The sequence below is a fragment of the Bos mutus genome, unplaced genomic scaffold, assembly GCF_027580195.1.
Source record: "Bos mutus isolate GX-2022 unplaced genomic scaffold, NWIPB_WYAK_1.1 CTG305, whole genome shotgun sequence".
NCBI classification, from domain to species: domain Eukaryota; kingdom Metazoa; phylum Chordata; class Mammalia; order Artiodactyla; family Bovidae; genus Bos; species Bos mutus.
The window spans coordinates 60,447-132,535 of NW_027219797.1; the positions used below are offsets into that span (position 1 = coordinate 60,447).

General features: G+C 37.2%; 5 protein-coding genes and 1 pseudogene across 5 annotated transcripts; 1 reads left to right on the forward strand and 5 right to left on the reverse strand.

Annotated features, from left to right (window-relative positions):
* Positions 1-2,514: 2,514 nt before the first annotated feature.
* LOC102284676 (olfactory receptor 8K3) lies at positions 2,515-3,458 on the reverse strand. Its single transcript, XM_005911065.2, is given in 2 exon segments — positions 2,515-2,766; positions 2,769-3,458. Coding segments are annotated over 2 exon segments (942 nt in total).
* Positions 3,459-14,206: 10,748 nt separating this feature from the next.
* Positions 14,207-18,125, reverse strand: LOC102274576 (olfactory receptor 8K3-like; annotated as a pseudogene).
* A 3,880-nt stretch (positions 18,126-22,005) lies between these two features.
* On the reverse strand, positions 22,006-22,947 carry LOC102274864 (olfactory receptor 8K3). Its single transcript, XM_005897012.2, has one exon. It carries the CDS (start codon positions 22,945-22,947, stop codon positions 22,006-22,008), a length of 942 nt encoding a protein of 313 aa, XP_005897074.2.
* Positions 22,948-36,914: 13,967 nt separating this feature from the next.
* LOC102280590 (olfactory receptor 8J2) lies at positions 36,915-37,769 on the reverse strand. The gene has a single exon (XM_005899496.2). The coding sequence runs from the start codon at positions 37,767-37,769 to the stop codon at positions 36,915-36,917; it is 855 nt and encodes a 284-aa protein (XP_005899558.2).
* Positions 37,770-54,417: 16,648 nt separating this feature from the next.
* On the reverse strand, positions 54,418-55,370 carry LOC102282005 (olfactory receptor 8J2-like). Its single transcript, XM_014479351.2, is given in 3 exon segments — positions 54,418-54,513; positions 54,515-54,617; positions 54,619-55,370. Coding segments are annotated over 3 exon segments (951 nt in total).
* A 7,415-nt stretch (positions 55,371-62,785) lies between these two features.
* LOC102281720 (olfactory receptor 5T7-like) lies at positions 62,786-66,559 on the forward strand. The gene is given in 4 exon segments (XM_070366930.1): positions 62,786-62,930; positions 62,933-63,293; positions 63,583-63,949; positions 66,470-66,559. Coding segments are annotated over 4 exon segments (963 nt in total).
* Positions 66,560-72,089: the final 5,530 nt, after the last annotated feature.

A 72,089-nucleotide genomic window follows, 5' to 3' on the forward strand; every position in this document is an offset into this window, starting at 1 on the left:
GAGCCATAGAGAAGCCCCTAATGTCTTTATATCCCTCAGCAAAATCAACTATTTCTTGCAAGATTGTTGGGAAGATAATTAAGAATGAAATCTTTCAGTATATTCATGGTAACCATGGAAATATCTTCGTATGTCAGCTAAATAGGATTTTCCTGATATTTATTTTTCATTTCTTAATGGAGACAGCAAGTTACCTAAAACAGAGTTTTTTTTACACATGTACATACAAATTCTGTTTGTGTGACTAAACTTTTTTTCAGAGGTATGATGATGAATAGATATTGTGTTTCCAGGTAAGAGTCCTCAGTGCCCCCACCATGACCAACTTGATGCCTACAAGGGGTATAGAATCAGTGCTATATTGCAAATCATCAGACAATCTAGATATTGGTAAAATATGGCACCACACAAAATATACTATCTGTTTACCTGTAATGAAAACTCTTCTTAGCTTTCATGTGCTTCATAAAATACATATTGTGAACAATTTATGAATTCTTTTCTGCCCTCTGAGACTCTCTCTAAGGAGATGCCAAGCAATTTCTTGATCATCCCTGAAGCATTTGAAATCTTAACAGAAACAAGGGAGGAGATGTGGCTATTAGTAGTCTTGAGCAATTTGTGTTTCCCAGTAGCCTAGTCAGACTTATTTCTGTGCATTTCATTTTCCTTTTCCTCATACTTGCTGCTGATGCTGCTAAGTTGCTTCAGTCAAGTCCAACTCTGTGCGACCCCATAGGCAGCAGCCCATACTTAGGTTTGTATTAATTCTGTTCCTATGGTTCACCCTAATACAACCTCATAAGGATTTGGATTAAGATATATTTTATCCATAGTACAAGCCCTTCAGCATTCCTGTAGCTCCTCAGTAATCTCCTTAAGTAGATAGCATAATGGAGATGTATTAAGTCATTGTCTTATTTAAAATGTTTAAATGCATTAAATATAATAATATGATGTGTCTAGATAAGATCATGTTTCCTTTTTTTTTTTCATTTTAAAACTCTAGGAGAGGAATTAGCTACTTCTATTTTACATTCTCATTCCATACAACATCAGCATCATTTTATTACAGAACTCTCTTTCATTTGCTTTGTTTTCATTACATTTCAATGTACTGAAATGTTGAATTCAACATTTTCACTACCACATGCAATACCTACCCATTCTCATTTTTCTGTCTCAATTCACAGATTCTACTGTGCTTCATGTAAGCCTTGCATGATCAATATATTTTGCAGTATTGTCATATTTTGTGCACATATGTTTTATATGTCTACATATTATTATTGAACAGCAAATTGCATTGTTTAATGTAATTTGCTGATTATTTGTCATATACCATGATGTGGTTTTTTTTCTTTATTCATTACAGTAAAAAATACATAAAGAAAGTTGTGGATCTTTTCTTTATAAATGTATATGTTGTTGTTTTTTCATCCTCAGCTATCATGAACACTACTACAACATATAGGCCAATAAAAAGCCTTAAGTTTGACATGTTAATATGTTGTGAACAAATTCTACATGATACACACATCACATATCTGCCTCTGTGAGTGTTCCTGTGTAGACAGAGATAGAGACAGGACTTTTGAGTTTTTATGCCAGTCTGATTTGAGAGTCCATACCACAGATCATGGGAGAAGTGCTTGCTTTTTTCAAATGCCAAATTTTTAACAAAATATCACAGGGCATCACAAAGAAACACACAGAAACATCACAAGGAAACAAGGAAAATAGATCAATTCAAATAAACATAACTCTCCCATATATAAACAAACTGAGGACACAAACAGAGGTAGAAAGTAATTTAAAGAGAACCAAATCAAAAACTCAAAAGCCAAAAACATAACAATTGAATTAAAATTTTACTACCTGGTTTCACCAACAGATTAGAACAATCAGTAGTTAATAATCAAGGAATTAAACTCAAGTCATTTTAAAGTATTGAGTATGAGGAGTGAATAATAATAATACTAATAGTAATAATAATAAGTGAAGAGATACTCAGGGACTTAGACAACACCACTAAAATAGTTTATTTAAGGAAATAATAGGCAAGAATTCCCCACATTTGAAGAAAGACAGATAACAAAGTACAAATGCAAGAAACTAACACATATAAGTTGGGGAAAACTTCCATAACTCACACAGAAACATATTATGATCAAGTTGTGGCAATTAAGTCATTTAAATTTCCTTCTGTACCTACTATTCTTCCTTACCCTCACATAGCATACACACAGTCCTTGATTGCTCTGATGGTCTATTCTACTGTCCTCTAAAATATACTTAATTGTTATGCCTATATTTCATCACTTCTCAGAGATGGCAAAGGTTTTGCCTTTTTATTTTTGCCAATGTGTTTATATCACTTAGGAGTGTGACTATCAAATAGAATACTCCAAATTCATGATCATCTTATATGTATTTGCTTTTCCCTCTGGAAGCACCCACCACAAGGTGGAAAGTAGCCAACCTAGTTTGTAGGAATGACATTGACAGTGGCTTTTAAGGAAAGATATTGCAAAGTTTTTTCCATGTCCTTTGTAGTGCATATTTTACATCTTTGTTTCTTAAGCTATAGATCAAGGGGTTCAACATAGGAATAACAAGGGTGTAAAATATAGATGCCATTTTATCAGTGTCAAAGGAATGACTGGACTCTGGTTGCACATACATAAATATCAAAGTCCCATAGAATACAGTGACCACTGTCAGGTGGGATCCACAGGTAGAAAAAGCCTTCCACCTACCTTCAGTCTAGAGTTCATCCTGACAATAACTGTGAGGATGAGCAGGTAAGACACAAGGACTATTAGAAGAGAGAAAATCAAATTAAATCCTGTTAAGACCAGGATAATTAATTCAATTTCATGTGTGTTTGAACAGAGCAGTGATAATATGGGGAGACTGTCACAATAGAAATGACTGATGATGTTATAGCCACAGAAGGATGAATTAAAAATGTTTACAGTGACTAGAAGAGAAACTAATGTGCTATAGAGGTAGGGGATTGCCACCAGTGCCCGGAACACCCTTTGGGACATGATGACTGTGTAAAGCAGGGGGTGACAGATGGCCATGTAGCGGTCATAGGACATTGTGGCCAGAATAAAAATCTCACTAATAATGAACACAATGAAGAAAGCCAGCTGTGTGGCACACAAATGATAGGAAATTTTATTCTGATTCACAACAAAATTTACCAACATTTGGGGTCCTACAGATGTTGAATAACCCAGATCAGTAAGAGCCAGGTGCCTGAGAAAGAAGTACATGGGTGTCTGTAGCCTGGCATCCACCTTAGTGAGGATGACCATGCCCAAGTTGCCCACCACTGAGATCATGTAGATGATGAGGAAGAGCCCAAACAATGGAGCCTGCAGCTCAGGGCAGTCTGTGATTCCCATGAGGATGAATTCGCTCAGCACTGTTCCATTGTGTGTTTCCATTTAATCAGAGAACCTATTTTAATAGAGACATTGTATAGTCAATGATATCATTAATGAACTTTAGTGATTTCTTTTAGTTTACATACATGACATAAATAAAATAAATTTAAATTATATTTTAAACACAAAGAAAAAATTCTGCATCCTATAAATAAAACATACAAATATAAATAGAAATAAAAAAGAGAGGTAAATATACATCTGGAGAAAGAGAGAGACCTATAGTTTTTCAGTGATGAAGATTAACCCCTCAAAGAACATGTAACAGTATTTTGAGGCATTTTGGTTGACAGCACTGGAGGTACTGTCAGCACTGTCAGCACTCGAGATCACAGTGAGACTGGTATTTATCCTAGTATATTAGGGCTGCCCCCCAAACAACAAGGGGGCTTCTCCAATGGCTTAGTGAGTAAAGAATCTGCTTGCAATGCAGAAGACTCAGAAGACATGCGTTCAATCGCTGGGTTGGAAGATACCCTGGAGGAGGAAATGGCAACCCACTCCAGTATTCTTGTCAGGAAAATTCTGGATAAATTTTCTGTGGATAAAATCTGTGGGATCACAAAGTGTTTGACGTAGCAACAAGGAATTATACAGCCCAAAATGCCAAAGGGCCAAGACTGACCTGAGTTAGTAGATGTGTGGATATAGATATGGATTGATATAAATATAGATGAAGGAAACATGTCTAAAACATTTTATAAATTTTAGGTGCTGTTTTATATGTGAAGGTAAGCTTGTCTGTCATCTTTTTGTATAATGACCATCACACCATTATATTTACAAAATTAAAGTCACATAATATTACATACTACACATGCTAAACTTTACCTCATAAAAAATAAAACCCAAATTGCAATTATGTGTGGAAAGATCTAGAAGCCTTTATGTTAAAATAAGTTTATCTGAAAGCCTTTATGTCTATAGGGGGTGCAAGATGATAAAATTAATACATTTGACCAATATTGAACAGAGGTTTAAAAATAAGGGAGTTCTAACATATCATACCACACTGTTTTTTTGTTTTTGTTTTTGTCTTTTTTTTTTTTTTTTTTTTACAGGGAAACATTTCATATAACATACATGGGTTCATATAATCTCTGTTACAGCTATACGTTTTGTATATGCAAACGAGTACCCTGGCAAATATGGTAGGTTATTTCAATCTCTTTCCTGCCAGGTTGTTGGGAAGATATATGAGATTTAAACATTTAATTCCATTTATGTTATCTGAAAATACCCTTCAATGTCTAATACATAGAATTTTTGTGTGCATTTGCTTTTAATTTCTTAGTGGAGAAAGCACGCTACCTGATTTGGATTCTCCTTACATATGCATATATAAATTATTTTTGTGTGACTTCCTTCTTGGGTGTATGATGGTGAATAGACTGGGGACTGTGTTACCCAGGAAACAGCCCTCAGTGTCCCCACTCCCCCCATGACCCCTCCGCATGACTGCAACTGGGACCATCAGTGAGCTCTTGCTCTAGGTATTTTAATTTTCTATATAACTTAAAATGTGTAATATATATTTACTTAAAATGTAACATTTTTCTTCCTCCCCAACTACATTTTCATTAAAACTGACATATACTGAATTATTTGTAACATGGACAGTATATTTAGCCAAGGAGAAACCGAGATCACAATGAGGAAACTGAGCATCTTGAGAGACTGTGATGTAACTAAAATTGGTTTTAGATAATGAAGTTTCATAAATACTTCCTTTGGATAAAAGGGTTCTCTAGAGAAAAAGAAAAGTTTTAAATTGTTATATATTACACAATCAGTCAGTCAGTCAGTTCAGTTGTTCAGTCGTATCTGACTCTTTGCGACCCCAAGAACCACAGCATGCCAGGCCTCCCTGTCCATCACCAACTCCCAGAGTTCACTCAGACTCACGTCCATGTCACATACTGAAAAAAGTTAAAAAAGGATATACAAGCATACATCTGTATCTATCTATCTATGTTTATATGTATCATACATTTCCAGAATGTTTTTTGTCTGCTTTCACATTAAGGCTGCAAATAGCATCCATACAACATTAAATGCAGAGGTATAAGTACAGTGAATTAAAGATACATATGAATAGTCCTCAGAAGACATCATTCTTATCATGAATATTACTCAGAAAACAGAATGATACCAGACTAGAATGTAGATTTTTTAACGTGAAAAGAATTGACCAAGGTTTGCAACACTGTACAGTATGTGGTGATCAAAACCATCTCAAAGAAAAAGAAATGCAAAAAGGCAAAATGGTTGTCTGAAGAGGCCTTACAAATAGCTAAGAATAGATGAGAAGCTAAAGACAGAGGAGAAAAGGAAAGATACAGCATCTGAATACAGAGTTCCAGAGAATAGTAAGGACAGATAAAGAGCCTTCCTAAGTGATCAATGCAAAGAAATAGAGAAAAAAAAAAAAAATAGAGGAAAACAATAGAATGGGAAAGGCTAGAGATCTTTTCAAGAAAATTACAGATATCAAGGGAATATTTCATGCAAATATGGGCTCAATAAAGGACATAAATGTTTGGACCAAACAGAAGCAGAAAATATTAAGAAGAACTAGCAAGAATACACAGAAGAACCAAAAAAATTTAAAAATAAAAAAAAAACACAAAACTTAATGACCCAGATAACCAAAATGGTGTGATCACTCAATATGGCAGCAAATTTGCAAAACTCAGTAGTGGCTGCAGGACTGGAAAAGGTCAGTTTTGATTCTAATACCAAAGAAAGGCAGTGCCTAAGAATGTTCAAACTACCACACAGTTGCACTCATCTCACATGCAAGCAAAGAAATGCTCAAAATTCTCCAAGCTAGGATTCAACATTACATGAATCGAGAACTTCCAAATGTTTCAAACTAAATTTAGAAAAGGCAGAGGAACCAGAGATCAAATTGCCAACATCCACTGGATAATAGAAAAAGCAAGAGAATTACAGAAGAATATCTACTTCTGCTTCATTGACTGTGCCAAAGCCTTTGACTGTGGATCACAAAAAACTGGGAAAATTCTTAAAGAGATGGTAATACTAGACCACCTAATCTGCCTCCTGAGAAACCCGTATGCAAGAAGCAACAGTTGGAACCAGACATGGAACAAGGTGTCCTTTGCCAACAAAGGACTGTATAGTCAAAGCTATGGTTTTCCAGTAGTGATGCATATATGTGAGAGTTGGACCATAAAAAAGGCTGAGCACTAAAGAACTGATGCTTTTAAACTGTGGTGTTGGAGAAGACTCTTGAGCATCCCTTGGACTGCAAGAAGATCCAGCCAGTCAGTCTTAAAGGAAATAAATCCTGAATATTCATTGGAAGGACTAATGCTGAAGCTGAAGGTCCAATACTTTGGCCACCTCATGTGAAGAGCTGACTCATTAGAAAAGACCCTGATGCTGGGAAAGATTGAAGGCTGGAGGAGAAGGGGATGACAGAGGATGAGATGGTTGGATGGCATCATCAACTCAATGGACTTAAGTTTGAGCAGGATCCAGTAGATGGTGAAGGACAGGGAGACCTGGCATGCTGCAGTCCATGGGGTTACAATGAGTCAGACACAATGGAGTTTCAACAACTAAAAGAAAAGCAATCAGTTCAGTTTAGTCACTCAGTCGTGTCCGACTCTTTGTGACCCCATGAATCACAGCATGCCAGGCCTCCCTGTCCATCACCAACTCCCGGAGTTCACTCAGATTCACATCCATCGAGTCAGTGATGCCATCCAGCCATCTCATCCTCCATCGTCCCCTTCTCCTCCTGCACCCAATCCCTCCCAGCATCAGAGTCTTTTCCAATGAGTCAACTCTTCGCATGAGGTGGCCAAAGTACTGGAGTTTCAGCTTTAGCATCATTCCTTCCAAAGAAATCCCAGGAATGATCTCCTTCAGAAAGGACTGGTTGGATCTCCTTGCAGTCTAAGGGACTCTCGAGAGTCTTCTCAAACACCACAGTTCAAAAACATCAATTCTTCAGTGCTCAGGCTTCTTCACAGTCCAACTCTCACATCCATATATGACCACGGGAAAAACCATAGCCTTGACTAGACGGACCTTTGTTGGCAAAGTAATGTCTTTGCTTTTGAATATGCTGTCTAGGTTGGTCATAACTTTCCTTCCAAGGAGTAAGCATCTTTTAATTTCATGGCTGCAGTCACCATCTGCAGTGATTTTGGAACCCCCCCCCCAAAAAAAAAGAAAAAAGAAAAGCAATAGCAAGGGGAAAAAATGTCATTTTTTAAAATGTACTAATGCTTTACTAAAAAAAAAAAAAAAAAGAATAAGAAATAGAATTGATACTATTACAAGAAAAACAAGTATCAGGATTTTCTGTGAACTCTAGAAAAGTAAATAAAAATATAATATTCATAAAATTAGATTATGTTTGTGTTTATTGGAAATCCACATTTATCTCATCAAATACATTGCTTATAAGGTTTTGAACCTCTGATGTCCTAACCTATTACCATATACATGATTTCTTATATCAGAAATATGGCACTACAAATAGGAAACCATGAAGTGACATAAATCTTTGTTTATTTGCTTATGAAAGGCTACAGCCAAAAAAAAAAAAAAAAACTACACTGGTAAATGCTGATTTTCCTGTAAGATAAGGTGGGGGGGAGAGGGGGCATTGAAGATAATTTTTTTGTTTGTTTCACCAGCTTTAGAATTGTATGAAATGTATGAAACTACTTTTCCGTAGTTTACTGCTACTGCTGCTAAGTCACTTAATAGTTTACTACCTGTGCTGACCTTCTGATTATTATTTTTAGAACTATACTCTAAAAAATTATGTGTTTTTTGTCCAATTCCACTGGAAACTGAACTTGCTGGATTGCAGATTCACCGTAAAACTGGGTACTCGAAATCCCTAGCCTCCAAAAATTTCTTTTCACATCACAATGCAAGATGTAAAACCCTGGTTTTGCTCATCAAAACATCAGAAACACTCCCATGAATATATTGATTTAATTATTCATTAAAAACACAATATTTTGAGAAGGCAATAAGATCCCAGAGTCACTAACTGACTAAGGACTTGGAAGAACACCAAACTAGAAATTGACCACCAGCAGCTTTGTAATTAATTTTTTTTTTTTTTAATTACTGAATCTTCAGGTTTTCTTGTCCCACAGTTGTGTCTTTTTTATTCATACAATTAATTTATAGAAAACATTTGTTGCTATTGTTCAGTCCCTAAGTCATGTCAGTCTCTGTGATCCAATGGACTGCAGCACACCAGGCCTCCAAATATTAAATAATATGACACTGACATTTCAAAGATGCTTCTTAGTATTTGTGAAAATATTTGAACAGTTATAGGCAGGAAAAGGGTTGCAGTTCTATTCTGCTCATACATTATCAGTAGAAAGTTGTACATGGAAAAGAGCCAAATATCCTCATGTTTTGCTGTGATTTGTCATAGAATAAAACTGCTATCTTGCAAATGCCACCAAAGCTATCCATCTATGTTAAAATAAGGCACCACATGAAATATGCTATTTACCTGTAATGAAACCTCTGTTTGACTTTCTCATGTGCTTTGCAACACAAACAGTGAGAACAATTTATGCATTTTTCTCTCCCTCTCTGACTCTCCCTGAGGAGTTGCCAAGCAATTTCTTGACTGTCCCTGAAGCATTAAAATATCACAGAATGCAAGTAATGAAGTGTATTTATTAATAATCCAGAGCAGTTTGTATGTACCTGTAAATAAGTTACATACATTGGTTTCCTATTTTTTACCCTTTATTAATATTCCCTTTTTTCTGCTTTCATGGTTAATTTCTGTACCCATTTGGATAGCTGTGGTGCCCATTTGTTTAGCTAAATATCAGTCTAGTGTCACTGTGAAAATTATTCTTTTTTAAATTTTTATTAACTTTTAAATGAATAGACTTTCAGTACAGCCAAATGCTCCTCAAAATATAAGTGGGCTTCATCTAATCATTTGAAGGTCTTCAAAAGCAAACACTGAAGTCCTTTAAAGGAAAAAGTGTCTGTCTCTAGACACTATGTAAGTAATTAAATAAACTGAAAGTAACAATGCATTAGGTAGATTATATATATATATATATATATATATATATATATATATATATGCTGCTGCTAAGTCACTTCAGTCGTGTCCAACTCTGTTCGACCCATAGACGGCAGCCCACCAGGCTCCCCCGTCCTGGGGTTCTCCAGGCAAGAACACTGGAGTGGGTTGCCATTTCCTTCTCCAACGCATGAAAGTGAAAAGTGAAAGTGAAGTCACTCAGTCGTGTCTGACTCTTAGCGACCCCATGGACTGCAGCCTACCAGGCTCCTCCATCCATGGGATTTTCCAGGCAAGAGTACTGGAGTGAGGTGCCATTGCCTTCTCCGATACATATATAGGACAGGGAGCTATATTTAATATCCTGTAATAAGCCATAATGGATATATATATATATATATATATATATATATATATATGTATATATATACTGCTGCTAAGTCACTTCAGTTGTGTCTGACTCTGTGCAACCCCATAGACAGCAGCCCACCAGGCTCCCCCGTTCCTGGAATTCTCCAGGCAAGAACACTGGAGTGGGTTGCCATTTCCTTCTCCAATTCATGAAAGTGAAGTTGCTCAGTCGTGTCTGACTCCCAGCGACCTCATGGACTGCAGCCAACCAGGCTCCTCCATCCATGGGATTCTCCAGGCAAGAGTGCTGTAGTGGGGTGCCACTGCGTTCTAGTCTTTATCTATTTCCATATTCCACATTGATCCCTCCCCCCACTTTCCACTTTGGTAACCATAAGCTTTTCTTCCATGCCTCTAGGAGTTTATTTCTGTTCTATGCTAAGCTAGTTTGTAGCATTGCTTTTATTTATTTTTTTTTTTTCTCATACACAGGGTTATCGTTACCATCTTTCTAAATTCCATATACATGCGTTAGTATACTGTATTTATGTTTTTCCTTCTGGCTTACTTCACTCTGTATAATAGTCTTCAGTTTCATCCACCTCATTAGAACTGATTCAAATGTATTCTTTTTAATGGCTGAGTAATACTCCATTGTGTATATGTACCACAGCTTTCTTATCCATTCATCTGCTGATGGACATCTAGGTTGCTTCCATGTCCTGGCTATTATAAACAGTGCTGCGATGAACATTGGGGTACACGTGTCTCTTTCCCTTCTGGTTTCCTCAGTATGTATGCCCAGCAGTGGGATTGCTGGATCATAAGGCAGTTCTATTTCCAGTTTTTAAGGAATCTCACACTGTTCTCCATAGTGGCTGTACTAATTTGCATTCCACCAACAGTGTAAGAGGGTTCCCTTTTCTCACACCCTCTCCAGCATTTATTATTTGTAGACTTTTGGATCATAGCCATTCTGACTGGTGTGAAATGGTACCTCATAGTGGTTTTGATTTGCATTTCTCTGATAAAGAGTGATGTTGAACATCTTTTCAAGTGTTTGTTAGCCATCTGTATGTCTTCTTTGGAGAAATGTCTATTTAGATCTTTGGCCCATTTTTTGATTGGGTCATTTTATTTTCTGGAGTTGAGCTGTAGGAGTTGCTTGTATATTTTGAGATTAGTTGTTTGTCAGTTGCTTCATTTGCTATTATTTTCTCCCATTCTGAAGGCTGTCTTTTCACCTTGCTAATAGTTTCCTTTGATGTGCAGAAGCTTTTAAGTTTAATTAGGTCCCATTTGTTTATTTTTGCTTTTATTTCCAATATTCTGGGAGGTGGGTCATAGAGGATCCTGCTGTGATGTATGTCAGAGAGTGTTTTGCCTATGTTCTCCTCTAGGAGTTTTATAGTTTCTGGTCTTATGTTGAGATCTTTAATCCATTTTGAGTTTATTTTTGTATATGGTGTTAGAAAGTGTTCTAGTTTCATTCTTTTACAAGTGGTTGACCAGATTTCCCAGCACCACTTGTTAAAGAGATTGTCTTTAATCCACTGTATATTCTTGCCTCCTTTGTCAAAGATAAGGTGTCCATATAATGCGTGGATTTATCTCTGGGCTTTCTATTTTGTTCCATTGATCTATATTTCTGTCTTTGTGCCAGTACCATACTGTCTTGATAACTGTGGCTTTGTAGTAGAGCCTGAAGTCAGGTAGGTTGATTCCTCCAGTTCCATTTTCTTTCTCAAGATCGCTTTGGCTATTCGAGGTTTTTGTATTTCCATACAAATTGTGAAATTATTTGTTCTAGCTCTGTGAAGAATACTGTTGGTAGCTTGATAGGGATTGCATTGAATCTATAAATTGCTTTGGGTAGTATACTCATTTTCACTATATTGATTCTTCCAATCCATGAACATGGTATATTTCTCCATCTATTAGTGTCCTCTTTGATTTCTTTCACCAGTGTTTTATAGTTTTTTCTATATATAGGTCTTTAGTTTCTTTAGGTAGATATATTCCTAAGTATTTTATTCTCTTCGTTGCAATGGTGAATGGAATTGTTTCCTTAATTTCTCTTTCTGTTTTCTCATTATTAGTGTATAGGAATGCAAAGGGATTTCTGTGTGTTGATTTTATATCCTGCAACTTTACTATAATCATTGATTAGTTCTAGTAATTTTCTGGTGGAGTCTTTAGGGTTTTCTATGTAGAGGATCATGTCATCTGCAAATAGTGAGAGTTTTACTTCTTCTTTTCCAATTTGGATTCCTTTTATTTCTTTTTCTGCTCTGATTGCTGTAGCAAAAACTTCCAAAACTATGTTGAATAGTAATGGTGAAAGTGGGCACCCTTGTCTTGTTCCTGACTTTAGAGAAATGCTTTCAATTTTTCACCATTGAGGATAATGTTTGCTGTGGGTTTGTCATATATAGCTTTTATTATGTTGAGGTATGTTCCTTCTATTCCTGCTTTCTGGAGAGTTTTATCATAAATGGGTGTTGAATTTTGTCAAAGGCTTTCTCTGCATCTATTGAGATAATCATATGGTTTTGTTTTCAATTTGTTAATGTGGTGTATTACATTGATTGATTTGCGGATATTGAAGAATCCTTGCATCCCTGGGATAAAGCCCACTTGGTCATGGTGTATGATCTTTTAATGTGTTGTTGGATTCTGATTGCTAGAATTTTGTTTAGGATTTTTGCATCTATGTTCATCAGTGATATTGGCCTATAGTTTTCTTTTTTGGTGGCATCTTTGTCAGGTTTTGGTATTAGGGTGATGGTGGCCTCATAGAATGAGTTTGGAAGTTTACCTTCCTCTGCAATTTTCTGGAAGAGTTTGAGCAGGATAGGTGTTAGCTCTTCTCTAAATTTTTGGTAGAATTCAGCTGTGAAGCCGTCTGGACCTGGGCTTTTGTTTGCTGGAAGATTTTTGATTTTAGATTCTACATGTAAGCGATATCATGCGGTATTTGTCTTCCTCTTCCTGACTTCACTTAGTATGATACGCTCTAAATTTATCAATATTGATATAAGTGGCATTATTTCATTCTATTTTTATGACAACAGTATTTCATCATGTACACACACCACATCTTTATCTGTCCATCTCTCAGCGGGCAGGTGTCTTCCATATCTTGGCTACTGTTAATAGTGCTTCTATTGTTAACAGTGCTTCTATTGTTAATAGCGCTTCTATTGTTAATAGCGCTTCTATGAACCTTGAGGTTCATGTATTTTTTTGAATTGCTCTTCTCCATATGTGTGCTCAGAAGTGGGATTGCTGGATCATATGGAAACTTTAGCTTGTACAGGAACCTCCATACTGTTTTCCATAGCGGTGATGGCAATTCAGTCTAAGTGTGCCCGACTCTTGCGACCCCATAGTGGCAGCACCAAATTATATTTCCACCAACAGTGGAGGGGGATTTCCTCTTCTTCATACCCTCTCTGGCATATACTATTTGTAGACTTTTAAAATAATAGTCATTCTGAACAGTGGGAAGTGATATCTTACTGTAGTTTTGATTTGCATTTCTCTAATAATTATCAAAGTTGTGCATCTTTTTATATGCTTATTGGCCATTTGTATGTCTTTTTGAAGAAATGTCTATTTAGATCTTCTGCTCATTTTTTGACTGGGAGCAGACTTCCCCTAAATATACACATATTCCATTCACTCAACTTCTCAAGTGTTTATTTAAGCATCATTCTTACACAAGGCTACCTGACAACTTTAATCAAAATTTAGGCTGCATCCTGGCTATGTCCTCTTTTTCATTTTAATATTGCTCAACAACATCAATCATACTATATAGCTTACTTTTCATTCTGCAAATTTTCTGTATTTTCTCTAAGCCTCATGAAGAATGAGTCTTGGTTGTTAAAAAGCCAATGCATGTTTAATTTCTTAAATGAATCATTTATGTAATATTTATCAGCCATTCTTTTTTGTAACTTTTACTCTGCTAGCACTACAGAAAAACTGTGAATGTACTATACATTATTTGGTTTATAAAAATTAGTGTTTTAAGGAAGAGACACATAATAGGCCACACATAAGAACACACAGGAATGGCAGATGAGGGCCTGAAACTAGGCATGGGTGAATATCTGAGCAGGGATTAGTCATCTGTTAATGATATATTTTGTTTCAGAGTAATGAATAGTTTTCTTTATTTCTATGATTCTCATACATCAATTCTTCTTCATCCAATAGAGGTAAATTTACAAAGCTTAAACAACACCAATAATGGTATACATTCACTAATACATTGCCCATTGTTAACATATCCTAGAGTAAATTTTAAATAGTATATTTGCACATATTTTCCAGTTTATAGACAGGGCATTTTTACCTCTTTGTTCCTCAAACTGTAGATCATTGGATTCAGCATGGATATTGCTGCTAACCACTTCAGTATTCTTGCCTTGAGAACCCCATGAACAGTATGAAAAGGCAAAATGATAGGATACTGAAAGAGAAACTCCCCAGGTCAGTAGGTGCCCAATATGCTACTGGAGATCGTGGAGATATAACTCCAGAAAGAATGAAGGGATGGAGCCAAAGCAAAAACAATACCCAGCTGTGGATGTGACTGGTGATAGAAGCAAGGTCCGATGCTGTAAAGAGCAATATTGCATAGGAACCTGGAATGTCAGGTCCATGAATCAAGGCAAATTGGAAGTGGTCAAATAAGAGATGGCAAGAGTGAATGTCGACATTTTAGGAATCAGTGAACTGAAATGGACTGGAATGGGTGAATTTAACTCAGATGACCATTATATCTACTACTGCAGGCAGGAATCCCTCAGAAGAAATGGAGTAGCCATCATGATCAACCAAAGTATCCGAAATGCAGTACTTGGATGCAATCTCAAAAATGACAGAATGATCTCTGTTCATTTCCAAGGCAAACCATTCATTATCACAGTAATCCAAGTCTATGCCCTAACCAGTAATGCTGAAGAAGCTGAAGTTGAACGGTTCTATGAAGACCAGAAGACCTTTTAGAACTAACACCCAAAAAAGATGTCCTTTTCATTATAGGGCACTGGAATGCAAAAGTAGGAAGTCAAGAAACACCTGGAGTAACAGGTAAATTTGGCCATGGAATACGGAATGAAGCAGGACAAAGACTAATAGAGTTTTGCCAAGAAAATGCACTGGTCATAGCAAACACCCTCTTCCAACAACACAAGAGAAGACTGTATGCATGGACATCACCAGATGGTCAACACCGAAATCACATTGTTTATATTCTTTGCAGCCAAAGATGGAGAAGCTCTATACAGTCAGCAAAAACAACCAGGAGCTGACTGTGGCTCAGACCATGAACACCTTATTGCCAAATTCAGACTTAAGTTGAAGAAAGTAGGGAAAAACCACTATACCATTCAGGTATGACCTAAATCAAATCCCTTAGAATTATACAGTGGAAGTGAAAAATAGATTTAAGGGCCTAGATCTGATAGACAGAGTGCCTGATGAACTATGGAATGAGGTTTGTGACACTGTAAAGGAAACAGGGATCAAGACCATCCCCATGGAAAAGAAATGCAAAAAATCAAAATGGCCATCTGGGGAGGCCTTACAAATAGCTGTGAAAAGAAGAGAAGCAAAAAGCAAAGGAGAAAAGGAAAGATATAAGCATGTGAATGCCGAGTTCCAAAGATTAGCAAGGAGAGATAAGAAAGCCTTCTTCAGTGATCAATGCAAAGAAATAGAGGAAAACAACAGAATAGGAAAGATTAGAGATCTCTTCAAGAAAATCGGAGATATCAAAGGAACATTTCATGCAAAGACAGACTCAATAAAAAACAGAAATGGTATGGACCTAACAGAAGCAGAAGATATTAAGAAGAGATGGCAAGAATACACAGAAGAACTGTAAAAAAAAAGATCTTCATGACCCAGATAATCACGATGGTGTGATCACTGACCTAGAGCCAGACATCCTGGAATGTGAAGTCAAGTGGGCCTTAGAAAGCATCACTATGAACAAAGCTAGTGGAGGTGATGGAATTCCAGTTGAGCTATTCCAAATGCTGAAAGATGATGCTGTGAAAGTGCTGTACTCAATATGCCAGCAAATTTGGAAAACTCAGCAGTAGCCACAGGACTGGAAAAGGTCAGTTTTCATTCCAATCCCAAAGAAAGGCAATGCCAAGGAATGCTCAAATTACTGCACAATTGCACTCATCTCACACGCTAGCAAAGTAATGCTCAAAATTCTCCAAGTCAGGCTTCAGCAATATGTGAACCGTGAAATTCCTGATATTCAAGTTGGTTTTAGAAAAGGCAGAGGAACCAGAGATCAAATTGCCAACATCCGCTGGATCATGGAAAAAACAAGAGAGTTCCAGAAAAACATCTATTTCTGCTTTATTGACTATGCCAAAGCCTTTGACTGTGTGGATCACAATAAACTGTAGAAAATTCTTCAAGAGATGGGAATACCAGGCCACATGATCTGCGTCTTGAGAAATTTGTATGCAGGTCAGGAAGCAACAGTTAGAACTGGACATGGAACAACAAACTGCTTCCAAATAGGAAAAGGAGTACATCAAGGCTGTATATTGTCACCCTGTTTATTTAACTTCTATGCAGAGTACATCATGAGAAACTCTGGACTGGAAGAAACACAAGCTGGAACCAAGATTGCTGGGAGAAATATCAAGAACCTCGGATATGCAGATGACACCACCCTTATGGCAGAAAGTGAAGAGGAACTCAAAAGCCTCTTGATGAGAGTGAAAGTGGAGAGTGAAAAAGTTGGATTAAAGCTCAACATTCAGAAAATGAAGATCATGGCATCCAGTCCTATCACTTCATGGGAAATAGATGGGGAAACAGTGGAAACAGTGTCAAACTTTATTTTTGGGGGCCCCAAAATCACTGCAGATGGTGACTGCAGCCATGAAATTAAAAGACGCTTACTCGTTGGAAGGAAAGTTATGACCAATCTAGATAGCATATTGAAAAGCAGAGACATTACTTTGCCAACAAAGGTTCAAGGCTATGGTTTTTCCAGTGGTCATGCATGGATGTGAGAGTTGGAGTGTGAAGAAGGCTTAGTGCGGAAGAAATGATGCTTTTGAACTGTGGTGTTGGAGAAGACTCTTGAGAGTCCCTTGGACTGCAAGGAGAGCCAACCAGTCCATTCTGAAGGACATCAGCCCTGGGATTTCTTTGGAAGGAATGATGCTAAAGCTGAAACTCCAGTACTTTGGGCACCTCATGGGAAGAGTTGACTCATTGGAAAAAGACTCTGATGCTGGGAGAGGATTGGGGGCAAGCCTCAGCGACCCCTTGGACTGCAGCCTACCAGGCTCTCCCATCCATAGGATTTTCCAGGCAAGAGTACTGGAGTGGGGGTGCCTTTGCCGTTTCTCAGCATGCGTATTAATAAAGTATAAAATAAAGATGTCATTTTATCAATATCAAAGGAATCACTTGATTTGGGCTGCATGTACATAAAGAAGAGAATACCATAGAATATGACTGTCACTGTCAAATGAGATCCAGAGGTGGAGAAGCCTTGTGTCTTCTTTCCGCAGAGTTCATCCTAAAGATGGTGACAAGGATCAAGATATAGGACACAAGAACTATCAGAAGAGATGAAACCAAATTAAAAATTGAAAAGATCAGAATTATCCATTTAATTTCACGTTTGTCTGAACAGAGCAAAGATATCAAGGGCAGATTATCACAGAAATGCTTAATGACATCATGACCACAAAAAGATGAAATAAAAATTTTTATGATGGTTAGCAGAGACAAAAAGAGGCTGTATAGATATAGGGAATGGCCACTAGTGTGTGACATAATCTTTGTGACATGATGCTTGTGTAGAGCAGAGGGTTAAAGATGGCCATGTAGCAGTCATAGGCCATAGCAGACAGAATGAAAATTTCACTGGTGATAAACCTACTGAAGAAAGAGAGTTGAGTAGCACACCAATGATAAGAGACTGTATGCTGATCTATGGCAAAATTTACTAGCATTTTGGGTCCTACAGCTGTTGAGTAACCAAGATCAGTAAAAGTCAGATGTATGAGGAAAAAGCACAGGGGTGTGTGTAGCCTGGAGTCTATCATGGTGAGAATGATCAAGCCCAGGTTATACCCCACTGAGACCATGTAAACAATGAGGAAGAGTCCAAACAAAGGCGCCTGTAGCTCAGGGAGATCGGTGATTCCAACGAGGATGAATTCATTCAGCATCATCAGATTGTGTTTGTCCAGCCAGGCCATTCGGGAAATATAAACTGAGAATAAATATAAAAATAATGATTAACCTTCATGAGCTATGATGAGATTATCATTGTAATAAGTGGTTACAATCTTAAATCTTATGTTTATGGTTTGTTAATTTAATTGGCAGCTCAGTTTTCTCTCTCCCAAGTCACTTTAGCTCCTGACAGGTGTCTTAGACATGACACATAAACAGTACAAAAAAACAAAAATAAATAATTGACTTTATATAAATGAAAATTAAAACAAAGTTTTGTCTGTCAAAGGACATTCTCAAAGTATTAAAAAACATGACCCTCACAATGGAAAAAGTTGGGAATCATATGTCTGATGTGTCTAATACATTGAATATACAAAACACTTTTATAATTCAACAATAGAAAAAACACCCAAATTAAAAGCAGACAAAGGATGTGAACAGAAATGTCTCACAGAAGATAAACAAATGGCCAATAATCACCTGAAAAGATGTACAAAACACCATGGACAAGGGTGAACCTCGGACCTTCACTGTGCACACTAAGGACGGAGGTTAGAGAAGCTAAATCATTTCTAATCCTTCTCCCCCACCGCCTCCGCTGGTGCCAGCAACTATACCTTTCAACAATAAATGCATGACAGTAAATGTAATCTACAAAGAGAGATCAAAAATATATGTTTAAATGCTTATAGTTAAACATCAAAGTAATTTTTTGAGAAAGAATAAAGTGAGTTTTGGAAAGAGCTACTAAATAAATAAAGAATGGAAAATAACCTTAATTTTAAACAAAATATACATTCCCATTTCATAATTTTGAAAGGACTGTCCTGTGCGTAAATCTGTATCTGTACAGATTTTCTTTTTCATTCCAGTCTCCATTAGATGTGCAGTTAGTCATTTAAGGGATGATTTGACAGTCTCAAAGATTTGTAGGTGGGAGGGAGTGAGAGTCATTATAGGGTGATGAAGTCACAATGTAGTGAAATGGATGCTTTAATATTTTATTTTGACCTCACCTCTAGCAAAAAATAAAAAATGATGACTTTCAAATGGCATTGATCCTTGCAATATATGGATAAATCTGGGAAACTCGTATATTAGAAGCAAATAAATTATAAGGACTATAAACACATTGATATAATGCCTTTAATTCAGACATATTTGGAAAACACTGTGAGAATCTGTCATTATTTGGTGTTAAAATTTTGAAATAAATTCCATTTATATCAACTCTATATCATATTTATATACCATTTTATATCATATGATATCAAATATTATATTTCATATCTTCATTAAGAGTCCAAGTATAATCATGAAAATCTTAAAAGGTGGAGTTTCTTAATAATATTAACTCCCTTTCCAAGGGTTATATTTTTTTCACTATTCAAAGAGGAAAAGCCTATAGTATCAAACTAAATGTGTAGCATTCATCAAAAAACATAATAAAGATGTTTTTGTTGTTCAGTCACCCATTGTGACTGACTCTTTGCAACCCCATGGACTGCAGCACGCCAGGCCTCCTTGTCCTTCACCATCTACCAAAGTTTACTCAAGGTTATGTCCATTGCATCAGTGATGCCATCCAGCTATCTCTCATCTTCCAATGCCCTCTTCTTCTGCCCTCAGTCTTTTCCAGCATCAGGGACTTTTCCACTGAGTCATCTATATGCATCAGATGACTGAAATACTGGAGCTTCAGCTTCAGCATCAGTCCTTACAATGAGTATTCAGTTGATTTGCCTTAAGATTGAGTGGCTTGATCTCCTTTCCGTCCAAGGGACTCTCAGGAGTCTTCTCCAGCACCACAGTTCTAAGGCCTCAATTCTTTGGTGTTTTTTCTTCTTTTATGATTCAACTCTTACAACCATACATGAACACTGGGAAGACCATAGCCTTAACTATACGGACCTTTGTTGGCAGAGTTATGTCTCTGCTTTTCAACACACTATCTCAGTTTATCATAGCTTTCCTGCCAAGAAGCAATCATCTTCTGATTTCATGGCTGCAGTCACCATCCACAGTTATCTTAGAGCCCAAGAAGAGGAAATCTTTCACTACATCCACCTTTTCCCCTTCTATTTGCCATGTACAATATTATAGAACTCCGCCCATAGTTCTTCAGGCACATTGTTTACTAGATCTAATGCCTTGAATCTATTAGTTATCTCCCCTGCATATTTACAGAGGATTTGATTTAAGTCATACCTTAAAAATGAACATTCAGAAAACTAAGATCATGGCATCTGGTCCCATCATTTCATGGCAAATAGATAGGGAAACAATGGAAACAGTGAGAGACTTAATTTTTGGGGGGCTTCAAAATCACTGCAGATGGTGACTATGGCCATGAAATTAAAAGACACTTGCTCCTTGGAAGAAAAGTTATGACCAACCTAGACAGCATGTTAAAAAGCAGAGACATCACTTTGCCAACAAAGGTCCATCTAGTCAAAGCTATGGCTTTTCCAGTAGTCATGTATGGATATGAGAGTTGGACTATAAAGAAAGCTGAGCATGGAAGAATTGATGCTTTTGAACTGTGGTGTTGGAGAAGACACTTGAGAGTCTCTTGGATTGCAAGGAGAACCAACCAGTCCATCCTAAAAGAAATCAGTCCTGAATATTCATTGAAAGGACTGAGGCTGAAGCTGAAACTCTAATACTTTGGCCACCTGATGCAAAGAACTGACTGGAGAAGACCCTGATTCTGGCAAAGACTGAAGGAAGGAGGAGAAGGGGATGACAGAAGATGAGATGGATGGCATCACGGACTTGATGAACATGAGCTTGAGCAAGCTCCGGGAGTTGGTAATGGACAAGGAGCCCTGGCGTTCTGCAATGCATGGGGTTGCAGAGAGTCAGACATGACTTAGGGACTGAATTGAACTGATACCTGGCTGGCCTAGTGGTTTTCCCCACTTTCTTTAGTTTAAGCCTGGATTTTGCTATGAGAGCTGATGATCTGAGTCACAGTCAGTTCCAGGTCTTGTTTTTGCTAACTGTAAACAGCTTCTCCATCTTTGGCTCCAAAGAATGTAATTGATTCTAACACCAAAAAAAAAAAAAAAAAAAGATGTTCTATTCATCACTGGGGAAAATGCAAAAACAGTAAGTCAAAAGAACCTGGAGTAAAAGGCAAATTTGGCTTCAAAGAATAAAATGAAGCAGGCTACTCTACAAAAATAGTCTACAAAATAACTAATAACTATTTTTGTATGCTGACATTATAGCCATCAACCTGGTAAAATTCACTTCTCATTTCTAATATTTTAGCTTGAAATTTATTTTTTGAATTTTTATTTAACACATATCCATTTGAGAATAACTGCCATTTTATTTCTATTTCTCCAAGCTTAAAAATATTTGTTTCATAATTTGACAGAAATTTGAGATGGCAGCAACCATAAAGGGGATATGGCTAATGTTTCATTAAGGCAAATATTTTTGATGTATTGCTCATTGCTGTACTCGCCAGCAAAAGAACATTAACTGCCATCTTCTACTTAGCCAGTATGATGGTCACTAGTATTTAAATGTTATGTAATACACACACACACACACACAGAAAAGCATTTTATTAAAAGACACAAGAATGTCTTTAAAAAATATTTAATGATGGATGTAGTAAAAAAAAAAAAAAAAGGCTTCCCTTCAATTAAAACATAAACACTTGGCAAAGTGAGAACAGTGATCTGGACTTGAGTCTCTTGCACTGAAACCTGAGGTTAAACCAAAGTTGACACAGAATGATCACAACTTGAACATCTACAGTTGACACAAGAAAAACCATTTCTAGTTTGCGTGATTTTCACATATTACTGCTTTTGAGTAATTTGTCACAGAAAATAAACAGTTGTCCATAATCTAATTTATCATGCATGCCTTCTATGTTTACTTTTATATAGGAATTTTGCAGAGATTTTTCCACATTCTATGCAGAGCACCTTTTACTTCTTTGTTCCTCAAGCTGTAGATCATAGGGTTCAGCATGGGTATGACCAAAGTGAAAAATACAGAGGCCATTTTGTCAGTATCAAAAGAGTGGCTGGACTTGGGCTGCATATACGTAAAGGCTAGAGTGGCATATAGTACAGCCACCACTGTCAGATGAGACCCACAGGTGGAGAAAGCCTTCTGCCTGCCCTGTGCAGTGTTCATTTTTAGGATGGCCTTAAGGATCAGTATGTAAGATACAAGCACTATCAGAAAAGATGAAACCAAATTAAACACGGAACAGATCAGTATGAACAGCTCGATTTCCCATGTGCTTGAGCACAGCAAAGTTAGCAAGGGGAGACTGTCACAGTAGAAATGACTGATGATGTTATAGCCACAGAAGGATGAAATAAATATCTGGATGGTAGTTACTAGAGAAACGGAGGCACTGTAAACATAGGGGACTGCGACCAGCAGCCAGCATACTTTTGGTGACATAACTACTGTGTAGAGTAGAGGGTTGCAGATGGCCACGTAATGGTCATAGGCCATTGCCGACAGGATGAAAAGTTCACTGATGATGAACAAGATGAAGAAAGTCAGCTGCATAGCACACCAATGATAGGAGATTGTGTTTTGATCAGTTACAAAAGCTACCAGCATTTTGGGTCCCACAGATGAGGAATAGCCAAGATCAATGAAAGCCAGGTTTCTGAGAAAGAAGTACATGGGTGTCTGTAGCTTGGAGTCCACCTTGGTGAGAACAACCATGCCCAAGTTTCCCACTGCCGACACTGCATAGATGGTGAGGAACAGCACAAAGAAGGGAGCCTGCAGCTCAGGCCGGTCTGTGATTCTCATGAGGATGAATTCACCAGGCACTGTTTGATTTTGTTTGTCCATCCAGGCCATCAAGGGAAATAACTGTGGGAAGAGCCGTAAGAATAGATGTTGGGGTTCAGAAGATACCATCTGATAAAAGTTTAGTATGCAGAGCCATTATGTGTAAGATGAATCTAATTATTTTAAATGGAATGATTTAAAACAAGACTCACCTCCATCATTGAACCTGGAACCAAATTTAGAAACCATTATAAGGTAAGATGGACTTCACTGGTGGATCAGTGGTACAGAATCTGCCTGCAATGCAGGAGAGGTGGTTTGATCCTGGAAGATCCCCTGGAGAAGAAAATGGCAACCCACTCCACTCTCCTTGCCTGGGAAATCCCATGGACAGAGGAGCCTGGCAGACTACAGTCTATGTAGTTGCAAAGAGTCAAACACAACTAAACCAGCACCACCACCATCATAACCTAACATATATAATAGCCATTTTACTTTTTGTGTCATGTACTGATTCTCATTACAAAATATACACGGTCCCTTTATGGCTCTGTTAACAAACTATCATTATAAACATTTGGCCAGAGTGGGAAACCTGATTTTTTTAAATGTAAATTTATTTAACCTGATTTTTTTTTTCAAAAATATTTTTCAGTTGAAATACATATAATTGTTAAAAAAAAAAAAAAAAAGTATCAAATTTTAGAAACAATCATAATACAAAGTAACAGTACTTACTTTCTTTCCCTTGGAACTTCAGTCCCAGTATCTGAAGAAAACTATTACTAACTTTACTTTCTTTCCCTTGGAACTTCAGTCCCAGTATCTGAAGAAAACTATTACTAACTCATTTAATAGACTTTTATTTACTTCTCTTTAGTGTAACTCCACATATTCAAACATTATTTTCATTCCAATATCCTTTTTGTAAAAAATTGTACTAAATTGATTATCTCCATAGAAAATGGTGAAATTGAATCTTTAGCTCATCCATATAAAAATCAGTCACAGACTGCTCAAGAACTTGGTATTAAAAGAAAAATTTTAATCTCATGGTTCTGAAACTGAAGCTCCAATATTTTGGCCACCTGATGCAAAGAGCCAACTCATTGGGAAAGATCCTGATGCTGGGAAGGATTAAATGCCAAAAGAGAAGGGGGAGCAAAAGATAAGGTGGTTAGATGGCATCACCTACTCAATGTAGGTGAATCTGAGCAAACTATGGGAGACAGTGAAGGACAGAGGAGCCCTGCTACAGTCCTTGGGGTTGCAAAGACTAGAACGTGACTTAGGGACTGAGCAACAGCAAGTTAAAAGCTAGAACTTCTGGATGTCACTAAGCAAATAGAAATTTCAAGAAAATCAGAATATAAATTTGCTTAATTTGGAAGATTAAATCTGCCTCATACAATTCATTCTTTCTAAAAATCTATTCACAATATTAACAAATTATTTACAAAAAAGGTAAAAAACAAACATTCATTAACAGCAGCCAAACAAGACAGAGGGAAAAATCTAGGGCCTTTAGCTACAAGAGTTATACTCAAAGAAAAGAATTTTTCACAGAAGCTTGTGTATTGTGGCAAACCTTTTCATCCAAATTATCTTGTACTTTAAAAATCTTTGGAGTTCTGAAACTCAACTGAGTTGATTTTTTTTTAAATTACCTTTATTAAAGCAGTTTGAGATAAAGTCCTATGGTATTGAAACAAGACAAGCTTTCCATTCATGGGCATATTTATGACTTGGAGGAGTTTGGCTTCCTAATTGTGAAACTGACACTCAACCTTATGTGTCTGGGTCTTCATGGGATTGATTAAAGAGCAGGATGGTTTATTTGTGATTAGAGGGCCCCTCATGTATAATCAGAGGAATATTCACTTCTCTATGTAACAACAAGCTCTCATCTTATTATTATCATTATATACTTTCATCTGATTCTCCCCACATCACCCCTACCCAAGTATCAAACCACCAGCTGTAAAAAAAAAAAAAAAAGAAACAGGAAAATGGAGCAATAAGACTGACTCTTCTCTGATAGAAGCACAAACTTCAGAGTTTCACCAGGACTTGGCAATTGAATGTACATAAAACCCATTAATTATTATCTTATGCAAACTCAAACACCCAGTCTTAGCTATGTATTCTAAAACTTTGCAAACAGTTTCAACTGAGATACATGGGTTGGTCAGATTGAGAATATTCTCTTTCAAAGGGCAGACAAAAAAACTAAGGAGGATAAAAAAAGAAGAATCTTGAATGGGTCTTAAAGTAGGTCAGGGTCAGCAGTCTTTAGGTGAGTTAACATAGGCAGAAATATTTACACACATTAATTTAAAAGTATAAAAGAACAACAATACTTTCTCATTCAATACAGCTAATAAGGCCAAAAGTCCTTATCTTCCCTTTCCTTATTTTGTAAAATACACATATTTTCTCAATCAGGGAGCACTAACTCTGCAGTTATGTTGCATTAGTAAAGGGCATAAAATCAGTCTAAATCTTTTCCAATTACATTTTGGAATTTGACAAATAGTGCACTTGGCAAAATCCTCCTTAGCAAACACCAAAATTTTCTAACTTAAGATGCCCAATATTATCCTCACCAAATGTGGGATTCAGTGCCTATCACTAAACCACTATTATGTGGCTTTTTATAATCCATGAAGATTATTTAAAACTGAACCACTTTGTTATAATGATATCCCATGATGCTAGATTCTCAAACATGCAGAAATTCTTTGAGCTGAGTAACACAGTTTTTTTTTTACTTGTGCTATATACCTGGGAGCTGTGGAGAGGTGTAGGGAGGCCTTCTGCCCTCTTCTTCTCATCCTTCAAAAAATAATTCCTCCTATTCAATTCCATTGTGTGCAGTTTGTAACACAAAACACAAGAGATCAAGACTCCAGTGAAATCCCAGGGCTGCTCTGGGCTGGCATTTAGATTAATGAGTGAGTTAAAAGGCAATTCAACCTGAGGCTAACACAAAACACAAGAGATCAAGAAGAAAGTGTTTAAGGTTGAAAGGCAATACCCTAGGCTAGATTATGAAGTGTTTAAGGTGTGGCAAATTCACAAATACTAAAACTATAATGCATGTACTAGATTAAGAAATCTTCCAAGGATTGATATTTCTTGACTCTTATTGGTATTGATTTTAGACTCAGTTTTGCTCCACTATATGTATAATGCTTCCAAGCCTTCAGCCTCATCATCTATATAAAATTAAATTTGATACAAAAGTGATAGGGTCAAAGACATCCAATCATTTTGGTGTGGAGGACATTGTACCCAGAATCAAAAAGTCTATTTTGGAAACCAGAGAAGAGCAAAAGTCTCCTTCCTGTTGCATGGGTTTGAAAGGGCCAGGTCAGTGTAGCCCACACACTCATGTTAACAGAATTTACTGACATCTGTGTGAGGAGAGAATACCTGCAAACAGGAAAGAATAAATTAACAGCTTCATCTCTGTATAGGAGCTGGTTTTTCCTGAATGCCTCTAGAGACAAAGAGCAGAAGAGGTTGGCCTTTTTGGGATTCCCAAGGTCCTTCTGCCTATGGGTGTGTTGGGGGCCAGTGAAGGAACTGTGACATTGAAGGCAAATTCTAAAGATGTCGATGTGATTCCTCAGCATAATATTAATGAAGAATGACCCAGAGAAGGAGTAAAAGAGGAACCAATGGCAGCTTCTCAGAAAATGTTTTTAAAAGTTTATTCTGTATTATTTTGCCTTTTCCATCAACTTACTATTGCAAATATCACTGTAGCAGACACAGCTGTCTTCCATGCTTTGTGTTTGAGGTCACCTCTGAATTGACCTGGGCTTCTCTGTTGACTCAGACCGTAAAGAATCTGCCTGCAATGTGGGAGACCCTGGGTCAATTCCTGGATGGGGAGATGCCCTGGAGAAGGGAATGGCAGTGCACTCCAGTATTCATACCTGGAGAATTCCATGGAGAGAGGAGCCTGGTGAGTTATAATCCATGGGGTCGCAAAGAGTCAGACATGATTGCTTGACTGACACTGTCTTTTTCTTTCTGACTTGACCTACAAGCCAAGATAGAGTGTTTTCTGACATGCTGGTTGCTTTCCATCTCTAGTGTTTGACTTCATTTCCTGAGGGCAAAGGATTTTGCTTGGACCCCACACACAGCAGTTTGTAAGGGCCTGAGATCTACTGTGTTAAGAGAAATATTAAACTAATAAGTGACAGGACTCAATGGATAAAAACTCAAGCTTTTCTAGCCCTCTTTAATGCAGGAAGCTAAACTATCTTAAGTAATTGAAATTTAGTTGCATGCAGCAGTAATTTTTCTTTATTGCATACTTTGTTAGCTGTCTCCCTAATCAGGGGAGTCTCACATTCCTTATCTGTCAAAGAACTTTTAATTTTAAGGAATCCTATATGTTGTTTTCTGTTTCTCAAGGGCCTTCTGTTCCTTATCAGTTCCTGGAAAACAGGAATGAGCAGAGCTGCACACATCTCTCAGGACTGAGGTCATGAGATGGAATGCATACATGGATTCCTTTCAGTAACATTTTACTTTTCTGTAAAACTACTTAGTCATGTTCCTATTTCCAATACATGGGTTGTCTTCTGGCCTGTGATGATTGTTATTCCCCTAGTTACTGTGGTTATGCATTTGGTTTCGGTGTTTTTGCTCAACTTTATTTTTCTGCCTAAAGCTTCCTTGTATAGCAGTATATAAACTCACGCCACCATGATTAAAGCACCCTTGTTCCACTAGAGACTTGGGTCCCCACGTCCTTCTTTTCTTCGCCTTCTTTTCTTCGACTCCTGTCCCCAGGTTCCGGTCTGTCAAGAAGACCATAACACTTATCCCTCATTTTTGCTTCCTAAAATCTTCTACCAAGTAAACATTAAAAGTCCAGCTCCTTACCTCAGAGCCTTCTTTTAAAATTTACACTCTGACCAACACCATCTCTTATGTGATATTAACAGAAAGAGACAACAAATATATATATAGCACAAATAAAACTCTATGGAGCCATGATAATGATAATAATATCGTGTTATTGTATAACTGAAAGTTCTGTCAGAAACTGTTACCACCTGAGGCATAGACGGTCCTTTAGTATCAAAAACTCTGGCCTGCAATCAGTATCTTTGCATTAACAGCATTTTACGTGGAGATTTCAACAAATACCTACACTCCCTTCAGAATGTTTATGGTTTTAGAATCCCAGTATAGAGTTAATAACAAATAGAAGAAAAGGTTGTTTACTATTTGCAAAGAATACAATAACAGAGTAGTAAAATATATCATTTCTCCATAAATCGGTTATGACAAGAGAGTATTAATATTCATGGACTAATGTATTGGGTCTGGCATCAGTGACTAAATTAATCCATAATTTTAAACTGAAGACAGAAATCAAGAATTGTCACTGGAGCTAATCTAGTAATCAGCAATCCACTCACCAAAAACAAGGAATGCCTTCTTGTTCTGCCATGTGGTTAGTAGTCTGACTGAAGTCAGAAGAATTTATGAATGTTTCTCCCCTTTGAGACAGTCCTTTAGAAATCTGAGTGCAATTTCTTGATTATTCCCAAAGCATCTAAGAACATGAAATGAAGCCACTATAGTCTTGGTTAATTATTTTTGATTTCCCTATTGAGAAAACACTCTTTTAAATGCAATTCAAATCCTTTTTATTATTAATTTTATTGCACTCACTCAAATATCTGGATTTCCATTTATCATTTGTTGGATAAATCCTTTAATCACCCATAAATTACTTCAATATTCAGTATTTTCCACCATGGCTTCTGCCCAAGTTTTATGTCTGAGGATAAAGACAAACTCTTTAAACATGTCCTGAGTTCAGTTCAGTTCAGTCACTCAGTCGTGTCTGACTCTGTGACCCCATGAATCATAGCACGCCAGGCCTCCCTGTCCATCACCATCTCCCAGAGTTCACTCAAACTCACATCAATAGAGTCGGTGATGCCATCCAACCTTTGTCGTCCCCTTTTCCTCCTGCCTCCAATCCCTCCCAGCATCAGAGTCTTTTCCCATGAGTCAACTCTTCACGTGAAGTGGCCAAAATACTGGAGTTTCAGCTTTAGGATCATTCCTTCCAAAGAACACCCAGGGCTGATCTGCTTTAGAATGGACTGGTTGGATCTCCTTGCAGTCCACGGGACTCTCAAGAGTCTTCTCCAACATCACACTTCAAAAGCATCAATTCTTCGGCGCTCAGCTTTCTTCATAGTCCAACTCTCACATCCATACGTGACCACTGGAAAAACCATAGCCTTGACTAGATGGATCTTTGTTGGCAAAGTAATGTCTCTGCTTTTCAATATGCTATCTAGGTTGGTCATAACTTTTCTTCCAAGGAGTGTCTTTTAATTTCATGGCTGCAGTCACCATCTGCAGTGATTTTGGAGCCCCAAAAAATAAAGCCTGACACTATTTCCCCATCTATTTCCCATGAAGTGTTGGGACCAGATGCCATGATCTTAGTTTTCTGAATGTTGAGCTTTAAGCCAACTTTTTCACTCTCCTCTTTCACTTTCATCAAGAGGCTATTTAGCTCCTCTTCACTTTCTGCCATAAGGGTGGTGTCATCTGCATATCTGCGGTTATTGATATTTCTCCCGGCAATCTTGATTCCAGCTTGTGCTTCTTCCAGCCCAGCATTTCTCATGATGTACTCTGCATATAAGTTAAATAAGCTGGGTGACAATATACAGCCTTGACGTACTCCTTTTCTTATTTGGAACCAGTCTGTTGTTCCATGTCCAGTTCTAACTGTTGCTTCCTGACCTGCATATAGGTTTCTCAAGAGGCAGGCCTTTCAGAATTTTCCACAATTTATTGTGGTCCACACAGTCAAAGGTTTTGGCATAGTCAATAAAGCAGAAATAGATGTTTTTCTGGAACTCTCTTGTTTTTTCCATGATCCAGTGTATGTTGGCAATTTGATCTCTGGTTCCTCTGCCTTTTCTAAAACCAGCTTGAACATCTGGAAGTTCATGGTTCATGTATTACTGAAGCCTGGCTTGGAGAACTTTAAGCATTACTTTACTAGCATGTGAGATGAGTGCAATTGTGCAGTAGTTTGAGCATCTTTGGCATTGCCTTTCTTTTGGATTAGAATGAAAACTGACCTTTTCCAGTCCTGTGGCTACTGCTGAGTTTTCCAAATTTGCTGGCATATTGAGTGCAGCACTTTCACAGCATCATCTTTCAGCATTTGGAATAGCTCAACTGGAATTCCATCACCTCCACTAGCTTTGTTCGTAGTGATGCTTTCTAAGGCCCACTTGACTTCACATTCCAGGATGTCTGGCTCTAGGTCAGTGATCACACCATCATGATTATCTTGGCTGTGAAGATCTTTTTTGTACCATTCTTCTGTGTATTTTTGCCACCTCTTCTTTGGTTCTAAAGACTCAGAAGAAATACAAATTATGAATATGTATATTACTCATTTTTCATTTTCAGGGGACTAAATTGAATTAATCACAGCCTAATTCTATATCTTATAATCCTCCTCAATCCTCATTTCCATCCCCACCCCAGTTCTTCCTCATACATGCACCTTCTTTATGAGAGCTGCTGTATGCTCTTAAAAAGAAATACAGCCATATAATGTAAATATAGTATACATTTTAATGTGCACTCATGTTATCATTCAAAGAAGGCAACAGCACCCCACTACAGTACTCCTGCCTGGAAAATTGCATGGACTTGTGGGCTGCAGTCCATGGGGTCGCGAAGAGTCGGACCTGACTGATTGACTTCACTTTGACTTTTCACTTTCATAAACTGGAGAAGGAAATGGCAGCCCACATCAGTGTTCTTGCCTGGAGAATCTCAGGGACGGGGGAGCCTGGTGGGCTGCCATCTGTGGGGTTGCACAGAGTCAGACACAACTGAAGCGAATTAGTAGAAGCAGCACCATCAGCAGCATGTTGTCCTTTAACTTGCTTTGATGATTAAAGAGTCTCATTCAACTCTACATTTTTGAAGCACATTCATTTTACTGTTTGTGTGTGTGTGGAGGGGGTGGTGTGAGTGTGTGTTAGTTGCTCAGTCATGTCCAATTCTTTGCAACTCCATAGATTGTAGCCCACCAGGCTCCTCTGTCTGTGGAATTTTCTAGGCAAGATTACTAGAGTGGGCATCCATTCCCTTCTCCAGGGATTTTCGTAATCCAGGGACTGAACCTGGGTCTCCTGCATTGCAGGCAGATTCTTTACCATCTGAGTCACCAGAGAAGCCTCGTTTTAATGAGTGAGTGAGTGAGTAAAGTTGCTCAGTCATGTCCAATTCTTTGCGACCACATGGACTGTAGTCTACCAGACTCCTCCATCCATGGGATTTTCCAGGCAATAGTACTGGAGTGGGTTGCCATTTCCTTCTCCAGGGACCATTTTAGTACAAACACACATTATTTCTCTCTATTCTGTTTTGTAAAATTACTATAATCTGGGTCTCCTTTAATTTGAAATGTTTGCTTCTGTAGTACTGGGATTCATCTAGTTACCAACTCTGGAATTTTATCTGTGTCACCACAGTTAATGACTTTATGTGTGTAGTCCCCACAGACCCATGAATGAACTTTTCTATGATATATTGGGTTAGTCAAAAAGTTTGTTTGCTTTTTTCCCATAAAATGACTCTAATAGCATTTATTTATCTTTAATTTCATTTGATAGATTGTATCAAAACAGCTGTCATATCAACATGCATTTAAAAATTATCAAAACTGGTGAATGTTTGTATAGCCATTTTAATATTGAAGATGAAAGCAAAAAGCAACATTTTGGCATATTATGCTTTATTATTTCAAGAAAGATAAAAGCACAACTGAAACCCTCAAAAAAGATTTTTGCAGTGTATGGAGAAGGTGCTGTGACTGATCCAATGTGTCAAAAATGATTTGCCAAGTTTTGTGCTAGAGATTTCTTGCTGGACAATGCTCCACCATTGGGTGGACCAGTTGAAGTTGATAGTGATCAACTCGAGACATTGAGAACAATCAACATTATACCACGTAGGAGATAGCTGACATACTCAAAATATCCAAATCAAGCACTGAACATCTTTTGCACCAGCCCAGTTATATTAATCACTTTGATGTTTGGGTTCCACATAAGTTAAGTGAAAAAAACCTTCATGATCATATTTCCACAAGCTATTCTCTACTTAAACATAATAAAAACATTTTGTTTTTAAAAAAAATTTGTGGTGGGTGATGAAAAATGTATACTGTACACTATTGAGGAATGGAAGAAATCACAGTGCAAGTGAAATGAACCACCATCAACCACACCAAAGGCTGTTCTTCATTCAAAGATGATGTTGTTCACTCATTATCAGAGAAATGCAAATCAAAACCACTATGAGATACCATTTCACACCAGTCAGAATGGCTGTGATCCAAAAGTCTACAAATAATAAATGCTAGAGAGGGTGTGGAGAAAAGTTCTTTCTGGGAATGCAAAAAACTAGATGAGATTAATTATGAACACTGTGGGCATACACACTGAGGAAAACAGAAGGGAAAGAGACACTCTCAATTATGTTTATCTAAACATGGAAGCAGATGTCCATCCAGATGAATGGATAAGAAACTGTGGTACATATACACAATGGAGTATTACTCAGAAAACATTTAATCTTCCTATTATCAGGATAAGCCAGAAGGAAAAGCATAAATACAGTATACCCATATATATGGAATTTAGAAAGATTAACAATAACCAGACCAAAAAAGACACTGTTAAAACAGTCTTATGGACTCTGTAGGGAGAGGGATTCTGGGAAGATTTGGGAGAATGGCAATGAAACATGTAAAATTCACCAGAAATTGTTGCCAGTCCAGGTTTCCATTTATTCTGGGATGACCCAGAGGGATGGTATGGGGAGGGAGGAGGGAGGAGGGTTCGGGAAGATTCTCATTTTGAATTTGCAAAAAAACATTTTAAAAATAAAATAAAATTAGAAAAAAAAAGATGATGTTGTGTATATGGTGGGATTAGAAGGGAGTCTTCTATTATGAGTTCTTTCTGGAAAACTAGGTGATTAATTCCAACATGTACTGCTCTCAGTTATATCATCTAAAAGCAACACCCAATGAGAACCATCCAGAATTAGTTACAGAAAACATTTAATCTTCCATCAGGATAACGTAAAGCCCCATATTTCTTTGATGACCAGGCAAAAATGGTTACAGCTTGGCTGGGAAATTCTGATTCAACCACTGTATTCACCAGATATTGTACCTTCAGATTTACATTTATTCTGCTCTTTATAAAATTCTCATAATGGAAAACATTTTCAATTCCATGGCAGACTATAAAAGGCACCTAGAACAGGTCTTTGCTCAAAAAAAAGACAAAAGTTGTTGGGAAGATGGAAATATGAAGCTACCTAAAAAATGGCAGAAGGTAGTATTGTTCTTGGACAAAATTAAAAGTATTTCTTGTATTTGCATTTAAAAACTGAGGAAACTTTTTGACCAACTCAATATTTCCTGGAGTTAGTCCCTGATAAGAGAAATACAAGCAAAATTAATTTATTTAAATTAATATGAATCTATGCCAAGATTTATCAATATACATTCTATCATCACTACACAAAATTTTATACTTTGACATCCAACATATGAATATATACAATTTGTTCACATGATAAGGGACTGTAAAAATAATTAAACCAGATTCAAATTTTAGAGCCAAAATTGCTTTCCTAATACATTATTTTTTTAAATAATCATCCAAATGATTTGGAAAAGAATGATATACTAAGCATTATCCATTCCAACTGATACAGATAACACATATTTTAAAATAGTTTTAATATTCAAATGTCTATAATAGTGATAAGACTGAGAATTTTGAATAATGCTGAAGAAATAATCATTGAAGTGACACAAAATCTGCCACATACATCATGTAGCAGAAATTGACTGATCATCAAATCGTTTTTGTTTTCATTTTGACCACTTCTACCTATATATTCAATTTTCAGTTCAGCCTACTTATATTTTGAATGATATCTTTGAATGGACTTTTTCATTTCCATAGAAGTGGCTTGTGGAAACAGCCCTTTGGAAAGTAGAGATGCAGGTATGACAATGTAGACAAATGGAGTCAATGTTTGTGGACTTCCAGGGTGGGAACAATAGCTGCTCAAACTAAACTTATCCATAATAGCTCATAAAGTATTCTTTTTTCAATCATTAGTAACCTCTTCTGACCAAGAAACAAGCAAATCTTCAATGAAAACCTTAAAACTCAAGTTTGCTTTTAAATTAAAAGAAAAAAAAAAAAAACCATAAGTAGGACCAGTTTATATTATTTTTTGGTTATTGAACTAGAAACATCTTTTAAACCTGAGTGTTTTGAGACATATATAAAATAATGGAGATACCTGATCACAGTCCTTCAAAACAAAAGACATTATGAGAAAATGGCAGGGCCTTTTAGTAGGTTTTTGGTTTTAAATTTGTAAAATGGCATTTGCTATTCTGAATTTGGGACATTTGAATGGCTTTTCTTATTTTCATGATCTTGAAAGGATTTATTTATGATTTCCACCTTCAAGATTAACACACTTGCAGTGCTTTCTGCCTAGGGCATCCTTATATTACAGAGCTGGGCTCAAGTTTTTATACTTACTGTCTCTATTGCAGCTACAGGATGAGAGGTCCTTCTGGTTGCTGTTTTCAAGTCTTTCTTAACTTTCAATGGTATTCTCAAACCTTGGGAGATGGAAGGAAGGTTCAGGAGTGAGGGGCCATATGTTTACCTGTGGTTGATTCATGTGACATATGACAGGAACCAACACAGTATTGTAAAGCAATTATCCTCCAATGGAAATGTTAAAGCAAAAAAGAGATTTGCCAATGTGATTAAGTAAAGGGCCTCATGTGAGTGAGTCAAAAGTAGTCACAGGGAGAGAAAGATGCAAAAGTAGGAAGCAGAGGAGATGTGTCAGTGAAAGCAGAGGTTAGAATGATGGCTTTGTTGGATGGAAGGTGAATGTCAGGCAAGGTATATGGAACCTGCAGGAGCTGGGAGAGGCAAGGAGACAGATTGAACCCTATTTGGGTCCTGAAAGGAATACAATCTTCTGATACCTTGATTTTAGGTCTGGATGACTCATTGTGAACTTCTGACCTCCAGAATTGTGGGACAAGAAGTTCACATTGTTTCAAGCTTCCAAATTGGTGATGATTTGTTATAGCACTGTTCGGAAGCTAATACAAGTGACAACATAATTATTTTAGAAAATACATATATGTCAACCAAATTAAGAAGTAGGAAACACTGCAGTTTTAATTCTTAACTTCATTTCAGTTCAGTTGCTCAGTCATGTCCAACACCCTGTTACCCCATGCACTGTAGCACGCCAGGCCTGTCTGTCACCAGCTCCTGGACCTTGCTCAAACTCATGTCCATTGAATCAGTGATGTCATCCAACCATCTCATCCTCTGCTGTCCCCTTCTCTTCCTGCCTTCAATCTTTCCCAACATCCCTTTTCAATGAGTCAACTCTGCATTAGGTGGCCAAAGTATTGGAGCTTCAGCTTCAGCATCAGTTCTTCCAATGAATACTCAGGACTGATTTCCTTAACTTAAATTCCTAACTTAAATTAATTAAATAGGTTGCAGATAATTGGTAGAAATACAAGTGTGAGTTTAGTCCTGTTGCTCTTTTCTGTTGACCTAACCAGACTCAAAGAGAATTGTTTTCTGCTATAAAGTAAACTTCTCTGATTGCAAGTACCTAGGTTGATGAAGATAAATAAAACTGTAATAAAAGAAAACAAACATTCCCTATGGACTTTTATATAATTATAAATAATATAAAATTCTAAAGGTTAATGGTACCAAGTTATTACTGGCTTTGTCCCTGAAGACCAGAAATATACATTATATACAATTTTTCTGTCTTCAAATAATTTACTTATTTGTGAGTAAAGTTGAAAATTAACTCATGAACTTGACTCTCACTAAAAGAAGTATTTGTTGTTATGATTTTATAACAAAAACTTTTTAATATGAGTCTATGTTAGGAAAAAAATTATATACTTCATATTTGAATGAACCATGAAATTGATATTTTACTGCTTTATGTTATGACCAACAGAAAGGATCAAAAGCAGAGAAAAAATAGAATAAAGTTTCCTATGTATTTTTAGTCAGTTTTGGATGCAAAATGTGAAGAAGGCTAGTGCTGAAGAATGGATGCTTTTGAACTGTGGCATTGGAGAAGATTCAACATTAATTTTCCAACTAGTCCATTCTGACAAACTTGGGATTTTTTTTCAAATTTATTTAAATCCAAATTAATAATTGACTCATTGAAAAGACTCTGATGCTGATGGATAAAGGGGCGACAAAAAATGGCTGGAAACTTTTAGTAGAACTCCGGGAGTTTGATGGACAAAGCTTTGATTTGTGATAAAGAAGATAATCTAAGTCTGATCTGATCATTCAAAAAAAATTATATACTTTATATCTGAATTTTTATCTTATATATTTATAAAGGATGAAAAAATAGAATAAAGTTTCATATGTATTTTAGGCAATTGTATTTTTAAAGTATTTATTTTTTAAATAATTTTTGTATTACTTTTTTTCAAATTTATTTTTTCAAATTAACAATTGGTTAATACATTTTAAATACTAGAAAATTTAGAAACTTTTAGTAGTTGAAGAAAAGATATTTGTGACAAGTAAGGTAATCTAACTCATAGTAAAATTCCAAAAAAATTTCCTATAGGTATTCATTTTTATCTTCCATATTTAGAAATTTCAAAAACCTTGTATATACTTATATTTTATTTTTTTATTTATTTTTTTTTAATTAAAACTGGAGATTTTATTATTATTTTTTAATTTTATTTTATTTTTAAACTGATTTGATTGGACCAAACATCGAAATGGGTTATCCAGGATGTGTTCCCATCCTGAACCCTCCAGTGCCTCCTTCCACGATCCCTCTGTTCCCAGTCCTCAGGCTGTAAATGAAGGGGTTCAGCATTGAATCACCAGGGTATAGAAGACCGAGGCCATCTTATCAGTATCTAATGAGTGGTTGGTCCTTGGCTGCAAATACATGAAGAGAAGAGTCCCATAGAACACAGTGACAGCCATCATGTGAGAAGGACAGGTGGAAAACGCTTTTTGTCGCCCTTCTGAAGAACGTATCCTCAAAATGGCAAGGATGATGTTGAAGTATGACGTTAGAACAATAATCATAGAGAAAACCAAATTGGTCCCTGAAAAGGTAAACACTGCTGTTTCTGGAATGTAGGTATCAGAACAGGACAATGCTAACAAAGGGACATTATCACAGTAAAAATGGTTGATCGCATTGGATGAACAGTATGACATGGAAAACACACAGGAAGAGACTGTCAGTGCTGTGGTCAGACTGTAGATGTAAATAAGGGCCACCAGGAGAAGGCAGATCTGTGGAGAAACCACCACCCGGTAGAGCAGGGGGCTGCAAATAGCCACATAGCGGTCATAGGCCATGGCAGCCAGCACGAAAATCTCAGCCACAATAAAAACTAAGAATCCACCTAGTTGAATTGCACATCCATAATAAGATATGGTTTTCTTTGTAACCAAGAAGTTAACCAACATTTTGGGGGCAATGACAGAAGAATTGCCCAAATTGATGATAGCCAAGTGCTTGAGGAAAAAGTACATGGGGGTTTGAAGCTGAGAGTCCACGCTGGTGAGGATGACAATTCCCAGGTTCCCTGCCAGGGTCAGTCCATAGATGATCAGGAATACACAAAAAAAGGGAATCTGGAGTTCTGGATGATCTGAGACTCCCATTAGAATGAATTCAGTCACATGAGTGTGATTCCCTGGAGCCATATATTTTGCTGATTTCCTCTTTTAATGGGGAAAATGGAAAGAGAATAACAGAGGATAAAATCATGTTTTTTCCTGTTAGATGTCAGATTGTTAAAGGTTTCATTTAAAATCAGTTTACTTCTGTTCAAAAACAGTCAAAAGTCTCAGATCTTCCTTGTTTTCCTCTCTATCTTTTCACAAAATTCAGGTATACTAACTCTGCAGAGACCCATTTCAGGATCTTATAACTATTTGACCAAAATATGAACGTATTATTCACTGCAGGATATGGTTTATATTGAATAAATGCACGTTATTGTATTATGTCATTACATGTATTCATATTAATATTAATATATTAATCATATTACACATATTTAATGAATACTTAATTAATACATACTTAATACACATACACTTGCCTCTGTGTAGGTATTTCCAGTGATTAACAAAAGGTACCTATAAGATGTTGATGAGCTAGAGAAATATCAAGTTATTTTACCTTAGCGGCTACAGGTCATCACCTCAGACCAGGCTTTGCCATCATTTCTGGGAATTTCCATTTTTCTATGGGGAACACTTTCAGTAATGCAGTTTTATCTTTAATAATCATTACCATTTCTGCTTCAGCTGCCCACAGGCAGTCTTATATTTCAATATTGTTCCTTAGCATCAGAGAGAAATTCCTCTGAATCTTCTTTCCTTTATGTCATTTCCTTTCTTCTGCCAAATAAAACAAACCAGTCCTTTCTTATGATTCTGACTTCTAATTGCTCACTCTTCCTTATTGTTTTATTCTGACAGCCTTTTTTTTTTTTCCTTTCCAACATATACCCCTTTTCCTTAAATGGTTTAAAGTCCATTTTTATTTTTAAAAAAAATTCGATTCGTTTATTTATACAGATTAATGAGTAGAAAGCTTAACATTACTTAGTATGTAGTATACACTTCCCTGGTCTCTCAAACAGTAAAGAGTCTGCCTGCACTGCAGGAGACCCATGTTCAATTCCCTCTGGAGAAGGAAATGGCAATCTACTCCAGTATCCTTGCCTGGAAAATCCCATGGATAGAGAAGCCTGGCAGAATATGGCCCATGGGATTGCAAAGAGTTGGATATGACTGAGTGACTTCACTCTGTTTTCTTTCTTTCTTCCTATATGCTGTGCCCAGAAGTATGTGAAGTATTTTGAAATAATCATTTAATTATTCTGCATGAGCATCCTGGAAGATGGGTAAAAAAAAATTTTTTTTTTGATCTGATGAGACAATTTAGGCTCAGTGAAATTAAGTTACTCAGTGTCTGTATAGGATATCAGTTAATAACATGGTTTTATAATTTTTTATGTATTTTTGTTTGCTTATTTGGTCTATTAATCTTTTGGTTATTTGTTAGTCCACCAATTATTAGTTGCGTGATTTTTACCAGGTAATTGTGTCTTCGTGTTTTATAAATTAAATGAGGTATTGTACACGTAAACTTAGTTCTCACAAAGTGGAAATAATGAACCTAACATAACTAGTCATGTGGCCTCAGTACTTGCAGCATAAGGGCTCAATGGTTGGAGCTTGCAGGCTCTAGCACACAGGCTAAGTAGTTGTGGTTCAAGGGCTTAGTTGCAGCACGGCATCTGGGATCTTCCCAGACCAGGAACTGAACCCATGTTCCCAGCATTGACAAGCAGATTTTTAACCACTGAAACCACCAGGAAAGTCCCTTGAATAACTTTTTAAAATGTGATTAATTATTTCAGTCCCAGTAACTCATTTTCCCTTACTGGAAATTTTATAGTTGAGATGAAAATATTAAGTGAATTATAATTTTGTATATTCAAAACACAGGGACAGATGGTATCTAGCTGTACAGTTCAACAAATCCAGATATGCTCTCCTACAACCTGACTCTCTTACATCTGCCTTTTTCGTTTCTATTAAGTAAAGATACTCTGTTCCATACATCAAATATGGGTCTAATGAGTTGATCTGATGTTGTTGCACCATCTATGCCTTATTTCTTGCCTTCTACCACTGCATTTAAAATAAATAAAATCAGCAATATGTGAACTGTGAACTTCCTGATATTCAGGCTGGTTTTAGAAAAGGCAGAGAAACAGAGATCAAATTGCCAACATCCGCTGGATCATGGAAAAAGCAAGAGAGTTCCAGAAAAACATCTAAATGCCAAAGCCTTTAACTGTATGGATCACAATAAACTGTGGAAAATTCTTCAAGAGATGGGAATACCAGAACACCTGATCTGCCTCTTGAGAAATTTCACAGGTCATGAGATAACTATGGAACAACAGACTGGTTCCAAATAAAGTTCATCAAGGCTGTATATTGTCACCCTGTTTATTTAATTTGCAGAGTACATCAAGAAACGCTGGACTGGAAGAAAAAAAGCTGGAATCAAGATTGTGGGGAGAAATATCAACAACCTCAATAATGCAGATGAAATATTGTGAAGAGTCTCAAGCCTCTTTGAGAGTGAAAACGGAGAGTGAAAAAGTTTAGCTCAACATTCAGAAAATGAAGATCATGGCCGGTCCCATCATGGGAAATAGATGGGGAAACATGGGAACAGTGTCAGACTTTATTTTTCTGAGCTCCAAAATGACTACAGATGGTGACTGCAGCCATGAAATTATCATAAGATATGACCAACCTAGAAAGCATATTCAAAAGCAGAGCTTTTTCAATTAGGTAAGTTTAGTCAAGGCTATGGTTTTTCCTGTGGTCATGTATGGATAAAGTTTGGACTGTGAAGAAGGATGAGCCCCAAGAATTGATGGTTTTGAACTGTGGTGTTTTATAACTCTTGTTTGACTGCAAGGAGATCCAACCAGTTTCAGCCCTGGGATTTCTTGAAGGAATGATGCTAAAGCTGTAACTATTTTAAGTTGACTCATTGAAAAATGATGCTTTTCTCAGGATGAGATGGCTTATTTTCATGGAAAGTCAAACTATTTTTGACAGGGAGGCCTGGCGTGCTTTTTCTAAAAACATGACTGAGCAACTGATCTGATTCTCTGAAGCTCTTGATGAAAAACACTCAAAGCAAAAAATAAAGCAACAAATGTATGAGATAATATATTTTATAATTTAAGAAGGATAAAAAGAGTGTCAATAACAGGAAATATTGTCTAGTCTCAATTTGTGCAGTTAGCTTTTAAAATGGAGGCCATGATATGCATCATGGTTATTTTTAAATACCATTTATCATAAAATATAAAGGATGTGAGCTTTTTCATTAGGTATGTTCACTGAAATAAATTGGTCAGTTTTCTATGTATTTATAATCTTGTTTGACTTAGAATTTGCTACTGATGGTAACTATTTTAATTCTTGGAAAATAGTTTTCTCAAATTTATTTTCAAAATAAACTATTTTGTAGATTTTCTAAAAACACAGATTCTCAGTGAACAAAATTTAAAAATATACAAATGTTAATCATTTATCTCAAAATGTGAATGAAAAATAATATTGCAAGTTATTTTTTAAATAGATACTGATGTGATTTCAAGAGTATGTTCCATTGGTCTCTGACTATGGAATTTATCCTAAATGGGTTGTGTTAGAGACAAACACTGCATCTTAACATGCGCTCTCAGTGTCCACCAGCAATAGAGAATGACTGCTGACACCAAAAGTCTTTCCATCTGAAGGTTTATCGCACTGGGCAACACAAAAAACAGGAAGGGAAGAAAAACTTGTTTTTATTGGCATTAAGTAAGAATAGATCTTACTTGGAGATGTAGAATCTTGAATAGACACAGAGTTTCCTATGTAGTGTAGTGTGTCCTCTAAAACATCCATCAGTTCTGCAGAAAACATTTCTTTATAAATTAAGGTAAAATAGAATTCCTTAGTCACACTTTGTTATTCTGTGCAAAAGGTCAGTCTATTGGTGGAAATGCTAGAAAATACTGTTTATGCTGTATCACCAGCACTTCCACTTTGCAATCAATCAGCAGGTAGAAAAGTGAATGACTTGAAAAGAGAACAAAGTGGATATAACTTCAATTATGATTGCAGTTCACTACTTTTTGTCTTTTTTTTTCCCCCTTGGCCATGCTCTGAAAGGCATGCAGGATAGATATTACTCCCCCAGTCAGTAATTGAACCCATGTCTTCAGCATTAGGGTGCAGAATCTTAACCACTGGACAAGTGCCAGTTCTAATTTGAATTGATTAAGTTTTCAATATCCTTGCTTGTCTCTTTCAGAATTTGTAATAAACAAGATTTTTAAATTTACCTACCTGAAAAGAGAGATCTGCTGAGACCTGCTCCTGAGGCCTTGGTATGAAGTGTACTAACTGGTTTATGTGCTGTGCTCAGTAGCTTCAGTCATGTCTCATTCTTTGTGACTCTTTGGAGACTGTATCTGCCAGGCTGCTCTGTCAGTGGCATTTTCCAGGCAAGAAAAATCGAGTGGGTTGCAATGCCTTCCTCCGGGGGATCTTCCCAACCCAGGGAACCTGCATCTTCTGTGTCTCCTCCCTGGCAGGAGAATTTTTTTACTGTTGAGCCACAGGTGACTGAATTATACAAGATTCTGAAGTCCCTGAAGACCTTCACAATGAAATCTCTGTTCACGGCCCAGTTCCTGAACAGGAGAACCAGAATCCCCTGGCTCAGGCCAGATTCCACAGGGAAAGAATGACAAACTGAATATTCATTAGTCAAGTCTCTATGCAAAACTTCCCCCCAGAGTGAAAATGTGGAGACAGCTTGGGGGCATGCTTGGATAATCACATTCAATAACTATTGCATATGGTGATTTCATCTTGTACCTCTACGTCTTCTGACATTTTCTGAGAGTGTTGCCTCTGGCCCTGGGTTGGAGAAAATCCAGTGGCTAGAAAGCACAGAATTCTGATCCCAATGTTCAACTTAATGTGAATGTTGGAAGTAGAACCAACTGCAAAGCCTCCAATTTTGTGTGAAGAATAAACCTTGCTGTATTTGCTGCATATTAAAATAAAATCACAGGGGCGGTCCTAAGATGGTAGAGGACTAGGACAGGGAGACCACTTTCTCCCCCACAAATTCATCAAAAGAACATTTGAATGCTGAGTAAATTCCACAAAACAACTTCTGAATGCCAGCAGAGAACATCAGGCACCCAGAAAAGCAGCCCATTGTCTTTGAAAAGAGGTAGGAAAAAATATAAAAGATAAAAAGAGAGGCAAAAGAGGTAGGGATGGAGATCCATCCAGGGAAGGGAGTCTTAAAAAAGAGAGAAGTTTCCAAACACCAGGAAACACTCTCACTGCCAAGTCTGTGGCGAGTCTGTGGCAACATAACAGGGAGGAAAAATAAATAAATAATTAAAACCCACAGATTACCCCCACAGATTGGGCACAGAGTGCCCAACGGCACAGAGTGCCCAACGGTAACTCCCCCAGCGGAGAAGCAGCGCAGACGCCTGCATCCACCGCTAGCAAGTGGGGGCTGGGCAGGGAGGCGCGGGCTGCATTGCTTAGAGTAAGGACCGGGCCTGAATGCCCCAAGGGCAACCTGAGGGAACTAACTTGGGCTAGCAAACCAGACTGTGGGACAGCTACCACGTGAAAAGCCCTAACCTAAGACACCGCCAGGCCCACGCACAGAACAAAGGTCTGATTAGAGCTATGCAAAAAGCCCTAACCTAAAACACCCTCAGGCCCGTTCACACAACAAAGGACTGAACAGAACTAGCAGGCGGCAGACCATCCCCGTCCGGTGACAGGCAGCCAGAGCCAGAAGTGGGCAATTGCGGCTCCAGAGAGGCATTATCTACCAAACTGCAAGAAGGCTTCATAGCTAACCAAGACTTCTTGGCATTCTGGATGGCCAACCTTTGCCTGAGAAGGTGCGCCGGTTGTACACCCAGAAAACCAAGCAGCAGGGATGGGGGAGGCAATAAGTCACAGCGACAGAACTCGCCAACACCTGGTCACGTGAGCTTTTCAGACCTGGGAAGGGCACAAAACGCAGGCCTAACCAAGTCTGCGCCTCTGAGGACTACCCGAGTACCTGAACCTGAACAGCTTAGACCTCGGAGGTGCATGCAGCCCAGGGCCAGCTCGGACGGTTCCCCACGGAGGAACCTAGAACCTGAGCTGTGTGGGCAGGGAGGGCACACGCATCTTGAGTGGGGGCAGGCGCAGTGTGGCTGAGACACTGCGAGCACATGCCAGTGTTATTTGTTTTCAGTGTCCCTCCCTCCCCACAGCACGATTGAACAAGTGAGCCTAAAAATGTGTCCACCAGCACTCCTTGTGTCAGGGCGGAAATCAGACACTGAAAAGACCAGCAAACAGAAGAAGCTAAAACCAAGGCAACCGCCTTGGAAGTGACAGGTGCAATAGATTAAAACCCTGTGGTTAGTACCGACTACATAGGAAGGGGCCTATAGATCTTGAGAAATATAAGCCGGACCAAGGAACTATCAAAAAATCAACTGACCCCACACTGCCCACAAGAACACCAGAGAAAGTCCTAGATATATTTTTACTATTTTTATGATCATTCTTTTCTTTTTTTTTTTTTTAATTTTTAAGTCCTCTATTACTCCTTTAATTTTCATTTTTATAGCCTACTATTACTTTAAAAAAAAAAAAAAAAAAAAGAGAGACCCTATTTTTAAAGCAAACTTCATACATAATATATTTTATAATTTTTGTGACTTTTTTTCTTTAATATTGCATTTTTGAAAATCCAACCTCTACTCTAGATTTTTAATCTTTGCTTTTTGCTATTTGGTATCAATTTTGTACCTTTAAGAACCCAATCTTCAGTACCCATTTTTACTTGGGAGTGAGATTACTGGCTTGATTGCTCTCTCCCTCTTTGGACTCTACTTTTTCTCCACCAAGTCTCCTCTATCTCCTCCCTCCCCCTTTTCTACTCTACCCAACTCTGTGAATCTCTTTGTGTGTTCCAGACAGTGGAGAACACTTAGGGAACTGATTACTGACTGGAGCTCTCTCCTTTTGATTCCCCCATTTATCCTCCTGGCCACCTCTGTCTCCTTCCTGCCTTTTCTCTTCTCTGTATAATTCCATGAACATCTCTGAAGGGTCCAGACTTTGGAGCACACATAAGGAAGTGATTACTGGGTAGCTTGCTCTCTTCTCTTTTGATTCCACCTCATCTCATCCTGGTCACCCCTATCTCCCTCCTCCCTCTTCTCATCTCCATGTAACTCTGTGAACCTCTCTGAGTGTCCTTAACTGTGGAGAAACTTTTCATCTTTAACCCAGATGTTTTATCAATGGTGCTCTATAGATGGAGAAGTCTTGAGGCTACTATAATAATAAGACTGAAAACCAGAAGCAGGAGGCTTAAGTCCAAATCCTGAGAACACCAGAGAACTCTGGACTCCAGGGAACATTAATTGATAGGAGCTCATCAAATGCCTCCATATATACACTGAAACCAAGCACCACCCAAAGGCCAACAAGTTCCAGAGCAAGACATATCACACAAATTCTCCAGCAACACAGGAACATAGCCCTGAGCTTCAATATACAGGCTTCCCAAAGTCACTCCAAGCCCACTGACATCTCATAACCCATTACTGGACACTTCATTGCACTCAAGAGAGAAGAAATCCAGCCCCACCCATCAGAACACCGACACAAGCTTCCCTTACGAGGAAACCTTGACAAGCCACCCATACAACCCACAGCGAGGAAACTTTACAATAAAGAGAACTCCACAAACTGCCAGAATACAGAAAGACCACCCCAAACACAGCAATATAAACAAGATGAAGAGACAGAGGATTACCAAGCAGGTAAATGAACAGGATAAATGCCCACCAAACCAAACAAAAGAGGAAGAGATAGGGAAACTATCTGATAAAGAATTCCAAATAATAATAGTGAAAATGATCCAAAATCTTGAAAACAAAATGGAATCATAGATAAATAGCCTGGAGACAAGGATTGAGAAGATGCAAGAAAGGTTTAATAAAGACCTATAAGAAATAAAAAAGAGTCAATATATAATTAATAATGCAATAAATGAGATCAAAAACACTCTGGAAGGAACAAATAGTAGAATAATGGAGGCAGAAGATAGGATAAGTGAGGTAGAAGATAGAATGGTAGAAATAAATGAAACAGAGATGAAAAATGAAAAACGAATTAAAAGAAATGAGGACCATCTCAGAGACCTCTGGGACAATGTTAAATGCCCCAAATTCGAATCATAGGAGTCCCAGAAGAAGAAGACAAAAAGAAAGACCATGAGAAAATACTTGAAGAGATAATAGTTGAAAACTTCCCTAAAATGGGGAAGGAAATAATCACCCAAGTCCAAGAAACCCAGAGAGTCCCAAACAAGATAAACCCAAGGCGAAACACCCCAAGACACATATTAATCAAATTAACAAAGATCAAACACAAAGAGCAAATAATAAAATTAGCAAGGGGAAAACAACAAATAAAACGCAAGGAGATTCCCATAAGGATAACAGCTGATTTTTCAATAGAAACTCTTCAGGCCAGGAAGGAATGGCAGGACATACTTAAAGTGATGAAAGAAAATAATCTACAGCCCAGATTACTGTACACAGCAAGGATATTATTCAAATGTGAAGGAGAAATCAACAACTTTACAAACAAGCAAAAGCCGAGAGAATTCAGCACCACCAAACCAGCTCTTCAACAAATGCTAAAGGATATTCTCTAGACAGGAGACACAAAAAGGGAGTATAAATTCGAACCCAAAACAATCAAGTAAATGGAAACATTATCATACTTATCAATAATTACCTTAAATGTAAATGGGTTGAATGCCCCAACCAAAAGACAAAGACTGGCTGAATGGATACAAAAACAAGACCTGAATATATGTAGTCTACAAGAGACCCATCTCAAAACATGGGACACATATAGACTGAAAGTGTGGGCTGGAAAAAGATATTCCACACAAGTAGATACCAAAAGAAAGCAGGAGTAGCAATACTAATATCAGATAAAATAGAGAGTAAAACAAAGCTTAGAAAGGAGACAAAGAAGGACACTATATAATGATCAAAGAATCAATCCAAGAAGAAGAGATAACAATTATAAATATATATATATATACCCAATATATACACATATATATATAGCATACACACACACACACACAACCCAATGTAAGACAAATGCTAACAAGTATGAAAGGGGAAATTAACAATAACACAATAGTGGGAGACTTTAATACCCCACTCACACCTATGGATAGATCAACTAAACAGAAAATTAACAAGGAAACACAAACTTTAAATGATACAATAGACCATTTGGACCTAATTGATATCTATAGTACATTTCATCCCAAAACAATGAATTTCAACTTTTTCTCAAGTTCACACGGAACCTTACCCAGGATAGATCACATCCTGGGCCATGAATCTAGCTTTGGTAAATTCAGAAAAATTGAAATCATTCCAAGCATCTTTTCTGACCACAATGTAGTAAGATTAGATCTCAATTACGGGAGAAAAACTATTAAAAATTCCAACATGTGGAGGCTGAACAACACGCTGCTGAATAACCAACAAATCACACAAGAAATCAAAAAAGAAATTAAATATGCATAGAAATGAATGAAAATGAAAACACAACAATCCAAAACCTGTGGGACACTGTAAAAGCAGTGCTAAGGGGAAGGTTCATAGCAATACAGGAATACCTCAAGAAGCAAGAAAAAAGACAAATAAATAACCTAACTCTACACCTAAAGCAACTAGAAAAGGAAGAAATGAAGAACCCCAGGGTTAGTAGAAAGAAAGAAATCTTAAAATTTAGGGCAGAAATAAGTGCAAAAGAAACACAAGAGACCATAGCAAAAATCAACAAAGCCAAAAGCTGATTCTTTGACAGGATAAATAAAATTGACAAACCATTAGCCAGACTAATCAAGAAACAAAGGAAGAAAAATCAAATCAATAAAATTAGAAATGAAAATGGAGAGATCACAACAGACAACACGGAAATACAAAGGATCATAAGAGACTACTATCAACAATTATATGCCAATAAAATGGACAACATGGAAGAAATGGACAAATTCTTAGAAAAGTACAACTTTCCAAAACTGAACCAGGAAGAAATAGAAAATCTTAACAGACGCATCACAAGCACGGAAATTGAAACTATAATCAGAAATCTTCCAGCAAACAAAAGCCCAGATCCAGATGGCTTCACAGCTGAATTCTACCAAAAATTTAGAGAAGAGCTAACACCTATCCTACTCAAACTCTTCCAGAAAATTGCAGAGGAAGGTAAACTTCCAAACTCATTCTATGAGGCTACCATCACCCTAATACCAAAACCTGACAAAGATCCCACAAAAAAAGAAAACTACAGGCCAATATCACTGATGAACATAGATATAAAAATCCTTAACAAAATTCTAGCAATCAGAATCTAACAACACATTGAAAAGATCATACACCATGACCAAGTGGGCTTTATCCCAGGGATGCAAGGACTCTTCAATACCTACAAATCAATCAATATACTACACCACATTAACAAATTGAAAAGTAAAAGCCATATGATTATCTCAGTAGATGCATAGAAAACCTTTGACAAAATTCAACATCCATTTATGATAAAAAAAAAAAAAAAAAAAAACTCTCCAGAAAGCAGGAATAGAAGTAACATACCTCAACATAATAAAAACTGCCACTGCTGCTAAGTTGCTTCAGTCGTGTCCCACTCTGTGTAACCCCATAGACGGCAGCACACCAGGCTCCCCCATCCCTGGGATTTTCTAGGCAAGAATACTAGAGGGAGTTGCCAGTTCCTTCTCCAATGCATGAAAGTGAAAAGTCAAAGTGAAGTCGCTCAGTCGTGTCCGACTCAGTGACCCCATGGACTGCAGCCTACCAGGCTCCTCCATCCATGGGATTTTCCAGGCAAGAGTACTGGAGTGGGGTGCCATTACATTCTCCAATAATAAAAACTATATATGACAAACCCTCAGCAAACATTATCCTCAATGGTGAAAAATTGAAAGCATTTCCCCTAAAGTCAGGAACAAGACAAGGGTGCCCACTTTCACCACTAGTATTCAACATAGTTTTGAAAGTTTTGGCCACGGCAATCAGAGCAGAAAAATAAATAAAAGTAATCCAGATTGGAAAAGAAGAAGTAAAACTCTCACTGTTTGCAGATGACATGATCCTCTACATAGAAAACCCTAAAGACACCACCAGAAAATTACTATAGCTAATCAATGAATATAGTAAAGTTGCAGGATATAAAATCAATACACAGAAACCCCTTGCATTCCCATACATTAATAATGAGAAAATATAAAGAGAAATTAAGGAAACAATTCCATTCACCATTGCAACAACAAGAATAAAATACTTAGGAATATATCTACCTAAAAAACAAAAGACCTATATATAGAAAACTATAAAACACTGGTGAAAGAAATCAAACAGGACATTAATAAATGGAGAAATATACCGTATTCATGGATTGGAAGAATCAATATAGTGAAAATGAGTATACTACCCAAAGCAATTTATAGATTCAATGCAATCCTTATCAAGCTAATAATGGTATTTTTCACAGAACTAGAACGAATAATTTCACAATTTGTATGGAAATACAAAAAACCTCGAATAGCCAAAGCAATCTTGAGAAAGAAGAATGGAACTGGAGGAATCAACCTGCCTGACTTCAGGCTCTACTACAAAGCCACAGTTATCAAGACAGTATGGCACTGGCACAAAGACAGAAATATAGATCAATGGAACAAAATAGAAAGCCCAGAGATAAACCCACGCACCTATGGACACCTTATCTTTGACAAAGGAGGCAAGAATATACAATGGAGAAAAGACCATCTCTTTAACAAGTGGTGCTGGGAAAAGTGGTCATCCACTTGTAAAAGAATGAAACTAGAACACTTTCTAACACTGTACACAAAAATAAACTCAAAATGGATTAAAGATCTAAATGTAGGATCAGAAACTATAAAACTCCTAGAGGAGAACGTAGGCAAAACACTCTCTGACATAAATCACAGCAGGATCCTCTATGACCCACCTCCCACAATATTGGAAATAAATTTAAAATAAACAAATGGGACCTAATTAAAATTAAAAGCTTCTGCACAACAAAGGAACCTATAAGCAAGGTGAAAAGACAGCCTTCAGAATGGGAGAAACTAATAGCAAATGAAGCAACTGACAAAGAATTGATCTCAAAAATATACAAGCAACTCCTGCAGCTCAATTCCATAAAAGTAAACGACCCATTCAAAAACTGGGCCAAAGAACTGGGCCAATGGAGACATTTCTCCACAGAAGACATACAGATGGCTAGCAAAGACATGAAAAGATGCTCAACATCACTCATTATCAGAGAAATGCAAATCAAAACCACTATAAGGTACCATTTCATGCCAGTCAGAATGGCTGCTACCCAAAAGTCTACAAGCAATAAATGCTGGAGAGGATGTGGAGAAAAGGGAACCCTCTTACATTGTTGGTGGGAATGCAAACTAGTACAGCCACTATGGAGAACAGTGTGGAGATTCCTTTAACAATTGCAAATAGAACTACCTTATGACCCAGCAATTCCACTGCTGGGCACACACTGAAGAAACCAGAATTGAAAGAGACACGTGTACCCCAATGTTCATCACAGCACTGTTTATAATAGCCAGAACATGGAAGCAACCTAGATGTCCATCAGCAGATGAATGGATAAGAAAGCTGTGGTACATATGCACAATGAAGTATTACTCAGCTATTAAAAAGAATACATTTGAATCAGTTCTTATGAGGTGGATGAAACTGGAGCCTATTATACAAAGTGAAGTAAGCCAGAAAGAAAAACACCAATACAGTATACTAACACATATACATGGAATTTGGAAAGATAGTAATGATAACCCTGTATGCAAGAGAGCAAAAGAGACACAGATGCATAGAACAGTCTTTTGGACTCTGTGGGAGAGGGCGAGGGTGGGATGATTTGGGAGAATGGCATTGAAACATGTATAATATCATATGTGAAACGAATCACCAGTCCAGGTTCGATGCATGATACAGGAAGCTTGGGGCTGGTGCACTGGGATGACCCAGAGGGATCATATGGGGAGGGAGGTAGGACGGGGTCAGGATGGGGAACACGTGTACACCCATGGCAGATTCATGTTGATGTATGGCAAAACCAATACAATATTGTAAAGTAATTAGCCTCCAATTATATAAACTTACATTAAAAATAATAATATCACTCTGGGTCAATTAAAAAAATAATAAAAAAATCAGAGAATTTCAACATAAAGTCAAAATGGGAATGGTTTTGAAGACAATGAATATCAATTTTTTAATTGAAGTTCTTAGAGTAGATCTCATACATGTTATTGCTCTTGTTTAGTTAACTCCTTGTTTTAGAACTTTTCACTTTCATTGATGCTTTATTTGACAACTTGATCTCTCATTTTAGCCTACTATTTATTGATATGAGGTATTTTCTATCACAGAATCACAAAATTTCACTTTCAAACTATTTATAAGAAGCACACACATATAAATAAGCAGAATAATGACTTTATGGACACTATAATTTGATCACTCACATTAAACCATAGTTTTGTCTTACTGGGTTCATTATTTTAAAGTAACACATACTTACATGTAAGCCTAATTTCCATCGGTCCAACCTCTCTCAATCCCATTCAGCCACCTCATCTAGAGAAAATTAGAATTGACTAATACAACATGTCCAACTCTTTTGCAACCCCATGGACTATAGCCTACCAGGCTCCTCTGTCCATGGGATTTCCCAGTCAGTAATACTGGCGTGGGTTGCCATTTCCATCTCCAGTAGATCCTCCTAATTCAGGGATCAAACCCATTGTATTGAGGAGGATTCTTTACCACTAAGCCACCAGGGAAGCACTGTATACATACGTGAAAAGTGAAGTTGCTCAGTCGGGTCTGACTCTTTGCAACACCATGGACTGTAACCTACCAGGCTCCTCCATCCATGGGATTTTCCAGGCAAATGTACTGGAGTGGGCTGCCATTCCCTTCTGCAGGGGATTTTTCTGACCCAGGGATTGAACCCAGGTCTCCCGCATTGCAGGAAGAGGCTTTACTGTCTGAGTCAACAGGGAAGCCCCATACACATATTACATATGTACATATGTATAATTGTTAGTTATGTGGTTTTAAAATTGATATGAGTGAATTTAAGATATTTATATATTTTTGTGATTGGTTATATACATGTGTAATTGTATATGTCTATAGATATGTAATTTGTGATCGGTGTTACATATATGTATGTATATGTAAGCTTTTTTCTTGCTCAACCTTAAAAGTTTGAGATTAACTATCTTGATTGTTATGGATTTGATTCACATATTTGATCTACATAGACATTGTAGTTACTTTTGAGTATTCTTTATTATGGATAATGATGCAGGTCATATTTTTATTCCTCATGTTACCCATACGCAATAATGTTTCTAGTCTATGTACTTGGATAATACTTGAAAATTATTAGGTCATAGTGTATAAAGCCTTTTACATCTAATAGATACATCATAGATGTTTCATAGTGATTCTATCAGTTTACATATTGATAAAATTTGGGGATTACTTATTTGCTAACACCTGTAGCCCTGGTAATGGTAAACTCTGAGAGTTGGTGATGGACAGGGAGGCCTGGTGTGCTGCAGTCCATGGGGTCACAAAGAGCTGGACAAGACTGAGTGACTGAACTGAACTGAACTGAACTGAACTGTGTCCCTGTGGCTCAGAGGTAAAGAATCCACCAACCAATGCAGGAGACTTGGGTTCAGTCCCTGGATTGGAAATATCCCCTGGAGAAGGAAAATGGCAATGCACTCCAGTATTTTTGCCTGGAAAAATCCCATGGGCAGAAGAGACTGGGAGACTACAGTCTGTGGGATCACAATAAAGTCAGATATGACTTTACTACTAAACAACAACACCTCTAACAGCTTTTCATGATGTCATGTCAGTTAAACTTTGCTAGCTGAAAGGAGGCAATGATATATGATTGTAGTTTTATTATGAACAGTAAAAATGAATTTACAGTACCGAGATACTGGATATCTGCATGCAAATTTATGAAGCTCTTAACAATTAGTTTTGTTGCAGCTACACAATGAGAGACCCTGTAGTTGCTCTTTCCTCATTCCTAACTTTTCACATTCAGAAAACTAAGATTATGGCATCTGGTCCCATCACTTCATGGGAAATAGATGGGGAAACAGTGGAAACAGCGTCAGACTTTACTTTTTTGGGCTCCAAAATCACTGCAGATGATGACTGCGGCCATGAAATTAAAAGACGCTTACTCCTTGGAAGGAAATTTATGACCAACCTAGATAGCATATTCAAAAGCAGAGACATTACTTTGCCAACAAAGGTCCGTCTAGTCAAGGCTATGGTTTTCCAGTGGTCATGTATGGATGTGAGATTTGTACTGTGAAGAAAGCTGAGAGCCAAAGAATTGATGCTTTTGAACTGTGGTGCTGGAGAAGACTCTTGAGAGTCCCTTGGACTGCAAGGAGATCCAACAAGTCCATTCTAAAGGAGATCAGCCCTGGGATTTCTTTGGAAGGACTGATGCTAAAGCTGAAACTCCAGTACTTTGGCCACCTCATGCGAAGAGTTGACTCATTGGAAAAACCCTGATGCTGGGAGGGACTGGGGGCAGGAGGAGAAGGGGACGACAGAGGATGAGATGGCTGGATGGCATCACTGACTCGACGGACATGAGTTTGAGTAAACTCCAGAAGTTAGTGATGGACAGGGAGGCCTGGCACACTGCGATTCATGGGGTCACAAAGAGTCGGACACAACTGAGTGACTGAACTGACTGAACTGAACTTTCACAGGCATTCTCAGACCTTGCTTCGTGACTATGTCCTGTGTTTCCTGTCTCCCCTAACCACCAACAAGGTTTTGCTCTAATAGTTTGGACATGAATGTTTTGGAACCACTTGAGCACTCAAGTAAGCATAATTTGAAATTACAGGTGACAATGTCCCACTGAGTAAGCTTTGACTAATAAAAATGAGAGCTGGCAGACAAATTCCTTTTTCTATCTTACTTCCTTGAAAACTAGTGCTTTGTTGATGTGCTTGCCTATGTGTTTCAACACATTTTTTTTTAAGTATACTTTTTATTAGGTTTCATTATTCCTGAAAGCTTTATTTCTTGTGATATAAATTTGGTTAGATGCAAGATATCAATGAGCTCAGAAAGGTTGATAACTTAATAGGTAAAATGCTGCAAAAAATAATAAAACTTTCAGTAATCAAACAAAATGTCAACATGTCTGTGGCAAGGAAGATGATCTGACTCTTAACAACTATCCAAGAATCGATTCCAACATAAATCCACCTTAACTATCAGGATTTTTCTTTCTTGTTAAAAAATTATAAAAATATTTTTCTAACATATATTTTATTTTAGATTGTATTTATTTTAAAATTATTGTGTGTTCCTTATATTAGTATGTTTTCTTTGAACAATTAATGGCTTTTAAAATAGGGAAAATTGGGTACTTGAAGTTGGAATGAAAAGGATTAAGCTTTCTCTATTGATATTAATGGAATTTTAACAATTTACTACCTATTCACTTAGCAGGATTTAATTCTAAAATGAAGATAGCTGTAGTTTTAAATTTGCATTAATCTGAATGACTGACATGGGTTATCCAGGAATCTCTTCAATGCATCCTTCACGTCCTTGTTCCTCAGGCTGTAAATGAGGGGGGTTCAGCATTGGGATCACCAGGGTATAGAAGACCGAGGCCATCTTATCAGTATCTAATGAGTGGTTGGTCCTTGGCTGCAAATACATGAAGAGAAGAGTCCCTAAACACAGTGACAGCCATCATGCAAGAAGCACAGGTGGAAAATGCTTTTTGTCGCCCTTCTGAAGAACGTATCCTCAAAATGGCAAGGATGATGTTGAAGTATGATGTTAGAACAATAATCATAGAGAAAAACAAATTGGTCCCTGAAAAGGTAAACACTGCTGTTTCTGGAATGTAGGTATCAGAACAGGACAATGCTAACAAAGGGACATTATCACAGTAAAAATGGTTGATCGCATTGGATGAACAGTATGACATGGAAAACACACAGGAAGAGACTGTCAGTGCTGTGGTCAGACTGTAGATGTAAATAAGGGCCACCAGGAGAAGGCAGATCTGTGGAGAAACCACCACCCGGTAGAGCAGGGGACTGCAAATAGCCACATAGTGGTCATAGGCCATGGCAGCCAGGACGAAAATCTCAGCCACAACAAAAGCTATGAATCCACCTAGTTGGGCTGCACATGCATAGTAAGATATGGTTTTCTTTGTAACCAGGAAGTTAACCAACATTTTGGGAGCAATGACAGAAGAATTGCCCAAACTGATGATAGCCAAGTGCTTGAGGAAAAAATACATGGGGGTTTGAAGCTGAGAGTCCATGCTGGTGAGGATGACGATTCCCAGGTTCCCTGTTATGACCTGTCCATAGATGACCAGGAACACACAGAAAAGAGGAATCTGGAGTTCTGCAAGATCTGAGATTCCCATTAGAATGAATTTAGTCACTTGAGTGTGATTCCCTGGAGCCATATATTTTGCTGATTTCACCTTAGTGGGGAAAATGCAAGTGATTAATAGACTGTAAAGTGGTCTCTATTTTTGTTACATGCCATATTGTTAAGTATTTCACTTAAAATCAGTTCACTTCTGTTGACAAACACTTAAAAGTTTCAGAACTTTCTTAATGGTCTTTTTTCTCTTCATCTTTTCATCAAATTCAGCAATACAAACTCTCAGAGTTCTATTTCAGGATCTTAGAACTGTTTGACCAAGCAACTGATGTATTTATATACTATAGGATATGGTGTTTATTGGATAAACATACATAAATTGCATGATGAGATGTATTTATATTTGCATGCATATGTAAATTATATTAATGTCTCATGAAATTATGCTGCATGTATATGTATGTTGGAGAAAGAAATGGCACTCCAGTAACCTCGCCTGGAGAATCCATGGACAGAGGAGCCTGGCAGTTTACAGTCCATAGTGTCACAAAAAGTTGGACATGACTGAAGTGACTTAGCACATGTAAAAATATATGGCATCTATATATGTGTAGGTGTTTATTTATACACACATACATGCCTCTCTATGTGCTTGTGTTTCTTGAGATAAAAGAGAGGTACCTATAAGAAGTTGATGAGCTCGAGTGACATCTACTTGTTTTCTCTTGCTGCTACAGGTCTTCTTGCCCTCTCGTACATTGTCATCATACTGGTTATTTTAGTATTTCTGTGGAAAACTTATTCATTAGCCTGTTTTTTCCTTAACAATCATTACAATACTCCTTGGATTCAGCTGCCCACAAGCAAATTTACACTTTGCTACTGTTCATTCTTAGTATCATTCAGACATTCTGAATCTGCTTTTTGAAAATCACCTTTCCTTTCTTTTGTAAAATAAATTACTCTCATCTAATCTCTGTCTTTTAGCAGCTCAAACATTTTATTTTGTTCTGGCAACCCTTTCTTTCTTTTCCTGTTTAAAGAAAAGCTGTATGTTTTTCCTTTAAATAAATTAAAGCCAATTTTAATTTTTTTAAATACATAATATATAGTTTTGATTTGTTAGAGGTTGATCAGTTTGTTTGCTTCTATATGGAAATCATAGAGTCTAACATTATTTAATAGTAATGTAGTCCACGCCCAGCAGATACAGAGGCACTTTGAATAATGATTTCTTTGTTCTGCAGGAGTGTCCCAGAATGTGCGTATAATTAATTATTTATATGTCTGATGAGATAATTTAGGTTCAGTGAGATTCAGTTACTCAAACAGCCTCTTGTGTGTGTGTGTGTGTGTGTGTGCGTGCATGTGTGTTCAGTTGCTCAGACGTGTCCAGATCTTTGTGACTCTATGGACTGCAACCCACCACGCTTCTCTGTCAATAGGACTTCCCTGGTGTGAATACTGGAGTAGGTTGCCAATTCCTCCTCCAGGGGATCTTCCCAACCCAGGGAACAGAACCTGTATATCCTGAGTCTCCTGCACTGCAGGCAGACTCTTTACCAGTGAGCCACCAGGGAAGACCAAGAGCCTTTATAGGATATTTATCAGTACTATGTTTCTATGATGCTTTGGGTGTGCTTTTTTGTTTGTTTAGTTGGTGGTTAGTAGTTAGTACACTTACTAATGAAAAAGTAAAAGTCACTCAGTCATGACCAACTCTTTGAGACCCCGTAGACTGTAGCCTGCCAGGATCATCTCTCCAAGTAATTCTCCAGGCATGAATACTGGAGTGAGTAGCCTTTCCCTTCTCCACTGTGTTGGCAGGCAGATTCATTACCACTGTGCCACTTGGGAAGTGCCTAAGGATATCTATTCCATACATCAACCTGAACCCAGGTCTCCCACATTGCAGGTGGATTCTTTACCATCTGAGCTACCAGGGAAGCACTTTACTAATAGCCATATGATTTTTCCAAATACTTATAGTCTTGTGTGGTATGGATTAAATGAGATAGTGTACATATGTATGTTATTTAGCACAGAGCCTTGTGACAATGAAAGCAAAATAATTTGTACCAGAAGTTACTGATATTAACATGTTTTGAATGATTTTTTAAATGTGGTTTCTTATTTCAGTTCCAGTAACTCATTCTATCTTACTGAGAGTTTTCATATTTGAGATAGAAATAGCAAGTGAATTATAATTTTGCATATACAAAACACTGGGACACATGGTATCTAACTATATATTTAGCAACAACAAAAACCCAGTGTACTCTCCCTCAACCTGATTCTCTCTTAAATCTGTGGTGTTTTTATTGTTGTTGATTGTTTCTCTTATTAATATCTGTCCTGCATCTGCTGTGTTGGCAGGCAGATTCATTACCACTGCACCACTTGGGAAGTGCCTAAGGATATCTATCCCATACATATACTCTATGTTCGATGAGCTGATCCAATGGCATTGCAACAACTGTGCTTATTTCTTGCCTTCTAACACTGTATCTAAAATAGATGCATAAGTAAGCTCTTGATGGAAAACATAGTGGCAACCTTCACTCTAATTAAAGTGTGGCAAAACCAATACAATATTGTAAAGTAATTAACCTCCAATTAAATAAATTTCTATTTTTTTAAAAAAAGTATTTGTTTGCTACACACTCAGAGGGAACATATATGATAAGTCGAGTCTGAGTGAACTCCGGGAGTTGGTGATGGACAGGGAGGCCTGGTGTGCTGCGATTCATGGGGTTGCAAAGAGTCGGACATGACTGAGCGACTGATCTGATCTGATCTGATCTGATTCTTAATTTAACAAGAAAAAAAGCATTAACAACAATTATTGTTGTTAATAATTGTTTGTAATTCAGATTACACACAATCTGAATGTGTGTAATCAGCTTTTTAAAGGAGAGCATTTTTATGTAGGAGAGAACTGTATAAGGAGAGAATCTTATATTTCAAAGACACTTAAGTTTCTTATCTAGTGTAATGTGTCCTCTAAAATATCCACCAATTTCACCAGTTCCATGGCAGAAAACATTCCCTTATAGTTCAAAATAAAATATACTTCAAGGACTATTCATTATTCTATACAAAAGCTCAGAGTTTAATATATCAATAGGAGTTAGCTGTTCAGTCATGTCCAACTCTCTGATCCCAGGGACTGTAGATTGCAAGGCTTCTCTGTCCATGGGGTTCTCCAGACAAGAATATTGGAGGAGACTGCCATTTCCTTTCTCCATAATCTATCAATAGGGTTTTAAAAATCATTGTATTTGTATGTATCATCAGCACTTCTACTTAGCAATCAGTGGGCAGAGACATGAGTGACATGGCAAGAGAATGGACCAGATATCATCAGTTCTGAGTTTAATTTAAACTGATGAAGTTTCCAGTATCCTTGCTCTCCTCTTCTGAAATTTGAAATAAATAAGGTATTTGATTTTACTTACCTAAGCAGAGTGATCTGCCCAGACCTGCTCTGGAGGCCTTTGCGTGAAGTGTGCTAACTGGTTTATACAAGTGCTTGAAATCTCTGAAGACCTTCACACTGAAATCTGTGTCATGGCCCTAGTCCCTAAACAGGAGAATCAAAATTCTCAGTACAGGTCAGGTCCCCCAGGGAAGTAAAGAAAAACTGAATGTTTATTAGTCAAGCTTTTATGCAAAAATATCACACAAGGTGCAAATCTGTAGATAGCCAGGGAGTATTCTTGAAAACCATTGATTAACTATTGCACCCATTGATTCCACCCTTTTTTTATTTGAATTTTACCCCTACATTGTTCGGAGGTGTTGCCTCTGGCTCTTGAATGGAGAAAATCACAGGATTCTGGCTACCATGTTGAATTTTAATGTATATATTGGAAATAGAACCAAATGTAAAGCCTCCATTCTTGTGTCAAGATAAACCCTGGTGTATTTACCACAAGAACCAGACGATGTACAACATAAAAGCAAAAATCTTGCTATGTGTGCTTACTTACTTCCATTTTTACAATTATGAATGTAAAAAGGCACTTCAAGCACCTTGTAGAAAAGCTAGTATGTAGTTGTATACTTTCCACAATAACATTTCAATATTGAAAGAACTACATTTATTCATATCTGTGGATTTTAAAATATGAAAACATGATAAAGAATGTAACAAAAAATAAATGTAAAATAAACCACAATAACTTGTAATGTAATCCCATTTTAGGGAAAAATTTTTAGCTTACACTCTGTATTTAAGGAGGTAGCCCTATTAAAACTAAATCAGGTGGCCAAAGTATTGGAGCTTCAGCTTCAGAATCAGTCCTTCCAATGAATATTCAGGGATGCTTTCCCTTAGGATTGACTGGTTTAATCTCCTTACTGTCCAAGGGACTCTCAAGAGTCTTCTACAACTTATTAAAATACATATAAACATTTAATTCTCACACAGTAAACTGCTAGGTTTCAGTGTCACAGCTCATGTTAATACCTTCCTTTTCATGTCACTCTTGTGCTTGGAGAAAAAGTGTTGATTCCAATAATAGGCCAATGCTTTAAAGTGTCCTAACATTTCAGAGATACTTATTGTGGGGTTAATACAGGAATTTTGTAATATTATTTTGTCAAATTATCATCTATTTGTCTTTCACTGCTTTCTTTATTTTACCTTGTTTATTGCTGTTTCTATGCTTTATTTCAGAAAATATTTTTGAGAATATTCTGGCTTATTAATGACAATTTTCTTCTGCCTGATGTATAATTTCCATTCAATTTTTTAATTACTTTATAAAGAGAAGTAATAGGTTCACAGCAAAATTAATAGGGAGGTACAGATATTTTATGTGCATGCCCCTTATTAATATTCTTCATCAAAGTGGTATATTTTTTACATTTGATAAGCCCACATTGACATATCATAATCAAAGTACATTATTTACATTAGACTTCACTACTGGGGCTCTTTGTCCTATGAGTTTCAAAAATACATACAATGGCATGAATCCATCATCATATTCTTATATAGAATTGTTTTCAATGCCCTAAAAGTCCTCTGTGCTCTGTCTCTTTATCCTCCTGCTCCCTAAACCTCTGGCAACCACTGATCATTTTATTCCTTGTGTTCTGTGATTGTCATGTTTGTAGTTTTTCTTCTTTAATAATAACCTAACAGGTGTGAGGTGATAAGCAATTTCACTTTTGATTTGCATTTGATAAAATTTCTGTACTATCCAAGGCAATAAAAAATATAATGCAATGCTTATCAAATAACATTTTTTTTAAATAGGAAAAAAATTATAAATTTATGTGATGCCAAAGAAGATTTCAAATATCCAAAGATATCTTGTGCAAAAGTACAAAGCTGGTGTCATCACGCATCTTGGTTTCAAGAATGTATTACAAAGCTACAGTACTTGAACCATACAGTATTGGTATAAAAACAGACATATAGACCAATGGAGCAGAATAAAGAGCCCACAAATCAATTCACATATATTTAGTCAATTGATCTTCAACAAGGGTGTCAACAAAAGACAGTGGGAAAAGGATAATCACTTCAACAAGCTGTGTTGGCAAAACTGGATATCCACATGCAAAATAACAAAACTCAACCCTCCTCTTAAACCATGAACAAAAGTAAACTTAAAGACTTAAACATAATACATGACACTATAAAATTCTCAGAAGAAATATAAAGGAAAAGCCTCATGACATTAGATTAGTGATAATTTAATAGATATTACATCACAAGCACAGGCACAAAAGAATCACACTAAAAGTATATACAGCAAAGAACACAATCCACAGAGTAAGGAGGCCTCCTGCAGAGTGGGAGAAAACGTTCAAACCACTTGAACAGAATCTTCTCCAAGGAAGACACACAAATGGACAACAGGTTAGTATGAAAAAGTACATAAAACCACTAGTTATCAGGGAAATACAAATATTATAATTATTTATAAATCAGAGGCTGAATGACTTTATTTATTCAACAAATATTACTAGGTCATGAATTACTCCAAGACTACTTTTTTTTTTTTTTTTAATTGAGTGAATCATCATGTTGCTATTTTGAACCAGATCATAATTGGAGTGTATTCCCCTTGAGGACTCTCCTGTGGTTTGATCAGCAGTTGAGTAAGTAGATATAAGCAGTTTGAGTTAATTACATTCAGAGTATATCAAAACCTGCTTTTGCCAATCCACAGGTTAAGAGAAAGTTTCAGGCATTTGCTTAGTACTTTAGGAGTTTGGAACTAAAATATCAAGATATGTTGTGTAATCCTTTCATTAATAGTTGTTGTCTCTCATATAGATGAATAAATACATCAAAGAAAATAAAGTTTAAATTTGTGTTAATTAATTACTGTTGTCATAGTTTAGTTACAATTTTTTACAAGTGAATTTAACTGTGACTCAGCTTGTCTAGTTGATAATTCACTAGATCCACAGTAAACAATATCTAAACAAGTATAATAATTTGGAAAAAATGTTTTGTTTTGTTTTTTCAGAAAAATTCTTTACATTTTCACCACAGGTCTTGAGACAGTTGAAAAGCAAAGACTTTAAATATCTAAAAGTAATAAATATCAGTGACTATTTAGTAAAATAAAAAACACAATACAATGCAAAATAATGGAGAAATACATTTGAATGAAATATGTTGTCATATAATAATTTAATTATGGCCCAACATCTTAAAAAAAATCTTCATTATTCTTTTGGATACACTTAAGAAGTGCCTGGAAAATCCCATGGAAAGCCTGGTGGGCTTAGAAAGAATTTGGGCGACTTCACTTTCACTTTTCATTTTCATGCATTAAAATATTCCAGTGTTCTTGCCTGGAGAATCCCAGGGAGGCCTGGGCTACTCTGTAGAGTCGGACACAGGCTAAAATTTAGAATTTATTATATATTTACAGCCATCATTTTGATAATTTAGCATTATCTAATTAACATCATTTTATGTTTTACAATTTTATTTTTGTAAATCAATTTTGATTTACTCCACTTTGTTAAATCAACATTAATGATTTCATTCTATAGATAAACAAATTACAAACAATTTTACACAGTTATTGAAAGTAATTAGAATGCTGATATCCTATTCCAGGTATCTACACACTGATACACTAGGTCATGTTATTGCATGAGAGAAGGAAATTGATTTTAACCAATGATTTGGTGTTTTAAGCTAATTTAATATGGAAACAACTAATAGAATTCAGTGGTAAATTAACTGGTTTATCTAATGGATTTAGATGGCATGAATTCAGCCCATGAGTGAATGAATACACATATTTTCCCATTTGAGTCTTCAGTGAGTGGCATGTACACTTGACCCACTGTCTTGTCACCATGTTCTGAACAACTGGGAAATTATACTCTGGCAAAAAACAAATATGAGGACACAAATCACATTCCATTGAATCACAATGTTATTCATTCTTTTGGTAGGAAATAAACTGCAATTTTTTGAAAATCTTCTTCAAGTTTGTTCCATGAGGTATGAAGATGAAGAATGTCACCAATGTAACATCCTTTTTACTGAAAAGCTTCACAGACAATCTTGAACTGCAAATCATCTTATTCTTCTTGTTTCTAACAGTTTACCTCTTCATGCTGATTGGAAATTTAGGACTGGTTGTGTTGGTCATTGGGGTTGCCGGCTCCACAGCCCCATGTACTATTTTCTGAGTGTGCTTTCATCTGTGGATGCCTGCTATTCCTCAGTAATTACCCCCAAAATGTTAGCAGACTTTATATCAAAGAACAAAGCCATTTCCTTCCTTGAATGTCCAACACAGATGTTCTTCTCCCTGCAATGGCATATGATTTGGGACCCCCCTGTACAGTCAGCATGGCTCTTTCTTCTCATCATTGCTTCCTGTGTTGGTGCATATGTACACACAGTGGCTACTTTTAGGTTATCCTTCTGTGGATCCAATGAAATCAGGCATGTCTTCTGTGACATCCCTCCCCCTCTTGTATTTAGTCAGCATGGCTCTTCCCAGGCTCTATTGAGATAGAGTCTCTTTGCTTAAAAACTCAATCATTTTAAAATTTATTCTGCAATTGTTGATTGACACTCTGTTTCTTCCTGTGGCATTGCAGTACCAAAATATACACTTTACAGTGGCTACTTTGTGTTTATACCTTCTATTGGTATTAAATCCAACTAAAATGCCATCAGGCATGATTCATTTCATCAGCTGTACATCCCTCCCTCACCAACATGCATTAAATTTCTTGCTCTGCCAACACTCAGATGAGAAAAAACAATATCACAGTATTGTTTCTGCATTTCCCTGATTCTACTTTGCAGGCTTTTCTTTTGAAATAGTCACATTGTCTCGAGATGTCATTGTCCTCATCTCCTATGGTTTCATTCTGCTGACTGTTCTGTGGATGCCATCTGCTGTAGGGAGAAGGAAAGTGTTTTCTACATGTGGTTCTCACTTAACTGGAGTATCCATTTGTCATGGTACTGTTCTCTTCATGTATGTGAGACCAAGTTCCAGCTATGCCACAGATCATAATATGATTGTGTCTATAATTTATAGCATTGTGATTCCAATGCTGAATCCCATCATCTATAGTTTAAGAAACAAAGATGTAAAAGAGGCAATGAAAGAGTGTTTGCAAAAAAATGCTTTATCAATAAAGTCTATTATCACAGTAAAAATTAATCTAAAAATATCAAGAGTGATGTTATGTACCATAATACCAAGAAGATATGATGAAATTGTTTTGTTTTATCTTATTAATATATTTCTCTTCTTCCTGGGTATTTTAATATAAACATCATAGCTAACCTTCTATCTATGTTATTTTTATATGCAGAAAAATCATAACATCCATTTGTGCCTTAATATTATCCCATTGATAGAGGTGTCCACACACACACTCAAACACACATGCACACACACCTATACACGTTTGTATGTAAAAGCATGCTGATGGATATAACACAAACACACACAGACATATGTGTATGTAACTTTTCTTTAGCATATTCTATATTCTTTTCTTCTTTCATCTTGATATAACTTGAAAGTATAGTCCCCAATATTCACAACTGTAATTAACATTATATCTGACTAGCTTGATGAAATGCCAACTAATCAATAGCAAACCCACAGTTCATATGATCCCATATCATGGAGTCATTGGTATCTGAATTCATTTCAAAGCATTCTGATCTATCCTTAGATTTATTCATTGGCAGCTATCTAATCCCAGTCTGTGGTTTGGGGACCACGGATAACATGTTCAAATTCCTGGTGTTAAATACCGTGCTGATTTGTAAGGATGTATTTCTTCCATCTTTGTTATTTCATTCAGAGCTTGAGTGCTAAACAAATCTTTTAATTTCTCACAGAAAATAAAGTCCAGGCATTGACATTTATCACAATCACACATTAAAAAAAGACAAACACAATTCAGAGAGTACTGTATAACTGGCCTGTGTATTCAGTTCTTTCCACAGCTGAGCCCCAATCCACCTTTATGGATTTGATTACAGGTCTGGTGCTGACTCAGATTTTAGCTCTCTGTTCCTTGGACCCTTTCAACTCTGATATGCCCCTGCAGAAACCCCAACTCCTCATGCTCAGGCCCAAGAACCTCATTACAGAAGGGTCCCTCCTACATGCATGTTTAAGCCTTGTTTCCAATAGACCTCATTTTCATTGTGAGGACATGTGTCCTTCAGAGATAACCATAAGATGTAGTGTTTTCCTTTCTTGCTTTCACTCATTTGTATTTATTAATTTTAATCACAATTTTGCAAAAACTCTTTCTCTTCTTAAAGGAGCATCCTTATTTTTAAATCAAAGACAATCTTCTGAGATTTAGAGTCCATCCTAATGATACTTTTCTGAATTGGGATTAAGTTTAAATTATAATTCAACAGTTCTTGTGCAGAATTCCCTTACCTATATTACCTGTATTTGAAAGTGCTAGTAGCTCAGTCATCTCCATCTGCTTTGCGACCCCATGGACTATAGCCTGCCAGACTCCTCTGTCCATGGAACTCTCTAGGCAAGAATACTGAAATGAGTTGCCATTTCCTATTTAGGGGTCTTCCTGACCCAGGAATTGAACCTGGGTCTCCTGCATTGCAGGCAGGTTCTATTCACTGCTTGAGCCATCAGAGAAGCTGTTATTATATTTATTCCTATGCAATATATCTGCTCTTATTTCTACTGTTTGGGATACTCTCTTTGCTGCTATTCATACAGTTTCTTCTACTAAATATCAAAACTAAACCATGTTCACTGATATTAGTTATAGTTACATATCCAAACTAATAAACGTGTTGTTGAATAGTGTGTGTGTATGTATCATTCGGCATTGAAGAGATTCTTAAACATAATTCAATATCACAAAAATAAATTTTATGCTTTAAAATTTTAGTTTTAAAGAAAAATAAACACTAATATAGGAAAAAAACTAACCATAAACAGAGAAAATAGATACAGTTATGCATCTGTTAAATTTATAAATAATAGATTAGAAGTACATAGAATTATGGTTTCCCACATGGTGCCATGGTAAAGAATTAGCCTGCCAATGCAGGAGACACTAGAAATGTGGGTTCGATCTCTGGGTCAGGAAGATTCCCTAGAGGAGGCAATGGCAACCCATTCCAGTACTCTTGCCTGGAAACTCCCATGAACGGAGGAGCCTGGTAGGCTGCAGTCCGTGGGGTCGCGAAGAGTCGGACACGACTGAGCAACTTCACTTTCCCTTTCACTTTCATGCATTGGAGAAGGAAATGTCAACCCACTCCAGCATTCTTGCCTGGAGAATCCCAGGGACAGGGGAACCTGGTGGGCTGCCACCTACGGGGTGGTACAGGTTGGACATGACTGAAGTGACTTAGCAGCAGCAGCAGCAACAAAGGGACATAATCACAATAAAAATGGTTGATCACGTTGGATGAACAATATGACACGGTAAACACACAGGAAAAATCGTCAGTGCTGTGGTCAGACTGCAGACATGTATAAGGACCACCAGGAGAAGGCAGATCCGTGGAGAAACCACCACCTGGTAGAGCAGGGGCTGCAAATAGCCACACAGTGGTCATAGGCCATGGCAGCCAGCATGAAAATCTCAGCCACAACAAAAGCTATGAATCCACTCATCTGGGCTGCACATGCATAGTAAGATATGGTTTTCTTTGTAACCAAGAAGTTAACCGACATTTTAGGGGCAATGACAGAAGAATTGCCCAAATTGATGATAGCCAAGTGCTTGAGGAAAAAGTACACAGGAATTTGAAGCTGAGAGTCCAAGCTGGTGAGGATGATGATTCCCAGATTCCTGTCATGTTCATTCCATAGATGACTAGAAACACCCAGAAAAGAGGAATCTGGAGTTCTGGATAATCTGAGATCCTCATTGGAATGAGTTTAATCACTTGAGTGCAGTTTCCTGGAGCTATCTATATTGCTGATTTCTTCTTAGTGAGGAAAAAAAGCAAGAGATCTCCAGAAAAAATATCTACTTCTGCTTTATTGAACATGCCAAAGTCTTTAACTGTGTGGATAACATCAAACTGTGGAAATTTCATGATGAGATGGGAATACCAGACCACCTGACCTGCCTCCTGAGAAATCTGTATGCAGGTCATGAAGCAACAGTTAGAACTGGACATGGAAAAACAAACTGGTTCCAAATCAAGAAAGGAATACTCCAAGTCTGTATATTGTCACCCTGCTTATTTAACTTATATGCAGGGTACATCATGAGATATGCTGGACTGGATGAAGAACAAGCTGGAATCAAGATTGCTAGGAGAAATATCAATAACGTCAGATATGCAGATGACACCTCCTTTATGGCAGAAAGTGAAGAAGAACTAAAGAGCCTCTTGATGAAAGTGAAAGAGGAATGAAAAGGTTGGCTTAAAACTCAATATTCAGAAAACTAAGATCATGGCATCTGGTCCCATCACTTCATGGCAAATAGATGGGGAAACAGTGGAAACAGTGGCTCACTTTTTTTTTTTTTTTTATGGGCTCCAAAATCACTGCAGATGGTGATTGCAGCCATGAAATTAAAAGACACTTACTCCTTGGAAGGAATGTTATGACCAACCTAGACAGCATATTAAAAAGAAGAGACATTACTTTTCAACAAAGGTCCATCTAGTCAAGGCTATGGTTTTTCCAGTGGTCATGTATGGATGTGACAGTTGGATTATAAAGAAAGCTGAGTGCCAAAGGATTGATGCTTTTGAGCTGTGGTGTTGAAGACTCTTGAGAGTCCCTTGGACTGCAAGGAGATCCAGCCAGTCCATCCTAAAGGAAGTCAGTCCAGAATACATTGGAAGGACTGATGCTGAAGCTGAAACCCCAATACTTTGGCCACCTGATGCTAAGAACTGACTCATTTGAAACAACCCTGATTCTGGGAAAGATTGAAGGTTGGAGGAGAAGGGGTCAACAGAGGACAAGATGGTTGGATGGCATCACTGATTCAATGGATATGAGTTTGTGTAAACTCCCAGAGTTTATGATGGACAGGGAGGCCTAGTGTTCTGCAGTCCATGGTGTCACAGAGTCAGACATGACTGAGCCACTGAACTGATGGGACCAGATGCCATCAACTTAGTTTTTTGAATGTTGCATTTTAAGCCTGCTTTCTCACTCTCTTCTTTCAACTCTTTAGTTCCTGCTGGTTTGTTTCATCAGAATGGTATCATCTGCATATCTGAGGTTGTTGATATTACTCCCTGCCATCTTGACTCCAGCTTGTGAATTATCCAGCCCTGTATTTAGCATGATGTACTCTACATATAAGTTAAATATGCAGGGTGACAATATACAACCTTAATATTCCTTTCTCATATTTGAACCAGTCCAGTGTTCCATGTCCATTTCTAAACATTTCTTGGCTGCAGATTTCTCATGCAGCAGGTAAAACGATATGGTATTCCCATCTCTTTAAGAAGTTTCCTGATGGCTCAGATGGTAAAGAGTCTGCTTGCAGTGTAGGAGACCTGGGTTTGATCCCTTGGTCAGGAAGATCCCTTGGAGAAGGAAATAGCAACCCTTTTCAGTATTCTGACCTAGAAAATTCCATGGACAGAAGAGTCTTGCAGGGTACAGTCCATAGGATATAAAGAGTCAGACACAACTGAGAAACTTCACTTTTTTTTAAGAACTTTCCAGTTTGTTGCAATCCAAACAGTCAAAGACTTAAGCAAAGTCAATGAAGCAAAAGTAGATTTTTTTTTAAATATATTCGTTTTCTATAATCCAACAGATGTTTGATAAGTTGACCTCTGGTTCCTCTGCCTTTTCTATATCCAGCTTGTACATCTGGAAGTTTTCGGTTCATGAACTGCTGAAGCCTAACTTGAAGGACTTTGAGCATTACCTTGGCAGCATGTGAAATGAAAGCAATTGTTTGGTAGCTTGAACATTTTTGGCATTGCCTTTCTTTGGTATTGGAATGAAAACTGACCTTTTCTGGCCCTGTGGCCACTGCCAAGTTTTCCAAATTTGCAGGCATATTGAGTGCAGCACTTTAACAGCATCAGTTTTTAGGGTTTAAATTATCTCAACTGGAATTCCATCACCTCCACTAGCTTTGTTTGTAGTAATGCTACCTAAGCCCCACTTGACCTCATCCTCCAGGATGTTTAGCTCTAGGTGAATGGGCACACTGTTGTGGTTATCTGGCTCATTAAGAACCAGAATTTGATGAGTCTGGCTAATGGTTTGTCCATTTCATTTATCCTTTCAAAGAACCAGCTTTTGGGTTTGTTGATTTTTGCTATGGTCTCCTTTGTTTCTGTTGCATTTATTTCTGCCCTAATTTTTAAGATTTCTTTCCTTCTACTAACCCTGGGGTTCTTCATTTCTTCCTTTTCTAGTTGCTTTAGGTGTAGAGTTAGGTTATTTATTTGACTTTTTTCCTGTTTCTTGAGGTATGCCTATATTGCTATGAACTTTCCCCTTAGCACTGCTTTTACAGTGTCCCATAGGTTTTGGGTTGTTGTGTTTTCATTTTCCCTCATTTCTATGCAAATTTTGATTTCTTTTTTTATTTCTTCTGTGATTTGTTTGTTATTCAGCAGCGTGTTGTTCAGCCTACATATGTTGGAATTTTTAACATTTTTTCTGCTGTAATTGAGATCTAATCTTACTGCATTGTGGTCAGAAAAGGTGCTTGGAATGACTTCATTTTTTTTTGAATTTACTAAGCCTAGATTTATGGCCCAGGATGTGATCTATCCTGGAGAAGGTTCCATGTGCACTTGAGAAAAAGGTGAAATTCATTGTTTTGGAGTGAAATGTCCTATAGATATCAATTAGGTCTAACTAGTCTATTGTATCATTTAAAGTTTGTGTTTCTTTGTTAATTTTATGTTTACTTGATCTATCCATAGGTGTGTGTGGGGTATTAAAGTATCCCACTATTATTGTGTTATTGTTAATTTCTCCTTTCATACTTGTTAGCATTTGTCTTACATATTGTGGTGTTCCTATGTTGGATGCACATATATTTATAATTGTTATATCTTCTTCTTGGATTGATCCTTTGATCATTATGTAGTGTCCTTCTTTGTCTCTTTTTACAGCCTTTGTTTTAAAGTCTATTTTATCTGATATGAGTATTGCTACTCCTGCTTTCTTTTGGTCCCTATTTGCATGGAAAATCTTTTTCCAGCCCTTCACTTTCAGTCTTTATGTGTCCCCTGTTTTTAGGTGGGTCTCTTGTAGACAACATATATAGGGGTCTTGTTTTTGTATCCATTCAGCCAGTCTTTGTCTTTTGGTTGGGGCATTCAATCCATTTACGTTTAAGGTAATTATTGATAAGTATGATCCCGTTGCCATTTACTTTATTGTTTTGGGTTCGAGTTTATACACCATTTTTGTGTCTCCTGTCTAGAGAATATCCTTTAGCATTTGTTGGAGAGCTGGTTTGGTGGTGCTGAATTCTCTCAGCTTTTGCTTGTCTGTAAAGCTTTTGATTTCTCCTTCATATTTGAATGATATCCTTGCTGGGTACAGTAATCTGGGCTGTAGGTTATTTTCTTTTATCACTTTAAGTATGTCTTGCCATTCCCTCCTGGCCTGAAGAGTTTCCACTGAAAGATCATCTGTTATCCTTATGGGAATCCCCTTGTGTGTTGTTTGTTGTTTTTTCCCTTGCTGCTTTTAATATTTGTTCTTTGTGTTTGATCTTTGTTAATTTGATTAGTATCTGTCTTGGGGTATTTTGCCTTGGGTTTATCCTATTTGGGACTCTCTGGGTTTCTTGAACTTGGGTGATTATTTTCTTCCCCATTTTAGGGAATTTTTCAATGATTATCTCCTCAAGTCTTTTCTCATGGTCTTTATTTTTGTCTTCTTCTTCTGGGACTCCTATGATTCGAATGTTGTGGTGTTTAATATTGTCCTGGAGGTCTCTGAGATTGTCCTCTTTTTTTTAATTCGTTTTTCTTTTTTTCCTCTCTGATTCACTTATTTCTATCATTCTATCTTCTATTTTACTACTCCTATCTTCTGCCTCCATTATTCTAGTATTTGTTGCCTCCAGAGTGTTTTTGATCTCATTTATTGCATTATTCATTATATATTGACTCTTTTTTTTTTTTCATTTGTAAACGTTTTTGTATTTATAGGTACAGATTTCTCTCTCTTTTTTTTTTTTTTAGGTTAATTTTTTTTTTTTTTTTCTTTTTTAAAATTTTATTTTATTTTTAAACTTTACAATATTGTATTAGTTTTGCCAAATATCAAAATGAATCCGCCACAGGTGTTATTTCTTCTAGGTCCTTGTTAAACCTTTCTTGCATCTTCTCAATCCTTGCCTCCAGGCTATTTATATGTGATTCCATTTTATTTCAATATTTTGAATCATTTTCACTATCATTATTTGTAATTCTTTATCAGGTAGATTCCCTATCTCTTCCTCTTTTGTTTGGTTTGGTGGGCATTTATCCTGTTCCTTTACCTGCTGGATATTCCTCTGTGTCTTCATCTTGTTTATATTGCTGAGTTTGGGGTGGCCTTTCTGTATTCTGGCAGTTTGTGGAGTTCTCTTTATTGTGGAGTTTCCTCGCTGTGTGTGGGTTTGTACAGGTGGCTTGTTAAGGTTTCTTGGTTAGGGAAGCTTGTGTCGGTGTTCTGGTGGGTGGAGCTGGATTTCTTCTCTCTGGAGTGCAATGAAGTGTATAGTAGTGAGTTATGAGATGTCAATGGATTTGGACTAACTTTGGGCAGCCTGTATATTGAAGCTCAGGGCTGTGTTCCTGTGTTGCTGGAGAATTTGCATTGTATGTCTTGCTCTGGAACTTGTTGGCCCTTGAGTGGTGCTTGGTTTCGGTGTAGGTATGGAGGCATTTGATGAGCTCCTATCACTTAATGTGCCCTGGAGTCAGGTGTTCTATGATATTCTCAGGATTTGGACTTAAGCCTTCTGCTTCTGGTTTTCAGTCTTATTTTTACAGTAGTCTCAAGACTTCTCCTTCTATACAACAACATTGATAAAATATTTAGGTTAAAGATGAAAAGTTTCTCCACAGTGAGGGTCACCCAGAGAGGTCCACAGAGTTACTTGGAGAAAAGAAGAGGGAAGAGGGAGTTAGAGGTGACCCGAATGAGATGAGGTGGAATCAAAAGTGGAGAGAGCAAGCTAGCCAGTAATCACTTCCTTATGTGCACTCCACAGTCTGGACCACTCAGAGATGTTCATGGATTTACGCAGAGAAGAGAAGAGGGAGGAAGGAGACAGAGGTGGTCAGGAGGATAAATGGGAGGAATGAAAAGGAGAGAGACAGATCCATCCAGTA

Excerpts from the sequence above, each read along its gene's own strand:
- LOC102280590 (XM_005899496.2), bottom strand. The coding sequence starts at position 37,769 with ATGGCTCCAGGGAATCACACTCATGTGACTGAATTCATTCTAATGGGA.
- LOC102274864 (XM_005897012.2), bottom strand. The coding sequence starts at position 22,947 with ATGGACAAACAAAATCAAACAGTGCCTGGTGAATTCATCCTCATGAGA.